Below are 72,089 nucleotides of genomic sequence, written 5' to 3' on the forward strand. Positions count from 1 at the left end.
GCCTTGTGTGGGGAGTAAAGAAATTCAATCATTACCTGCAGGGCAAGAAGTTCACATTACTGACAGACCACCAGCCGTTGGCGTCCATATTCAACCCTAACAAGGCCGTTTCCACTATGACAGCGCAAAGGTTACAGAGGTGGTCCGTGTTACTTGGGGCACACCAATATGACATTGAATACAAAAGCTCCAAACAGCATGGAAATGCTGATGGGTTATCGCGCCTACCGTTGCCGGTAGTAGAAGAGGCGGCTACAATGGACCCGGTAGAAATGTTCCACTCATCCATAGTAGAATGTCTACCAGTAACCAATTCGATGATTGAGAATGAAACAAGAAATGACCCGACACTCTCACGGGTCTACGATCTAACAGTGGAGGGATGGCCAGCACATGGCGAACCAACACTGCCAGCATTTTCGCAACGGAAAGAACAGCTGTCAGTGTGCCGAGGAATCTTGATGTGTGGATCGAGAGTGGTGATCCCTCCCAAACTTCAGCATAAGGTGCTAAAGGAACTTCACGAGGGGCATCTGGGTGGAGTGAAAATGAAGAACCTAGCAAGAGCGTTTGTGTGGTGGCCAGGTATTGATGGAGACATCGAGGAAATAACCAAGAGTTGTCTAGGATGCCAGAAGGTCCAAAACGCGCCACCACAAGCTCCTCTGCATCCATGGGAGTGGCCCTCATCTCCTTGGCAAAGGGTACACATCGACTTTGCTGGTCCATTTATGGACTCAATGTTTCTAATAGCGGTGGATGCACACTCCAAGTGGCCGGAGGTAATAAAGATGTCCTCCACCACCACGGAAAAAACCATCACAGTATTAAGGACCATGTTTGCCAGGAATGGGCTGCCGGAACAGGTCTGTTCTGATAATGGACCACAATTTGTGTCCGAAGAATTCAGGATGTTTTTAAAAAGCAATGGGGTCAAGCACTACACGTCAGCCCCATACCATCCCGCCACCAATGGCTTAGCTGAAAGGTTTGTCCAGACCTTCAAGAAGGCCATAAAGGCCATGGGTAATGAGAACATCAACTTACAACATAAGGTAGATAGCTTCTTGTTGGCGTACAGGAATGCAACACATGCGGTCACAAATCAAACTCCCGCCATGATGTTTTTCAATAGAAGACTAAGATGCCGGCTGGATTTGATTAAGCCAAACATCAGAAGGGACGTAGAGAACCAGCAATTCCAGGGCATGAATGAAAGGCCAACTAGATCTTTTCAGACAGGTCAACAAGTTTTGGCCCGGGACTACCGTACCGAGAAATGGCAGCCGGGAACTATTGTAAAAAGGCTAGGGCCGCTGCTGTATACAGTGGACATTGGTGACAGCATAATAAGGCGCCATGTTGACCAGATCATAGGGTCATCCACAAAGAGCCAACCTTCTCCACAACCTTACATGGCTAATGTAGAAACAGAGATACCCAGAGCACCTACCTCCGATCTGGTAATACTGGAATCAGATGATCCTGACACTGTCCTTCAAGCTGAATCGGCCTTGCCGGAAGAACCTACTACCCCGCCGAAAACTACTACACCACCGAGGCGTTATCCGGACAGAGTCAGGAGACCTCCAGAGAGACTGAACCTGTGAACTGTTTTACATAATTTGTATATATGTTCTAATGATATGGTTAATGGGGAATAAGTATGTTGTAAGCTAAAAAGGGAGGATTGTAGTGTATGTAACTGTTCTACCTTTAAGAGAACTATCGTATGTAACCGTTCACCTTTAAGAGAACTATTTTAGGTGTGGCACTACTTTATCTTGGCTGCTGTATACTGTAATACCGACGGTGACCACACCAGTATATAAGTGCTGTGTCGGGATTTATTGGGCAGATTCGCCCCGACCTTCGAATAGTAAAGTCCTGTTTAAGTTACTCTTGTAGTCTGTGTATTACTTCGCTATACAACCCACAGACTTTACAGTTCCTCGGGCTGGCAAACTACTACCACAAGTTCTTACCAGATTTGTCCACGGTATTACACCCACTGAACACCCTACTGCAAACAGGGGTACCATGGAAGTGGGATGACGAACGTAGACGAGCTTTCCAGAAGTGTAAAGAATTGATCACATCAAAAGAGGTGTTGGCCCATTTCAACCCAGCGCTACCAATTCGTTTGGCATGTGATGCATCACCCTATGGTATTGGAGCGGTGCTGTCGCACAAATTCCCAGATGGGTTGAAGAGGCCAGTAGCCTTTGCGTCTCGGTCACTAACTTTCAGCCGAGCGCAACTACGCCCAGATTGACAGGGAGGCCCTCAGCCTAGTATGGGGAGTAAAAAATTCAACCAATATCTGCATGGGCAGAAGTTCACCTTGCTGACTGACCACCAACCACTTGTCTCCATCTTTAATCCTAAGAAGGGCGTTCCAGTGATGACTGCACAACGGTTACAAAGATGGTCCCTGTTTCTAGGGGCGAATCAATATGAAATAGAATATAAAGGCACGAAACAGCATGGGAACGCTGATGGCTATCGCACCTGCCACTGCCTACTGTGGAGGAAGCACCAGCAGTGGACCCTATCGAGATATTTTATTCGTCAATAATTGAACGATTGCCAGTAACGAACGCGGATATAGAGAAGGAGACCCGCAATGATCCGATGCTGTCTCGGGTATATGATTTGACGGTGAAGGGATGGCCAACACATGGCGACTGACTGTTGCCAGCATTCTCATCCAGAAGAGAACAGCTGTCAGTATGCCAGGGGACAGTGATGTGTGGATCCAGAGTGGTGATTCCACCCAAGTTAAGGGAGAGAGTGCTAAATGAGCTACATGAAGGTCATCTGGGGGGAGTGAAAATGAAAAGCCTTGCTAGGGCTTATGTGTGGTGGCCGGGAATCGATCAACAAATCGAAGACCTAACTAAGAGCTGCTTAGGATGCCAGAAGTTCCAAAATGCACCACCACATGCACCTCTACACCCATGGGAGTGGCCCTCCTCTCCATGGCAACGGGTGCATATTGATTTCGCTGGTCCATTCATGGACTCAATGTTCTTAATAGCAGTGGATGCTCATTCGAAGTGGCCTGAGGTGATAAAAATATCCTCAACCACTACAGAGAAAATGATTGCAGTCCTACGGACCATATTTGCCAGAAACGGTTTGCCAGAGCAGATTTGCTCTGATAATGGACCACAGTTTGTGTCCGAAGAGTTTCAAAAATTTATGAGAAGGAATGGGGTAAGGCATTACACACCCACCCCGTATCATCCAGCCACAAATGGATTGGCTGAGAGGTTCGTACAAACCTTTAAGAAGGCAATAAAGGCCATGTGCGATGATGAAATTCCACTACAGCATAAGATGGACAATTTCTTATTAGCCTACCGAAACGCGACACATGCAGTTACCAACCAGACCCCGGCCATGATGTTCTTTAACCGAAGGTTGAGATCTCGTCTGGACTTGCTCAGACCAAATGTGCGAAGAAATGTTGAGGACAAACAATTCCAGCACATCAATGAGAAGCCGACAAGGAGCTTCAATGTAGGACAACCAGTCTTGGCCCGTGACTATCGAACAGCGAAATGGCAACCCGGAACGATATGCACAAGGCAGGGGCCATTAATGTACACAGTGGATGTTGGGGAGAACATTGTGAGACGCCACGTCGATCAGATCTTAGCGTCACAGGAATGCGTCAACCCCATGTTTCGAGTACCTGGGGATGAGCCCGACATACCGGTAGCATCTACCTCAGAACCAGTAGCAGTGGAACCCGATGAACTACCCGATGAAAAGGGGTCAGAATCGCCTCTGCACCACCAAGAACAAGAACCTCAGGAAAGGCGCTATCCCGAAAGGGTCAGGAAGCCACCCCAAAGACTGAATCTATAAATGGACTGCTGTTGTTTAATGTACATGTTAAAGTGTTAATTGTTATTTGAATATTAGGGGTACTACTAACCTAAAAGGGGAGGAATTGTAGTGTATGTGCCTTTAAGACAGAACTACTTTTACAGCTCCTGTATACTGTAGTACCGGCAGTGACCACACCTGTATATAAGCCTTGCGCATGCCTCTGTACCCCCAGTCTTGAGACTACCCTCCTCCAGTAAATACCTATTTATCGTTAAGTTACAGCATCCGTGTGGTTATTGAAAAACAGCATACTCTCAGAATCACGGATCTAACAGTAGGCACTTGTGTGGTTTAGCCAATGTTCATGTGAAGTTTCTGGTAATGTGCTGTTAAACATTGAAATCTTCATTTTCAACACCTTGCCTTCTTGGACAGATTTGTGTGTACATTTGGAAGTGGCTTAGTGAGTTGTAGTGAATGGTGAGACATAAGGGTACCCCCCCCACCCCCACACAATGGTGATGAGTATGAAAGGAGAGGCTTGGACATTGTAGGGATGCTTTATGGTGTTGGTTTGGGGTGGTGCCAACCTGGCGCATCATGTGGCAGCCAGGGTGTACAGCATCAAGTGAAGTAAATCTGGCCATGATGAGGCCATCCCTGGCCTCCCAGGCAGCAATGTGGTTGGGTGCTGTTGCCCTGTGTCCAGTGTAGCATCAGGTGATTGCAGAGAAGGTTGGTGTTTTTGTTGGTGCTGCTGGAGTGCCTGGTGATGTTGGTATTGGGGCTGATCGTGGAGGGATTCTGAGGACCAAGGTGAGATTTTTTTTCAAGAGCACCGATGCTGCTGGAATAGATGGCAGGTGAGATTGAAATGACAGAAGTCAATGGTGAGAGAGGTTGCTCCAAGGAGGTGACAGTGGATAACGAGTTTACTCCAAATACTTCCAAACTGCATACAGCTCAAAAGTGCCTTTCAAATCCTGAAGGCTTAAGCTTCTGACATTGGAAAGTGAACAGCTGTGAAATGGTAGCTTTTATGCCACTTTTGCAGCTGTCACCTATTCACAGCAATGGAGAGCCCAAAGAGAACCCGACACAATTGCCTAACATGATCCCCGAGCTATGGGAACCTCGTGGAAAAGTTGGAAAAATGGCTAGGAGATGGTAAAATGCTGTTCATCTACCTTTAAAGACGCTCTTAACTATCTCAATTGGCTGACCCACCACTTAGTGTCGGGTCTGCAAGGCACAGACAGACCCCGCACTTGGGAAACTGACACGGAGGCAGGTTCAAGCGAGATCCCGACCCGCAGTAAATCTTTTAGATTTTGACAGCGGACCTGCCTCCGAACCCGTCCTCTGAGCACCGGCAAAATTCCGGCCACTGTATCATAGTATGATGCATCACAGAAGGAGGCCATTCAGCCCATCTTGCCTCTGTCGGCTCTTTGGTAGAGCTATACAATTAGTCCCACTCACCTGCTCTTTCCCCATAGCCCTGTATTTTTTTTCCCTTCAAGTATTTATCCAATTCTCTTTTGAAAGTTACTATTGAATCTGCTTCCACCAGCCTTCCAGATCATAACAACTTTCTGTATTTAAAAATGTTTCCTCATGTCTCCTCTGGTTCTTTTGCCTTAAAGCTGTGACCTCCAGAAACAGTTCATCCTATTTCATCTATCAAAACTGTTCATGATTTTGAATACCTATATTGTAGGAATAGGCGTATTCCTAACCAAATCACTGAGGTCGACTCAGGAGAAACAATCCAATAAGTTTTTAATGAAGGATTTGATGAAGTACAGCAAACAACATAGACCGATGCAGGAGAGTCTTGGAACAGGTCTTACCCCAGTGGGGACGCCACGAGGACTGACTAGGCAGTCCGGAGGTTTGTGTGATGACGTCATCGCATTTGCGTCGTGATGTCATCGTTTTGCTCGCACTTCCTGCGCTTCGGACGTTACGTGACTTGCGTCGTGACGTCATCGCGTTTGCCCACGCTTAGGGTGGTCACATGATGTGCATGATGATGTCAGCGCGTTTACCCGGCACCCGGCACTGCAGCTGGTCATTGCGGCCGAAGTCGGGAGCGGGAGGCTGAACCAGGCCGGTGGCCGTCGCGGGAGCGGGAGGCTGAACTGGGCCGGTGGCCGTCGCGGGAGCGGAAGGCCGAGCTGGGCCGGCTCGCGTCCTTAAAGGGGCAATGCCCCGTACAGGTAAACTGTATGTACAAACATAGGTAAGTTAAAAGGGAATTATGTAGAGGTAAGTAAGAGGCACCCGGTGGTACCGTTACATGCGCCCCCCCAGAATTCGCTTTAATGAACGACAAAGGTGAGGTAGTCCGACGAGCCAGTCCGAACGACTCCTGCAGTCTCGAGACAGAGACTGTTGGGTGGCTGGTGGTCAGGCGGACGATCGGAACTGATGTGCTGCAATGACGATGGGTGGTCGGTGGTCTCGGCGGTCGTGCTGTCTGGACTTGGCGGGCGAGGTCGAAAGGTGCTGGTCGTGAGCAGATCCTTGTGTGCGTCGTGGCGAATAATACGTATCCAGCTGTGCAAAGGATCGTGGTGTCATGGCGAACAAAACGCATTCAGCCATGCGAAAGACCGTGGCGACTTGTGACCTCTGCAGCCAGTGGTTCAAAACGGGCGCCGGGGCGAAACAGCTGACTGGCAGGTTGGGCATATGCGGACCATGGCTCTGTTGATGTTGGAAAAAGTCCTCAGTCTGACGAAATCTGTAGGAACGCCAAACGGGCGATCCAGGAGGACTTGCTGGCGAGGTCGGTGAACTCGCCGACAGGTGAGCAAACTCATCGGCAGTCTGGAACGCACGGAACGGTGCATGCCATAGTGCGAAGACGGTAACACAGAAGTGAGTGAACCGTTGCTGCGTTGATCAGTGATCGGTGATGAGAGCAACTTTCGCGTGACCGATCGCGGCCGCGGGATGCCCGTTGGACCCGTCGTCGATGTTTGCAGCGTCAGTAGATGGTTGCTTTTGTCGAGGGGAAAACTGTAGTGAGGGCGGTAACGCTTCGAGTTGTTGTTGCTTTAGGGGGAACACTGCTGGGAGGGCAGCAACGCTTGGAGTTGTTGTTGATTTAAATAGAAAACAGCCGGAAGGGCGGCAACGCTTCGCTTTCGCGCCGAAAAGAGTGGTAGAAAACACAACCAGCAGGCTGACGGGCTGGTGCGTCGTCAGCGGGGAATGAGTCTTCGTGTTTCACGAGGGATTGGTCCTCGTAGTTCGCGAGGGATGGGTCCTCGTGGTTTGCGAGGGATGGGTCCCTCGAGGTTCACGAGGGATGGCTCCTCGAGGTTCGCGAGGGATGGATCCTCGTGGTTCGTGAGGAGCGAGTCCTTGTGGCATCTCCGCGGGGGCACGCTCCGATCTTGAGGGCCCGAAAACCTGTGGAACCCACGCTTGGAGGGATGTATATTTGCTGTTGCGTTGGGAGATGTCGTGGAGGCGGACAATCCATGTGGCGGTAGAAATGTCGAATACGGAGACCGTAAGCAGGTGTGTGGTCTGTGCCGCATCGATGTTCTTGGCAAACGGGGCTTCTACCTGAAGAAAGCAGGAGGGCAGTTGCTGCTCCCTGTATTACGGTAGCAACAGCGAAACGGCTGATGCTTCCATGGCGTGCTTCTTTTGTGAAAATCGTTCACAAAAATCGGGGTCCGGCTGCGTTTCGTTCTTGAAAAACAGGATCACCTCCAGGTTGTGCTTCCTTTGCGAATATGTTCGCAAAGACGGGGTCGCCAATGTAGGAATTGGTGTTCGTCAGTTGTTGTTCGTCGGTTGTTGTTCGTCTGTGAAACCGCTCACAGAGACGGGGTTCAGGCTGTGCGCGTCGCCTGTGAAAAACATTCACGGAGACGGGGTCACCAATGTAGGTGTTGGACGAATTCGGCTGTGTACGTCGGTCGTCTTCTGTGAAGACGAGATTCAGGCTGTGCATTTCTTCTGCGAGAAACGTTCACGGATACGGGGTCACCAATGTAGGTGTTGGACGAATTCGGCTGTGCACGTCGGTCGTCTTCTGTGAAGACGAGGTTCAGGCTGTGCGTTTCTTCCGCGAAAAATGTTCACGGATACGGGGTCACTAATGTAGGTATAGATGAGCTCCCGTACTCACATCTTTGGGTCACCAATGTAGGAATAGGCGTATTCCTAACCAAATCACTGAGGTCGACTCAGGAGAAACAATCCAATAAGTTTTTAATGAAGGATTTGACGAAGTACAACAAACAACGTAGACTGATGCAGGAGAGTCTTGGAACAGGTCTTACCCCAGTGGGGGCGCCATGAGGTTTGTGCTATGACGTCATCGCATTTGCGTTGTGACGTCATCGCGTTGCTCGCGTTTCCCGCGCTTAGGGCGTCACGTGACTTGCGCCGTGACGTCATCGCGTTTGCCCATGCTTAGGGCGGTCACGTGATGTGCGTGATGACATCAGCATGTTTACCCGGCACCCGGCACTGCAGCTGGCCGTTGCGGCTGAAGTCAGGAGCGGGAGGCCGAACCGGGCCGGCAGCCGTCGCGGGAGCGGTAGGCCGAGCTGGGCCGGCTCGCATCCTTAAAGGGGCAACGCCCCGTACAGGTAAACTGTATGTACAAACACAGGTAAATTAAAAGGGAATTATGTACAGGTAAGTAAGGGACACCCGGTGGTACCGCTACAATATCAAATCTTCACTTAACTTTCTCTACTCAAAAAAGCACAAGCCCAGCTTCTCCAGTCTCTCCACATAACTGATGTCCCTCATTGCTTGTATCATTCTAGTAAATCTCTTCTGGATCCTCTCTAGGGCCTTGACATCCTTCCTAAAATGTGATGCCCAGAATGGAACACAATACTCCAACTGAGGCCTAACCAATGTTTTATAAAGATTTAGCATAACTTCCTTGCTTTTGTACTCTATGGGCTGGATTTTCATTGAGGAGGCAGGTAGGAGGCGGGACTACAACTTTTGGGGTTGTAGCCCCGCCTCCATCGAGTTCCAGCCAACCCACGCAATTTTTACTTGATTGACCTTGTTGAACCCGCCCAGCGGGCTCAGCAGGCCAATTAAGGGCCACCTGGCAACAGGTGACATCACAGATTGAAATTTCATCTGTCAAGACCTTTTGACAGATGAAATATCAGTGTTTCACAGCTGTTTGAAGCTGTCAAACACTGACAATCTGTACTCCAGGTTAATTCCTTCCTCTCAGGATGATTTAGAGATCTCACTGGAACAGAAAGCAGAGGCTGCAGATTTTGACAGCTGGCGGCCATTCTGCTTTCTGTGCCGGTGAGATGAGGGACTCCTGAGACCTGAAGGAAGGAGGCTGCAAAGGTAAGTAAAGGTTAGTAGAACTTCTTTAAACACTTTACACAGACCAAACACTGAACTCATGCACCCATCACTCACCTGAACACCGGACATCTCGACCCCTCCAAGCCCTTCATCCCGACGGCCCGCCTCGCTAACTTGGTGTGGTTTGGAGCCATCGGGAATCCCTCATTTCAACAATGAAAATAGGGATTAGGCTAAAAACTGCCTGTTAACTACCTGTTAACAGTCAGTTAATTGGCACTAATCCCCTTCCTGCCTCGGGAAGGCAGGTCCCAGCATGGGGTGGGTACCCGCCTCCTTTGAAACTGGCATGGAGGCGGGTTGGGGGCGGGATGGGGTCGGGACCCCCGATTTCGGGATTTTAAACCCCCACACGCCTCCAATCCCGACTCCACGGCCCAATGAAAATCCAGCCCTATACGTCTATTAATAAAGCCAAGGATCCCATGTGCTTTTTTTATCAGTCTTCTCAAATTGTCCTGCCACATTCAAAGATTTGTGTACATACACCCACAGGTCTCTCTGTTCCTGCACCCCCTTTAAGAACTGGGAGCAGGAGTAGGCTATATGGCTCTTCAAGCCTGCTCCGCCATTCAATAAGATCATGGCTGATCCTTGACATCAACTCCATTTTCCCACCCGATCCCCATTTCCCTTGATTCCCCATGAGTCCAAAAATCTATCTGTCTCAGCCCTGAAAAAGCTCAATGACTCAGCATCCACAACCCTTTGTGGTAGAGAATTCCAAAGATTCACAACCCCCTGAGTGAAGAAATTCCTCCTCATCTCAGTCTTAAATGGCTGACCCCTTATCCTGAGACTATGCCCCTGAGTTCTAGGCTGTCCAGCCAGGGGAAACAACCTTTCAGGATCTACCCTGTCAATCCCCCTCAGAATCTTATATGTTCCAATGAGATCACCTCTCATTCTTCTAAACTCCAGAGAGTGTATGCTCAATCTACTCAGTCTCTCCTCATAGGACAACCTTCTGATCCTAGGGATCAATCTAGTGAACCTTTGTTGCACCGCCGCTGAGGCAAGCATGTCCTTCCTCAGATAAGGAGACCAAAACTGTGCACAGTACTCCAGGTGTGGTAAGATTCCTTACCCTTGTACTCCAACCCCCTTGCAAAAAAGGCCAACATGCCATTTGCCTTCCTAATTGCTTGCTGTACCAGCATGCTAACTCTCTGTGTTTCCTGTACGAGGACACCTAAATCTCTCTGAACACCAGCACTTAATAGTTTCTCACCATTTAAAAAATATTGGCCTAGAAATTCAGTTGAGGCGCCAAAGTGGCGCCAAGTTCGCCTGGGCGCTGATTTTTGCGCAGCGTTCGGAGTAATGCCGATTGCCAGAAATTCAGTTTCAGTGCCCCTAGAGGGAGATGGGGCGAGGCTCAAGGCACTCTGTGTCCCTCTTAGAGCGTTGAAACTGAATATCGCAGCGCAACGTGCCACAGCGCCACACGCTGCGGCACGGCACGCTGCGGTACTGCAGGCCTTCCTCCCATTGTTAAGGGGTAGGGGCCTGCAACAGCGCAATCCCCGATCGCGAGTGCCGGCAAAAGAGCCCTGCACCGAGGAGAAGTGCCGGGCTCTCGGGAAACAGTCGGCAATGCCGCGGGGAGGGGGATCAGGAGGCCGGGGACGGAGGTGCTGGCAGGCGGCCGCCAAAAAAAGCGGCCACCCCGCACCTCCACCTTAACTTGCACCACTGCCGGCACAGCAAGGCCCCGTGAACCGGGCGCGGGTAGCGAACGGCGCTACAGCGGCGTTTGCTACCAAATATCGTGATCGGGGCGCTAATGGGGCGCTGCGCACACCGATGACGTCATCGGTGGCGGTGCAGCGCAACAGGCTAACGCCACCATTAGCGCCCCCACTGACTATCGCAGGAGGCGCGGCCAGTGGCGCTACAGCCACTGACTGCCCTCTTTAGGCGCTAACAGGTGGCGCTACATACCCAATTTCTCCCCCATTCTGTTTTTCTATTCTGCCTACCAAAGTGAATAACCTCACATTTCCCCGCATTATACTCCACCTGCCATCTTATTGCCCACTCACTTAACCTGTCTATATCCCTTTGCAGGCTCTTTGTGTCCTCCTCACAGTTTATTTTCCCACCTAGCTTTGTATCATCAGCAAACTTGGATACATTGCACTTGGTCATTAATATAGATTGTAAATAGCTGAGGCCCCAACACTGATCCTCGCGGCACCCCACTAGTTACAGCCTGGCAACCGGAAAATGACCCATTTATCCAAACTCTCAGTTTTCTGTACATTTACCACTGCTCTATCCATGCTAAAATATTACCCCCAACCCCATGAGCCCTTATCTTGCATAGCAGCCTGTTATGTGGCACCTTATCGAACGCATTTTGGAAATCCAAATACAGGGAGCTTTCGATTTACCAGCACCTAAATAACCGGAAATCTCGGTTAACCGGCAAAATTCAGGAGTAGGTTCAGGTAACTTTTATTACTTGCCTTCCTCCATCTGTTGCTGTGCAAGGGTGTGGCTGCAGCTGTTGCTAAGCTACAGAGATGCTTGGAACTTGTGGCCATTGTTCTGAACTTGTTGCTAAGCAACAGGGTTTGTTGCCTTATACGGAGCTCTCAGCTCCGTATCTTTCGGTTATCTGGAATTTTTGATGAACCGGCACCACGTCGGTCCCGTCCGTGCCGGATAAAAAAAAGTTTCCTGTATACTACATCCACTGATTCCCCTTTATCTACCCTACCACAAAAAACTCTAATAACTTTGTTAAACACGATTTCCCTTTCATAAAACCATGTTGACTCTGCCTAATCATATTATGATTTTCAAAGTGCCCTGTATGGATTCCAGCATTTTCCTGATGACTGATGTCAGGCTAACTGGCCTGTAGTTCCCTGTTCTCTTTCTCTCCTTACTTGAATAGTGGGGTTACATTTGCTACCTTCCAATCCGCTGGGACCGTTCTAGAATCTAGGGAATTTTGGAAGATCACAACGAATGCATCCTGCAGCCATCTCTTTTAGAACCCTAGGATGAAGGCCGTCAGGTCTAGGTGATTTGTTGGCTTTTAGTCCCGTTAATTTCTCAAGTATTTTTTCTCTACTGATATTAATTACTTTAAGTTCCTCACTCTTATTAGCCCCTTGAATCCCCACTTATTTTTGGTATGCTGTTTGTGTCTTCTACTCTGAAGACAGATGCAAAATATTTGTTTAAAGTCTCTGCCATTTCTTTATTCCCCATTATAATTTCACTGGTCTCAGCCTCTAAGGGATCAATGTTTACTTATACTATTCTCTTCCTTTTTACATACTTGTAGAAGCTCTTACAATCTTTTTTTATATTTTTTGCTAGTTTACTCTCATATTCTATTTTCTTCCTTTTTATGCATTTTTGGGTCATCCTTTGCTGGTTTCTAAAGCTTTCCCAATCCTCAGGCTCACTATTATTTCTTGCAACATTATAAGCCTCTTCTTTTAATCTAATGCTATCGTTAACTACTTTAGTTAGCCACAAATGGATTGCTTTTCCAATGGAATTTTTATTTCTCAATGGAATGTATATTCATTGAAAATTTTGGAAAATTTCCTTAAATGTTTGCTTATCTACTGTTATACCTTTTAATCTAATTTCCCAATCTGCCTTAGCCAACTCATCCCTTGTACCTATGTAATTGTCTTGATTTAAATTTAAGACTCTCTTTTCAGACTTAAGTATTTCACTCTCAACCTCATTGTGAAATTATATCATATTATGATTTCTCTTCTCCAGAGGATCCTTTACTGAAATTACTAATTAACCCTGTCTCATTACACAGTACAAGACCTAAAATAGACTGTTCCCTGGTTGGTTCCATGACATATTGTTTTAGGAAACTATCTCAAATGCATTCAATAAACTCGTCTTCCAGATTATCTTTGACAATTTGATTTGCCTAGTCTATATGAAAATTATACAATTTAGTTTGTATTGCCTCTCCTCATTCCTCCTACCAAAATGTATCACTTCATACTTCTTTGCGTTACATTCCATCTGCCATTGTCTACCCATTTCACCAGTTTATCTATGTCCTCCTAAAGTCTGTTACTGTCGCCCACATTGTTTACTACGTTTATGAGTTTTGCGTCATCTAAAAACCTTGAAATTATACCCTGGATACCCAAGTCCAGGTCATTAATATATGTCTTAAAGAACAGTGTTCCTCATACCAACCTCTGAGGAACACTAGTGTATACATCCCTTCAGTCTGAAAAACAATCATTAAGCACTACTCTCTACTTTCTGTCCCTTAGCCAATTTTATATCCATGCTGCCACTGTACCTTTAATCCCATGGGTTTTAATTTTGCTAACAAGTCTATTATGTAGTACTTTATCAAATGTCTTTTGAAAGTCCATATGCATAACATCAACTACACTACCCTCATCAACCCTCTCCATTACTTCATCAAAGAACACAATCAAGTTAGTCAAACACGATTTGCCTTTAACAAATCTGTGCTGACATTCATTTATTAGCCCATACTTTTCCAAGTACCAATTAATTTTGTCCCGGATTATTGTCTCTAAAAGTTTTCCCACCACCGACATTTGACTGAATGGCCTATAATTGCCAGATTTATCCATCTCCCCTTTTTAGAACAGGGGTATAACATTTGAAATCCTCCAGTCCACTGGTACCATCCCCATATCTAAAGAGGATTGGAAGGTAGTTGCCAAAGCCGCCATAATTTCCACCCTTACTTCCCTCAACAGCCTAGGAGGTAAGCCATCCAGACCAGGTGACTTTTCTACTTTGAATGCTGCAAACCTTTTTAGTAACTCCTCTTTACCTATTTTTATCCTATCCAATATAGCTACTACCTCCTCCTTTATTGCTACATGGTTAGCATTGTCTTCTCTGATGTGCTGTCTAAGTATCAATCATTTAGTACCTCAGCCATACCCTCTGCCCCCACAAGAAGATCACCTTTTTTGTCCCTAATCGGCCACACCCTTCCTTTGGCTACTCTTTTACTACTTATATGTTTATAAAAGACTTCTGGCATCCCTTTTCTTATCCAGTAATCAATTCTCATACTCTCTTTTTCACCTCTTTTTGCCCTTATTCCCTTTTTCAATCCCATCTGTACTTTCTGTCATGGTGTGGAGATGACGGAGTTGGACTGGGGTGGACAAATGTAAGAAGTCACACAACACCAGGTTATAGTCCAACAGTTTTATTTGAAATCACAAGCTTTCGGAGTGCAGCTCCTTCGTCAGGTGAAGTGGAGAGATGCATAAAGACACAGCTTATATAGTCAGAGAATAATGCCAGATGATTACAGGTAATCTTTCTAACTGCCATTTGTCGCACCTCGGCAGAGAGATAATCACAGCAATCAAAGGTGTGAATGGTGTCCAAATAGGTTAGTCAGGAAAACATTACATCAAAGAACAATGAGGTGGGGTCACAAGGGGTCAAATGTTGCAGATGCTGGGGTCTGTATGAAAAAGAAAAAACAGACCGAAAAACATTTTTTTTTTTCTGGAAATCACAGCAGGTCCGGCCGCATCTGTGTAGAGAGAACAAGCCAATGATGACTCGAGTCTGGGTGACCCTACGTCAGGTGGGGTTACATGTAGTATGACATGAACCCAAGATCGCGGTTGAGGCCATCCTCATGAGTGCGGAACTTGGCTATCAGTTTCTGCTCGACAATTTTGCGTTGTCGTGTGTCTCGAAGGCCGCCTTGGAGAATGCTTACCCGAAGATCGGAGGCTGAATGTCCTTGACTGCTGAAGTGTTCCCCGACTGGGAGGGAACACTCCTGCCTGGTGATTGTTGCGCGGTGTGCGTTCATCCGTTGTCGCAGTGTCTGCATGGTCTCGCCGATGTACCATGCTCCGGGGCATCCTTTCCTGCAACGTATGAGGTAGACAACGTTGGCCGAGTCACATGAGTATGTACCATGTGATATACCTATCAATTCATCCAATGAAAAGCGACGAGTTAAGAAAGTAACTATAGGTTTTTATTGACTAAATAACAGAGCCCACCCTCGTGGGTGATCGGATACAACAAGGAGGAATGCCAGCCAGTCGACTACCTTTATACCTGGGCAGGTAGGTGGAGTCATGGGCGGAGTCAGCAGTGGTCAGCCCAGGTATAGCAGCGTGACAAGAGGTGACCTCGTATAGTGATACAACAGTGTGAACAGTGATAACCATAGAGTAACGATATAACAGTGATAACTATAGTGTAACGATAGTGAACGATAAAAGTGGTTTACCACATTCACCCCTTGTTTAGATTTGAGTCCGGCGGGGTGAAGTGTACTACCAGTTCTGGTATGTCAGTCTGTCCGGAGGCCTCATAAGCCTTTCTGATCGTCGCAGCGGCGGTGTTGCATTATCCGGTGTTAATGCTGGTGTCTGCGTGGTCGGCGAAGGCTCGTGGGGTTCCGGCATGCCGTCTACCTGGTCTGGAATTGGGGGGGTGGTGGGGGGGGTGAAGGTGGTGTCTCCGGAGTGCCCGAGGGTGCGAGGTCTCGTAAGGAGACTGTGTCCTCCCGCCCGTCTGGGTATGCCACATAGGCGTACTGGGGGTTGGCGTGCAGGAGGTCGACCCTCTCGACCAGGGGGTCCGTTTTATGGGCCCTCACGTGCTTTCGCAGCAAGACGGGCCCCGGAGAGGTCAGCCAGGTTGGTAGCGTGGTTCCCATAGTCGACTTCCTGGGGAAAGCAAACATTCGTTCATGGGGGGTGGCGTTGATGGCAGTGCAAAGTAGTGACCGGGTGGAATGCAGCGCTGCCGGGAGGACTTCCTGCCAGCGGGAGGTTGGGAGGCCCTTAGACTTTAAGGCTAAGAGGACGGCCTTCCATACCATCACGTTCTCTCTTTCTACCTGGCCGTTCCCTCGGGGGTTGTAGCTGGTGGTCCTGCTTGCAGCAATACCTCTCGCTAGTAGGAACTGACGGAGTTCCTCACTCATGAAGGAGGAGCCCCGGTCACTATGTATATAGTTTGGGAACCCGAACAAGGCGAAGAGGTCGTTCAGGCATTTAATGACCGTGGTACTGGTCATGTCTGGGCAGGGGAAGGCAAAGGGGAAACGGGAGTACTCATCAACAATGTTGAGGAAGTACACATTACGGTCAGAGGACGGGAGGGGCCCCTTAAAGTCGATGCTCAGGCGCTCGAAGGGGCGGGTGGCCTTGATCAGGCTTGCTCTGTCCGGCCTAAAGAAGCGCGGTTTGCACTCGGCACAGGTCTGGCAGTTCCTGGTCTTGGTCCTGACCTCCTCGATGGAGTAGGGCAGGTTGCGGGCCTTAATGAAGTGGTAAAGTCTGGTGACCCCGGGGTGGCAGAGGTCGTTGTGGAGGGTCTGAAGTCTATCACTTTGCGCGCTGGCGCATGTAATTCGTGACAGAGCATCGGGGGGTTCGTTCAGCTTACCTGGCCGGTACAAGATATCATAATCGTAGGTGGAGAGCTCGATTCTCCACCTCAAGATCTTGTCATTCTTGATTTTGCCCCTCAGCTTGTTATTAAACATAAAAGCGACCGAACGTTGGTCGGTAAGGAGGGTAAATCGTTTGCCTGCCAGGTAGTGCCTCCAGCGTCGTACCGCCTCCACAATCGCCTGGGCCTCCTTCTCGACCGATGAGTGTCGGATCTCAGGGCCCTGTAGGGTCCTTGAGAAGAAGGCCACCGGTCTCCCCTCCTGGTTAAGGGTGGCGGCTAGGGCGAAGTCGGATGCATCGCTCTCGACTTGGAAGGGGATGGACTCATCCACTGCGTGCATAGTGGCCTTGGCAATGTCTCCCTTAATGAGGGAGAAGGCTGCGCACACTTCCTCCGTAAGGGGGAAGGATGTGGACTTCATGAGGGGTCTGGCTTTGTCCGCATAATTGGGCACCCATTGGGCATAGTAGGCGAAGAGCCCCAGGGTTCTCTTCAGTGCCTTTGGACAGTGGGGGAGGGGTAGCTCCATGAGGGGGCGCATTCTTTCGGGGTCGGGGCCGATGACTCCGTTCTGTACTACACAGCCGAGGATGGCAAGGCACGAGGTGTTAAACACACATTTATCCTTATTGTAGGTGAGGTTCAGCCGTTGGGCCGTACGGAGGAATCTCTCCAGATTAACATCGTGGTCCTGCCGGTCGCGGCCGCAGATGGTGACGTTATCTAGATAGGGGAACGTGGCGTGCAGCCCGTTCTGGTCAACCATCCGGTCCATCTCCCTTTGGAAGACCGAAACCCCGTTGGTGACGCCGAAGGGAGCCCTAAGGAAGTGGTAGAGGCGGCCGTTCGCCTCGAAGGCTGTATACTGGCGGTCCTCAGGGCGGATAGGGAGTTGGTGATAGGCCGACTTAAGGTCGATGGTGGAGAATACCCGGTACTGCGCAATCTGATTGACCATATCAGATATGCGGGGAAGGGGGTATGCGTCCAGCTGGGTGTACCTGTTTATGGTCTGGCTGTAGTCGATGACCAGGCGGTTTTTATTGCCGGTCTTAACGACCATGACCTGGGCACGCCAGGGGCTGGTGCTCCCCTCGACGATGCCCTCCTTCAGGAGCCGCTGCACCTCAGAGCTAATGAAAGCTCTGTCCCCGGCGCTGTACCGCCTGCTCTTGGTAGCGACGGGTTTGCAGTCGGGGGTGAGGTTAGCGAACAGGGAAGGTGGCGGGACCTTGAGGGTGGATAGGCCGCAGGTGTTACGCGGTGGGCGGTTTAAAATCTGCTTGTTGTCGACTGTGAGTGGGGGGAGGGGTCCGCCGTATGCTAGCGTGATGCTTTGGAGGTGGGATTGGAAGTCTAGGCCTAGTAGGACGGCAGCGCATAGCTGGGGCAGGACGAGGAGTTAAAAAATTTTATACTCCGTACCCTTAACCGACAGGGTCACAACACAGTAGCCGCTGATGTCTGTGGCGTGTGACCTCGATGCCATCGAGATCCGGTTGCGCGTTGGCAGGACAGGGAGGGAGTAGTGGCTCACCGTGTCTGGGTGGATGAAGCTCTCCGTGCTTCCGCTGTCGAACAGGCAGGTCGTGGCGTGGCCGTTTACTTTGATGTCCATCATCGACTTGGACAGGTGATGCGGGCGGGCCTGGTCCAGTGTGACGGAGGCTAGTGTATAGCTGAGCGAGTTGTTGTAGTCTGCGGTTGAGGCGGTAGTCGGGTCTAGAGGCACGGTGGCGGTCGGGCGTGGTGGGTAAAATGGCATCTCCCACGAGGTTGGACAAAATGGCGGAGAAGATGGCTGCCCCCATAACTCAGATGAGGCACTGCTGGTGTCGGTTGCCTGTATCAAAGATGGCCGCCCCCATGACTCACATGTGGGGATGCTGGCCTCTGTTGCCTTGAAGGAAGATGGCCGCCCCCACAGCTCGCATGAGGCACTGCTGGCCTCTGATGATCCACCTCTGCAGGCCTTAGCGAAGTGGCCTTTCTTCATGCAGTTTGAGCAGGTAGAGTTCCTGGCTGGGCAGCGCGACCTCGGGTGTTTCGCCTGGCCGCAGAAGAAGCAGCCGGCGGCCCGATCGCGGGGGTCCGATGTCGGAGCCGGTACCGGGGGTGGCGGTCTCGATCGGGTCCGGGACGCCGACGCTGAGGTAGGTCCCAGGGGGGTTGCTGCGGGGGGTATCGCGGTCGGGGTCGGTCCCAAGTCCCAGGGTCGCGAGGTACAGTACCTTGAGTATGCCTCGAGGTCCCGATGGGCCACCTCTAGAGAGAGAGCGAGGGCTGCAGCTTTGTCCAGGTCGAGGTCCCTTGCTCCAGTAGTCTTTGCCGTGAGTAGTCGGACCGCAGGCCTTTCACGAAGGCATCGCGGACATTGTCTTCAGTATTTTCTGCCGCCGTTACCGCTTTAAAGTTACAGTCTCTGCCGAGTGCTTGTAGCACCCGTAAAAATTCCTCCACGGGCTCTCCTGGCTGTTGCGGGCGGGATCTTAGGAGGTGTCTGGCATACATGGAATTTACCGGGGTTTGGTACTGTCTTTTCAGCCGGTTGATGGCGTCCTCATATGTTTTAAGGTCCCGGATGAGTGCGAATACTTTAGGGCTCACTTGGGCGTTCAGAACTCTTAGCATGGATTTCTGAGGCACGCTGGATTCTCCCAGGTAGGCTTCGAAGCAGCTCAGCCAGTGTTCGAAGTCGAGGGCTGAGTTTGCTGCCTGTGGGTTTAGATCCAGGTACGGTGGTCTGAGGGCTCGCAGCCAGGCCGGCTGCTGTGGCTGTTGTAGCTGGGCGTCTGGCTGGTCGCTTGGCTGGTCGTTTGACTGCTCAGGTGTCGACATTTTAAAATTTAGCCAATAAAATTGATATACCTATCAATTCATCCAATGAAAAGCGACGAGTTAAGGAAGTAACTATAGGTGCTTTGTGCATTGAGTGCTGCTGGAGTTTTGCTAAGTGGGAGAAAAATCTTTTAAGTGTATTTTGTGAATTTTAGTGTGTTAAGAAGTCAATTATTTGAAGTAAGTTTAATTTTTTAAGGGTTTTTTAAACTCTTGGGCAGTTTAAACAGGAAGTAGAATCCGGGTATAAAAGGGGAGGGGCTAGTGCGGTGCACGGAGTGCTTTGTGCATTGAGTGCTGCTGGAGTTTTGCTAAGTGGGAGAGTTCGGATAAGTGGGAGGTGAGGGTGTGTTTTTTGCTCTGTTTTGTTCCCCACTCCCAGGCTTAGACAGCACTGCGGAGGCGGAGCAGTGAGACGAGTCAACCAAACAGGCTCCACAGACAGTATTCAAGGAGGAGGTTGGTGATCAGCTGGTTGGTTGGTTTTCTTCCTTCTCTTCTCTTTCATACCTTTAAGTTGGTAAGTCCTATTGAATAGTGGTGTGATATTATCATATATATCCGGGCAGGGTCTTCATAACTAATAATAAGAAATTTAATTAATTATATAGAATGGAGCAGGTGATGTGTTACTGTTGCGAGATGTGGGAGCCGGTGAACCCCATTGAGGCTAACGGTGATTACATCTGCGACAAGTGTTTGCTGCTAGAGGAACTCAAGTTCCATGTTATGGAGCTTGAGACCGAGCTTCAGACACTGCGACACATCAGGGAGGGGGAGAAGTTCCTGGACTCTATGTTTCAGGAGATGGTCACACCTATGAAGTTAATTACTGCAGATGTAGTCCGTGGTCAGGGACAGGACGGTGTGACTACGAGTGAGGAAGGTACAGGGATCCAGGATGTAGTGTTGAAGGAGACGCAGCCCTTGTTCTTGTCCAGCAGGATCGAGGTTCTTACTCCCTGTGAGGGCGGGAGCGGGGACTGCAGGGAGGATGAGCAACCTGGCCACAGCACCGTGGTACAGGGGGCCATTCAAGTGGAGGGAGTAAAAAGAAATGTTGTAGTGGTAGGGGATAGTATCATTAGGGGGATAGATAGGGTTCTCTGCAGTCAAGAGCGGGAGTCCCGAAGGCTGTGTTGCCTGCCTGGTGCCAGGGTTAAGGACATCTCTTCTGGGCTGGAAAGAAACTTGCAGTGGGAGGGGGAGGATCCAGTTGTCGTGGTCCATGTTGGTACAAACGACGTAGATAGGACAAGGAAGATGGTTCTGTTAAAGGAGTATGAGCAGCTAGGGGTCAAATTAAAAAACAGAACCTCAAGGGTAATAATCTCTGGGTTATTACCTGAGCCATGAGCGAATTTGGCTAGGATAAATAAAATTAAAGAGTTAAATGCGTGGCTCAAAGACTGGTGTGGGAGAAATGGGTTTTGCTTCTTGGGACACTGGCACCAGTACTGGGACAGGAGGGAGCTGTTCTGTTGGGACGGACTCCACTTGGCCAGTGCTGGGACTAGAGTCCTGGCGAATCATATAACTAGGGCTGTAGAGAGGGCTTTAAACTAATTAGTTGGGGGGAGGTTTCTAGAGAGCAAATAATAGAAATGACAACAGAGAAGGTCATAGACTTAGGTAGCAGTGGGGGAATTAAAAAACAGAATGTGTCAGGAAGGGACAGAAAGTATGGAGTAAAAAGTAAAGTAATAAAAAGGGAAAAAACAGGAACTAAGTGTTACAAAACATATTTGAAAGTTCTTTATCTGAATGCACGTAGCATTCGTAACAAAATGAATGAGTTAACGGCACAAATAATGACATATGGGTATGATCTTGTGGCCATTACAGAAACATGGCTGCAGGGTGACCATGACCTGGAATTAAACATACCAGGTTATTTAACAATCAGGAAGGACAGGCAGGAAGGGAGAGGAGGTGGGGTGGCTATGTTAATAAAGGAAGGAATCACTATAATACAGAGAAATGATATTGGGTCAAAGGAGCAGGATAGTGAAACAGTTTGGGTGGAGGTAAGGAATAATAAGGGGAAAAAAACACTAGTGGGTGTAGTCTATAGGCCTCCGAACAGTTGCAACTCTGTTGGACGGAGTATTAATCAGGAAATAGTTGAGGCTTGTAATAAGGGAACAGCTATAATTATGGGGGATTTTAATTATCATATTAACTGGACAAATCAAATTGGGCAGAGCAGCCTTGAGGAAGAGTTCATTGAGTGTATTAGGGATGGGTTTCTTGAGCAGTATGTAACTGAACCGACCAGGGGGCAAGCAACCTTAGATCTGGTCCTGTGTAATGAGACAGGATTAATTAAAAATGTCCTAGTAAAGGATCCCCTTGGAATGAGTGACCATAACATGGTTGAATTCCATATTCAATTAGAGGGTGAGAAGGTTGGATCTCAAACAAGCGTGCTGAGCTTGAATAAAGGAGACTATGAAGGTATGAGAGCGGAATTAATTAGAGTGGACTGGGAAAATAGATTAAAGGGTAAGACGGTACATGACCAGTGGTGTACATTTAAGGAGTTATTTTACAACTTCCAAAAAAAATATATTCCACTGAGGAAAAAAGGGTGTAAAAGAAAAGATAGCCATCCGTGGCTAAGTAAAGTAATTAAGGATAGTATCCGACTAAAAACAAGGGCATATAAGGTAGCCAAATCTAGTGGGAGGATGGAAGATTGGGAAGTCTTTAAAAGACAGCAAAAAATAACAAAAAGATTGATTAAGAAAGGGAAGATAGATTATGAAAGTAAATTAGCAAAAAATATAAAAACAGACAGTAAAAGTTTCTATAGTTATATAAAAAGAAAAAGGGTGGCTAAAGTAAATGTTGGTCCCTTAGAGGATGAGACCGGGAAATTAATGGTGGGAAACATGGAGATGGCAAAAACACTGAACAATTATTTTGTATCAGTCTTTACAGTAGAGGACACTAAGAATATCCCAACACTGGACAAACAGGGGGCTCTAGGGGGGGAGGAACTAAATACAATTAAAATCACTAAGGAAGTGGTACTTGGTAAAATAATGGGACTCAAGGCGGATAAATCCCCTGGACCTGATGGCTTGCATCCTAGGGTCTTGAGGGAAGTAGCGGTAGGGATTGTGGATGCATTGGTAATAATTTTCCAAAACTCACTGGACTCAGCAAAGGTCCCGGCAGATTGGAAAACTGCTAATGTAACACCCTTATTTAAAAAGGGTAGTAGGCAGAAGGCTGGAAACTATAGACCTGTTAGCCTAACATCTGTGGTTGGTAAAATGTTAGAGTCCATTATTAAGGAGACAGTAACGGGACATTTGGATAAACATAATTTAATAGGGCAAACTCAGCATGGTTTCATGAAGGGGAAGTCATGTTTAACAAATTTGCTTGAGTTTTTTGAGGAAGTAACATACAGGGTGGATAAAGGGGAACCAGTGGACGTAGTGTATTTAGACTTCCAAAAGGCATTTGACAAGGTGCCACACAAAAGATTATTGCTCAAGATAAAAAATCACGGGATTGGGGGTAATATTCTGGCGTGGGTGGAGGATTGGCTCTCTAACAGAAAGCAGAGAGTTGGGATAAATGGTTCGTTCTCAGATTGGCAACCAGTAACTAGTGGTGTTCCGCAGGGGTCAGTGCTGGGTCCCCAACTCTTTACAATCTATATTAATGATTTGGAGGAGGGGACCGAGTGTAACATATCAAAGTTTGCAGATGATACAAAGATGGGACGGAAAGTAGTGAGTGAGGAGGACATAAAAAACCTGCAAAGGGACATAGACAGGCTAAGTAAGTGGGCAGAGATTTGGCAGATGGAATACAATACTGGAAAGTGTGAGGTTATGCACTTTGGCAGGAAAAATCATAGAGCAAGTTATTATCTTAATGGCAAGAAACTGGAAAGTACTGTAGTACAAAGGGATCTGGGGGTCCTGGTGCACGAAACTCAAAAAGTTAGTATGCAGGTGCAGCAAGTGATTAAGAAGGCCAATGGAATGTTGGCTTTTATTGCTAGGGGGTTGGAATATAAAAACAGGGAGGTATTGCTGCAGTTGTACAAGGTATTGGTGAGGCCGCACCTGGAATACTGCATACAGTTTTGGTGTCCATACTTAAGAAAAGACATACTTGCTCTCGAGTCAGTACAAAGAAGGTTCACTCGGTTAATCCCGGGGATGAGGGGGTGGTCATATGAGGAGAGGTTGAGTAGATTGGGACTCTACTCATTGGAGTTCAGAAGAATGAGAGGCGATCTTATTGAAACATATAAGATTGTGAAGGGGCTTGATCAGGTGGATGCGGTGAGGATGTTCCCAATGATGGGTGAAACTAGAACTAGGGGGCATAATCTTAAAATAAGGGGCTGCTCATTCAAAACTGAGATGAGGAGAAACTTCTTCACTCAGAGGGTGGTAGGTTTGTGGAATTTGCTGCCCCAGAAAGCTGTGGAAGCTACATCATTAAATAAATTTAAAACAGAAATAGATAGTTTCCTAGAAGTAAAGGGAATTAAGGGTTACGGGGAGCGGGCAGGAAATTGGACATGAGTCTAGGTTCGGAATGGTCATGGCCCTGTGGGTAGTGGAGTGGGCCCAGGGGCCGTGTAGCCTTGTTCTGCTCCTACTGTGTTCTAATTCTGTTAGATTTCAGGAGATGGTTTTATTCCTGTTCCTGGCTGGGGTGGAGATCGCCTTTACAGAAGGTAAGTACTGTAGAAAATATAGGGACAGAGTGATCTCCTGGAAGAATTTCGATCGCCTAGATGGGTCGGAGAGGAATTTCCCAGATTTTTTTCTCCCAAATTGGCCATTGGGTCTTTATCTGGTTTTTCGCCTCTCCCGGGAGATCACATGGGTTCGGGTGGATGCAGAGTGATAGAAGATTTGAGGTTAGGATCAGATCAGCCATGATCTTATTGAATGGTGGAGCAGGCTCGAGGGGCCGATTGGCCTACTCCTGCTCCTATTTCTTATGTTCTTATGTTCTTATGTTCTTATTGGCTAAATAACAGAGCCCACCCTCGTGGGTGATCGGATACAACAAGGAGGAATGCCAGCCAGTCGACTACCTTTATACCTGGGCAGGTAGGTGGAGTCATGGGCGGAGTCAGCAGTGGTCAGCCCAGGTATAGCAGCGTGACAAGAGGCGACCTCGTATAGTGATACAACAGTGTGAACAGTGATAACCATAGAGTAACGATATAACAGTGATAACTATAGTGTAACGATAGTGAACGATAAAAGTGGTTTACCACACCATGTACCTGGTGGGTGGTGTCCTCACGTGTGATGATGGTATCTGTGTTGATGATCTGGCATGTCTTGCAGAGGTTGCCGTGGCAGGGTTGTGTGGTGTCGTGGTCGCTGTTCTCCTGAAAACTGGGTAATTTGCTGCGAACGATGGTCTGTTTGAGGTTAGGCGGCTGTTTGAAGGCGAGTAGTGAACGCGTGGGGATGGCCTTAGCAAGGTGTTCGTCGTCATCGATGACATGTTGAAGGCTGCGAAGAACATGGCATAGTTTCTCCGTTCCGGGGAAGTACTGGACGACGAAGGGTACTCTGTTGGTTGTGTCCCGTGTTTGTCTTCTGAGGAGGTCTATGCGACTTTTTGCTGTGGCCCGTCGGAACTGTCGATCGACGAGTCGAGCGTCATATCCCGTTCTTACGAGGGCGTCTTTCAGTGTCTGTAGGTGTCCATCGCGTTCCTCCTCGTCTGAGCGGATCCTGTGTATTCGCAGGGCTTGTCCATAGGGGATGGCTTCTTTAACGTGATTAGGGTGGAAGCTGGAGAAGTGGAGCATCCTGAGGTTGTCCGTGGGCTTGCGGTAGAGTGAAGTGCTGAGGTGTCCGTCTTTGATGGAGATTCGTGTGTCCAAGAATAAAACCGATTCTGAGGAGTAGGCCATGGTGAGTTTGATGGTGGGATGGAACTTGTTGATGTTATCATGTAGTCTTTTCAGTGATTCTTTGCCGTGGGTCCATAGGAAGAAAATGTTGTCGATGTATCTGGTGTATAGCGTTGGTTGTAGGTCCTGTGCAGCGAAGAAGTCTTGCTCGAACTTGTGCATGAAGATGTTGGCGTATTGGGGTGCGAATTTGGTCCCCATGGCTGTTCCGTGTGTTTGGGTAAAGAACTGGTTGTCGAAGGTGAAGACATTGTGGTCAAGGATGAAGCGGATGAGTTGTAGGATGGCGTATGGAGATTGGCTGTTGTTGGTGTTGAGTACTGAGGCTGCCGCAGCGATGCTGTCATCGTGGGGGATACTGGTGTAGAGTGCCGAGACGTCCATCATGGCGAGGAGTGTTCCTGGTTCAACTGGTCCGTGGGTGCTGAATTTCTGTATGAAGTCTGTAGTGTCACGACAGAAGCTGGGGGTTCCCTGTATGATGGGTTTCAGGATGCCCTCGACGAATCCAGAGAGGTTCTCAAAAAAGGTTCCGTTGCCTGATACGATAGGACGTCCGGGTGTGTTGGATTTGTGTATCTTTGGGAGGCAGTAGAAGTCTCCCACGCGGGGAGTACGTGGGATGAGAACACGTAGGATGCTTTGAAGGCCTGGATTTAAGGCCTTGATCAGTCTGTTGAGTTGGCGGGTGTGTTCTTTGGTCAGATCTGCAGGTAACTGTCTGTAGTGTTGCTGGTTGTCCAGTTGTTGGTATGCTTCTTTGCAATAGTCCGTTCTGTTCTGTATGACAATGGCTCCTCCTTTGTCTACTGGTTTGATGACGATGTTGCGGTTGGTCTTGAGAGCGTGGATGGCATTGCGTTGTGCTCGGGTGACATTCTGGGCTGTCTTGTGAGTGCGGCTGATGAAGCTGGCGTTGATGCATCTCCTGACAGCTTGAGCATACATGTCAAGCTTAGGGCAGCGACCCTCCGGAGGGGTCCAATTTGACTCTTTCTTCTTCGGTTGCTGCACTGCGGATCCCTCTGTCTGCTGTTCCGGATCATTGGTTGTCTCATTGGGTTCGCTGCTGACATCTTGGGATTTGTGGAAGATTTCCCGGAGCCTCATTCTCCTGATGAATTCCTCTGTGTATGCCGCGAGACCGATGGGGTCCATTTTGGTGGTGGGGCAGAAATTGAGCCCTCCGCTGAGAACTTCAATTTCGTCTGGTTGAAGGGTGTGGTCGGACAAGTTGACGATGGACTTCCCTGTGGTTTCAACCGTGGTACCGGGGGCGGCTTGGTTGCTGCTGGTGGTGATGCCGAGTTTCTCAAGCTTCCTGTTCTTGGTGTGCATGTAGGCAGTGTAGTTCCGTTGCCTCGTCTGTTTGGCAGTGTCTCGTAGCTGGTCTGCTGTGTCCTGAGCACAGGCTGAGAATATGGACTCTATCTCGGTTTCGAGGTTGCGGCGTCTGCTGTAGAGCTGGTGTACGAGATGGTTGAGGAGTGTGCGAGAGGTACGACGGCAGAGTCTCTCAGCGTAGTCTGTGTTGTAGGTCGACTTGAGTGGGTTCGCGATCTGTAGTCCTTTTGGGATCTTGTCTGCTTTCTTGCATCTCTGTAGAAACTTGATGTCTGTGTCGATATGCGCGATCTTCTTGGAGATCCTCTCCACTTTGAGCTGGCAGTTTGTGGTGTCAATAGTAGTCATGGTGTGGAGATGACGGAGTTGGACTGGGGTGGACAAATGTAAGAAGTCACACAACACCAGGTTATAGTCTAACAGTTTTATTTGAAATCACAAGCTTTCGGAGCGCAGCTCCTTCGTCAGGTGAAGTGGAGAGATGCATAAAGACACAGCTTATATAGTCAAAGAATAATGCCAGATGATTACACGTAATCTTTCTAACTGCCATTTGTCGCACCTCGGCAGAGAGATAATCACAGCGATCAAAGGTGTGAATGATGTCCAAACAGGTTAGTCAGGAAAACATTACATCAAAGAACAATGAGGTGGGGTCACAAGGGGTCAAATGTTGCAGATGCTGGGGTCTGTATGAAAAATAAAAAACAGACCGAAAAACATTTTTTTTTTCTTTTTTCTGGAAATCACAGCAGGTCCGGCTGCATCTGTGTAGGCAGAACAAGCCAACGACAACTCGAGTCTGGGTGACCCTACATCAGGTGGGGTTACATGTAGCGTGACATGAACCAAAGATCGCGGTTGAGGCCATCCTCATGAGTGTGGAACTTGGCTATAGTTTCTGCTCGACGATTTTGCGTTGATGTGTATCTCGAAGGCCGCCTTGGAGAATGCTTACCCGAAGATCAGAGGCTGAATGTCCTTGACTGCTGAAGTGTTCCCCGACTGGGAGGGAACACTCCTGCCTGGCGATTGTTGCGCGGTGTCCGTTCATCCGTTGTCGCAGTGTCTGCATGGTTTTGCCAATGTACCATGCTTCGGGGCATCCTTTCCTGCAACGTATGAGGTAGACAACGTTGGCCGAGTCACATGAGTATGTACCATGTACCTGGTGGTTGGTGTCCTCACGTGTGATGATGGTATCTGTGTTGATGATCTGGCATGTCTTGCAGAGGTTGCCGTGGCAGGGTTGTGTGGTGTTGTGGTCGCTGTTCTCCTGAAAGCTGGGTAATTTGCTGCGAACGATGGTCTGTTTGAGGTTAGGCGGCTGTTTGAAGGCGAGTAGCGGACTCGTGGGGATGGCCTTAGCAAGGTGTTCGTCGTCATCGATGACATGTTGAAGGCTGCGAAGAACATGGCATAGTTTCTCCGCTCCAGGGAAGTACTGGACGACGAAGGGTACTCTGTTGGTTGTGTCCCGTGTTTGTCTTCTGAGGAGGTCTATGCGATTTTTTGCTGTGGCCCGTCGGATCTGTCGATCGACGAGTCGAGGGTCATATCCCGTTCTTACGAGGGCGTCTTTCAGTGTCTGTAGGTGTCCATCGCGTTCCTCCTCGTCTGAGCAGATCCTGTGTATTCGCAGGGCTTGTCCATAGGGGATGGCTTCTTTAACATGATTAGGGTGGAAGCTGGAGAAGTGGAGCATCCTGAGGTTGTCCGTGGGCTTGCGGTAGAGTGAAGTGCTGAGCTGTCCGTCTTTGATGGAGATTCGTGTGTCCAAGAATGAAACCGATTCTGAGGAGTAGTCCATGGTGAGTTTGATGGTGGGATGGAACTTGTTGATGTTATCGTGTAGTCTTTTCAGTGATTCTTCACCGTGGGTCCATAGGAAGAAAATGTCATCGATGTATCTGGTGTATAGCGTTGGTTGGAGGTCCTGTGCAGCGAAGAAGTCTTGCTCGAACTTGTGCATGAAGATGTTGGCGTGCGAATTTGGTCCCCATGGCTGTTCTGTGTGTTTGGGTAAAGAACTGGTTGTCGAAGGTGAAGACATTGTGGTAAAGATGAAGCGGATGAGTTGTAGGATGGCGTATGGAGATTGGCTGTTGTTGGTGTTGAGTACTGAGGCTGCCGCAGCGATGCCGTCATCGTGGGGGATACTGGTGTAGAGTGCCGAGACATCCATCGTAGCGAGGAGTGTTCCTGGTTCAACTGGTCCGTGGGTGCTGAGTTTCTGTATGAAGTCTGTAGTGTCACGACAGAAGCTGGGGGTTCCCTGTATGATGGGTTTCAGGATGCCCTCGACGTATCCAGAGAGGTTCTCACACAGGGTTCCATTGCCTGATACGATAGGATGTCCGGGTGTGTTGGTTTTGTGTATCTTTGGGAGGCAGTAGAAGTCTCCCACGCGGGGAGTACGTGGGATGAAAGCGCGTAGGATGCTTTGAAGGTCTGGATCGAAGGTCTTGATCAGTCTGTTGAGTTGGTGGGTGTGTTCTTTGGTTGGATCTGCGGGTAACTGTCTGTAGTGTTCCTGGTTGTCCAGTTGTCGGTATGCTTCTTTGCAATAGTCCGTTCTGGTCTGTATGACAATGGCTCCTCCTTTGTCTGCTGGTTTGATGACGATGTTGCGGTTGGTCTTGAGAGCGTGGATGGTGTTGCGTTGTGCTCAGGTGACATTCTGGGCTGTCTTGTAAGTGCGGCTGATGAATCTGGTGTTGATGCATCTCCTGACAGCTTGAGCATACATGTCAAGCTTAGGGCAGCGACCCTCCAGAGGGGTCCAATTTGACTCTTTCTTCTTCGGTTGCTGCACTGCGGATCCCTCTATCTGCTGTTCCGGATCATTGGTTGTCTCATTGGGTTCGCTGCTGACATCTTGGGATTTGTGGAAGAATTCCCGGAGCCTCATTCTCCTGATGAATTCCTCTGTGTCTGCCGCGAGACCGATGGGGTCCATTTTGGTGGTGGGGCAGAAATTGAGCCCTCGGCTGAGAACTTCAATTTCATCTGGTTGAAGGGTGTGGTCGGACAAGTTGACGATGGACTTCCCTGTGGTTTCAACCATGGTACCGGGGGCGGCTTGGTTGCTGCTGGTGGTGATGCCGAGTTTCTCAAGCTTCCTGTTCTTGGTGTGCATGTAGGCAGTGTAGTTCCGTTGCGTCATCTGTTTGGCAGTGTCTCGTAGCTGGTCTGCTGTGTCCTGAGCACAGGCTGAGAATATAGACTCTATCTCGGTTTCGAGGTTGCGGCGTCTGCTGTAGAGCTGGTGTACGAGATGGTTGAGGAGTGTGCGAGAGGTACAACGGCAGAGTCTCTCAGCGTAGTCTGTGTTGTAGGTCGACTTGAGTGGGTTTGTGATCTGTAGTCCTTTTGGGATCTTGTCTGCTTTCTTGCATTTCTGTAGAAACTTGATGTCTGTGTCGATATGCGCGATCTTCTTGGAGATCCTCTCCACTTTGAGCCGGCAGTTTGTGGTGTCAATAGTAGTCATGGTGTGGAGATGACAGAGTTGGACTGGGGTGGACAAATGTAAGAAGTCACACAACACCAGGTTATAGTCCAACAGTTTTATTTGAAATCACAAGCTTTCGGAGCACAGCTCCTTCGTCAGGTGAAGTGGAGAGATGCATAAAGACACAGCTTATATAGTCAAAGGATAATGCCAGATGATTACAGGTAATCTTTCTAACTGCCATTTGTCGCACCTCGGCAGAGAGATAATCACAGCGATCAAAGGTGTGAATGGTGTCCAAACAGGTTAGTCAGGAAAACATTACATCAAAGAACAATGAGGTGGCGTCACAAGGGGTCAAATGTTGCAGATGCTGGGGTCTGTATGAAAAACAAAAAACAGACCGAAAAACATTTTTTTGTGTTCAGCTTGGTTCTCTACTGTATTATGCACCTTACATTTGTCATAAGCCTCCTTTTCCTGTTTAATTTGAACCTCTATATCTTTAGTTATCCAGGGAGCTCTAACTTTTGATGCCCTTCCTTTCCTCCTCGTGGGAATGTGTCTACTCTGTACCTGAACCATCTTGTCCTTGAAGGCCTCCCATTATTTAATTACTGTTTTGCCTACCAATATTTGATACCAATCCACCAGGGACAGATCCCTTTTCAACTCACTGAAATTAGTCCTCCTCCAGTGAAGTATTTTTACATTTCTATACATTTGTTCCTTATTTTATTTGGATTCCATTTTGAATTAAATACTCCATTTGTGGGTAAAAGGTAAGACTGGTACCACTGTCTGCACCTAAGATAGATTTGGAAGCTCTGACCTTCTCGTGGATATATCTACCTGGTTGACAATGAAATGTTTTTTCTTTTCTGTACATGTAAATAGATAAGGTAGTTTATATTATGTCCTGAGACCATGCTGTGGAGTATTTTACCTCATGCTATCACGAGACAGTGAGTCTTTGGTATGTTGAGTTTATAATACCTGATGTAAATCAGCAGTGAAGGTCATGGAGGAGGTGATGGCATGGCCCGTCAGCTGAGCTTAAAAGGTGAGACCATTGTAAGGAAGTGAGGGTTGGCTACTCTGCAGCTTGAGCTCAGTAACTGTAAAGTGAGGGCTTCCACAGCCTTCGTCTCTCTAGGTGTGCTGTCTAAGCATTATTCCTATCATGAAATCTGTAAAAGTAGGATTCTGTGGTTGGAACTTTAATTCCTGGCACAGAGACAACAGCTTCAAGCTGGTTTCTCTATTAATATTAATCAACTGTGCCATGTTCTGTGAACAAATAGAAAACAAACTTGCCGATCGTGAAGATGTGCCTATTTATTTACTTAGTTATCCCACCTATAAAATGGACCCTGAGTAGTTTGCTGCCATTTTCACTTTGAAAAGGTCCTTTAAATATCAGTTGGCAGAATACTCGCCTTCAAGTCAGAAGATTATGGTTTCACACACATAATCCAGGCTTGATCTTTCAGTGCAGTATTGTTGAAGAAGGTGCTCTCTTCCAGATGAGCCGTTAAACTTTAGCCTCATCTGCCTTTTCAGGTGGACACAGAAGTTTTCATGGCATGATTGAATAAGAGCGAGGCATCTGTCGGTATCTTGGCCAACATTCATCCCTCGACCAACATTCATCCCTCAACCAACATTAATCCCTCGAATGATGTCACCTAAAACAGATTAATTGGTCAATTATCTCCCCCTGTTTGTGGGACCTTGCTATGTGAGAATTGGTTGTGGTTTGCCTACATAACAGTGACTGGACATGAAACGTAGTCCTTTGGTTGTGAAATACTTTGGACATGTGATGAAACATTGTGTAAATGAAAGTTCTTTCTTAAATCTCCAGGCAAATGCTGCACCTGTTTTGCAAATGGTCCATTTTTTACTTGCTCCATTACTTTAAGCACGGGACATGATTTGCTTTGATCTCACATCAGTCATGTGCCAGAGGCCAGTATTTATAAGTCAGTGAGTAGAGGCATTCTGAATAGGTAGAAAAGAAAGGCAAACCCAAAACAGCACAGAATCCAGCTATTGTTTATGCTCTTTTGACAACCTTTGGGCAAATATTATAATCAGCAAGAAGAAAATGTGACTTATGCTGTGATTACATTTCTGGTGTGTTGCCAACAACATAAGTGCCAGCGTCACTGAGTTGGTGATGCCGCTTCCAGAGGCGCTGCACGTCATTAAAAGGGGAGAATTTGCATGGGCGCCTCCGAAGATAGTGCTATCAACATAAATAGGCTCAAGGTTACAGACAACAGTAGCCTGGCTGATGAACTAATTTGCATTGAAATGCATCACAGAGTTGCGAAAACATCATTGTATTAAAACAACATCAACGTGTCAGTTGCGCGCAATGTCATCAGTGAAACTGACAGACAGCTGCTCCAGGTCTCCACTGGCAACGGGTAAGGCATGTCCTTGGGTGGGCAGAACATAAAGAGAGTTTTGTACATAAGGCTTCTAAGTTAGGAGCGATTTGGTTCTTTGTCAAAACTGTAGTTTAAGGTCACGCCGCTCTGAAAGTATGGCATTCTGTCATTCCTTTGACAACCCAAAGCAGCAGCCTAAAAAGGGTGGAGATGCTGCAAGTTAATTTTCTGAGCCATTAGTCTATAACTACAGACATTTACATTAAAGAGGATTAAATATCTTCTGATGGATGATCCCCAGTATCAGGGCTTCACACAGATACCGGTTAATGGGAATCTTTGTTGCCGCCACTCATCTGGAACCTCTTCAACCCTTCCCCCGCATGGACGTGTCAGGAAGACTAATATTACCTTTATAACATGGTGCTGCAGCTGGTAGCAGCCTCGTCCTCAATGTTGATGCTTTAAATTAAATGAGCTGGTGTTGGTATATCAGTTTGGCTCAGTTGAAAACACTGAAGCCTCTGAGGCAGAAGTTTGCGAGGTTCAAGCCCCACGCTAGGATTTGTAGCCCATAATTTAGGCTGATATTTAAGTACAGGACTGTGTTGAATTGTCAGAGGTACTGTACTTTGGATGAGGCCCCGTCTCCCTATTCAGGTGGATATAAATGCTCGCATCACACTTTATTGAACAAGAGCAGAGAATTCTTCTTGGGTCTTGACCAACACTCTTCCCTCAGCACATATCACCAAACAGATTAACTGGCCATTTATCTTACTGCTATTTGTATATACCATGCACAAATGGTTACTACATTTGCCTACAAAACAACAGTGACTACACTTCTTGGGATGCTCTGAAGAAAGGCACTTCATAAAAGCACGTTCTGTTTTTCTAGCAGCATGGAATACCATCTGGAGAGATGGAGTTTATTCTGTGGCAAACATAGATAGCTGCCTCCAGTGCCACCCGATGCCACATTCTCTCGATATTTGTTCCAGTCATTGGCTGGGCCAGCTTCTTTGCAGGCCAGTAATTTGATTTTTGGATTGGTCACCTGCCCAACTCTTGCCCAGCTATCGGGAAAGGCTTACGGGCAAAGTAGAAAATGTATGACTTCAATTTTTAGGAAACTGTGCATATTCAGTTGTTTTGAGGAACTGCCATTGTTCTGAGTCTGCCTCACAGACTTCTGGGAATCAAGGTAAACAAACCACTTTTATTTCAACAAGGATTTCCACATGAAGCTAGGGCCACTATAACTGACTGAATTGATTGAATGCTTGCCCTCCGCACTTTCCTGCTTTATTATCCAATACTTAGCAAATTTTTAATAAAATACAAGTGTATCTTCCATGATGTTACTCGTAGAGGGAAGACTGTAGATGAGTTATACCCTCTCTGGTGTACCATGCTCCGTCTCTATATGCCTGGGTCTGTCACTGTTTCTATTCCTTCTCTCCTGTTGTCCCTATTTCTATCACTTTGTCATTCTCACTTTCTCAGTATAACAAAAAATATCTTTAACAATCACCAGAACATGTTTTGCTATTGCATCAGAATTGGAGGGCCAGTAACAGCAAGAGCCATAATGGCGCAACAATTGTTTCCAGTTAAAAAAAACTCAAAAGCTAATGGTCAGGTGAAACTATTGGCCAATGCAATTGTTAGAAAGCAACATTTAACATTTGAAATAGTCACATGATTTTAGAAGAGATAGGCAAAATGGAAAAGGAAGAGGGGAAGCTCTGATAACAAAGGATGGGATAATGACAGTAGAGAGAAAGGATCTTAGCTCCGAAAATCAAGATGTAGAATCAGTTTGGGTGGAGCTAAGAAACAGCAAGGGGCAGAAAACATTGGTGGGAGTTGTTTATAGGCCCCCAAACAGTAGTTGTAATGTAGGCCACAGTATAAATCAGGAAATTAGAGGCGCATGTAGCAAGGGTAATACAGTGATCATGGAGGACAATAATTTACATATAGACTGGGCAAACCAAATTTGCAGTAATAGTGTGGATGATGAATTCATGGAATCTATGCAAGATAGTTTTCTAGATCAGTATGTTGAGGAACCAACTAGGGAACAGGCTATTTTAGATATAGTATTGTGCAATGAGAAAGGGTTAATTAATAACCTTGTAGTAAAGGGGCCTTTAGGGAAGAGTGACCATAATATGATAGAATTTTATACTGAGTTTGAAAGTGATTTAGTTAAATCCGAAACTAGGGTCTTAAATCTAAACAAAGGAAACTACATAGGTATGAGGGGTGAGTTAACTATGGTAGATTGGGAAACTGCATTAAAAGGTGTGATGGTAGACAAGCAATGGCTAGCATTTAAAGAATTAATACATAATTTACAACAAATATACATTCCGTTAAGGCACAAAAAACCCACAGAAAAAGTGGACCAACCGTGGCGAACATCAGAAGTTAAAGATAGTATTAGATCAAAGGAAGAGGCTTATAATGTAGCCAAAAAGAATAGTAAGTCTGAGGATTGGGCGGATTTTAGAATTCAGCAAAGGAGGACCAAGAAATTGATAAAGAAAGGGAAAATAGAATATGAGAGTAAACTAGCGAGAGACATAAAAACAGACTGTAATAGCTTCTATAGGTATGTAAAAAGGGAAAGATTATTGAAAGTAAATGTGGGTCCCTTACAGGCTGAGACAGAAGAAATTATAATGGGGAATAAGGAAATGGCAGAGAAATGAAACAAATACTTTGGGCTGGATTTTCTCAGCCCCGAGGAGGCGGGCGATGGAGGTGGGACTGCCGGTAAAGTAGCAGAAAGTGGGGGTGGATGGCAAATCTGCCCCCATCCCGCCTCCATGCCCTTTTGCCAGGAGGTGGGAAGATGTGTTGATTCAGGTTCCTTTCTCCTGGAGGCGGGAAAGGCATTAAATCATTTTAACTGCCTGTTAAAAGGTAGTTAACAGGCAGAAAAAAGGATTAGTGCCATTTTGGCTTCTCATGTGAAGGCTTCCTGACCTCGGAGAACCCCGTTGGGTTGGAGGAGACATGAAGGAGGTCTGCGGGGGTCGGAGGCACCTGGAAGTAAGATGTAGAGATGAGTGATGGGTGCAAGTGTGGAGTGGTAAGTATGCAAGGTGAGTGATAAGTGTTTTAAAATGTTCACTTACCTTGTTTTCTTCCTACAGCCTACATCCACCCTGGATCGGGAGACCCGATATATTCCTTGTCGATTTCACAGACTGGCTGTTGGATCATCTGAATGAACAGTCATCTGAAATCGACAAAGTTGAAAGGTTTGATGAGTCCTGAACACAAGGGCTCATCAAACTACAGAGACAGCTTCACAAAGCTGTCAAACGCTGACATTTCTTCTTTCAAGAAGTCTTGACAGATGGCACATCAGACGTTGATGTGCTCTGTCAATGACTTCCCCCTAATTGGCCTGCTGAGCTTGCAGGGCGGGCTTAACAAGGTCAATCAGGGGAAAATCCCTCTGGTTGGTCAGACGATAATGGAGGCGGGACATTGACACGACAAGCAGCAGTCCTGCCTCCAACTCATCTCCATTGAGAAAATCCAGCCCTTTGTGTCTGTCTTCACGCAAGAAGACACAAAAACTTCCTGGAAATAGTGGAGAACCAAGAGTCTAGCAAGAATAAGAAACTGAAAGAAATGAGTACTAGTAAAAAAATAGTACTGGAGAAATTAATGGGACTGAAAGCCAGTAAATCCTCTGGACCTGATGGCTTACATCCTAGGGTTTTGAAAGAGGTGGCTATAGAAATAATGAGTGCATTGGCTGTCATTTCTCAAAATTCCATAGATTCTAGAATGGTTCCCACAGATTGGAAGGTAGCAAATGTAACCCCACCATTTAAGAAAGGAGGGAGAGAGAAAACAGGGATCTACAGACCAGTTAGTCTGACATCAGTAGTGGGGAAAATGTTGAATCTATTATTAAGGACGTGGTAACAGGGCACTCAGAAAATAATAATAGGATTGGGCAGAGTCAACACGGATTTACGAAAGTGAAATCATGTTTGACAAATCTGTTACAGTTTTTGAGGTTGTAACTATAAATAGATAAGGGGGAACCAGTGGATGTAGTGTATTTAGATTTTCAGAAGGCATTTGATAAAGTGCCACACAAGAGGTTATTAAACAAAATTAGGGCTCATGGGATTGGGGGTAATATACTAGAATGGATTAAGGATTGGTTAACGGAGAGAAAACAGAGAGTATGAATAAACGGGTCATTTTCGGGTTACCCCAAGGATCAGTGCTTGGGCTTCAACTATTCACAATCTACATCAATGATTTAGATGAGGGGACCAAATGTAATATATCCAAATTTACTGATGATACAAAGCTGGGTGGGAATGTAATTTGTGCGGGGGATGCAAGGAGGCTTGAAGTGGATTAAGACAGGCTATGTGAGTGGGCAAGAACATGGCAAATGGAATATAATGTGGAGAAATGCGAAGTTATCCACTTTGGTAGTAACAATAGAAAAGCAGAGTATCTTTTAAATCATGAGAGATTGGGAAATGCTGGTGTTCAGAGGGACCTGGGTGTCCTTATACACGAATCACTGAAAGTTAACACGCAGGTACAGCAAGCAATTAGGAAAGCAATAGGTATGTTGGCCTTTATTACAAGAGGGTTTGAGTATAAGAGTAAAGACGCCTTACTGCAATTATATAGGGCCCTGGTGAGACCACACCTGGAGTATTGTGTACAGTTTTGATCTCCTTACCTAAGGAAGGATATACTTGCCATAGAGGGAGTGCAATGAAGGTTCACCAGACTGATTCCTGGGATGGGGGGATTGTCCTATGAGGAGAGATTGAGAAGACTAAGCCTATATTCTCTAGAGTTTAGAAGAATGAGAGGCGATATCATTGAAACATACAACATTCTTACAGGGCGTGACAGGGTAGATGCTGGGAGGATGTTTCCCCTGGTTAGGGAGTCTAGAACCAGGGGTCACAATCTCAGAATAAGGGGTCGGCCATTTAGGACTGAGATGAGGAGAAATTTCTTCACTCAGAGGGTGAACATAAGAACATAAGAACATAAGAAGCAGGAGCAGGAGTAGGCCATACGGCCCCTCGGGCCTGCTCCGCCATTCAATAGGATCATGGCTGATCCGAACCTTGACTCACGTCCACTTCCCTGCCTGCTCCCCATAACTCTTAATTCCCTTATCAGCTAGGAAACTGTCTATCTCCGTTTTAAATTTATTTAATGTCGCAGCTTCCACAGCTCTCTGAGGTAGCAAATTCCATAGATTTCCTACCCTCTGAGTGAAGAAGTTTCTCTTCATCTCAGTTTTGAAATGACAGCCCCTTATTCTAAGATTATGCCCCCTAGTTCTAGTCTCACCCATCAGTGGAAACATCCTCCCCGCATCCACCCGATCAAACCCCCTCACAATCTTATATGTTTCGATAAGATCGCCTCTCATTCTTCTGAATTCCAATGAGTAGAGGCCCAACCTACTCAACCTTTCCTCATAGGTCAATCCCCTCATCTCTGGAATCAACTGAGTGAACCTTCTCTGAACTGCCTCGAGAGCAAGTATATCTTTTCTTAAATATGGAAACCAAAACTGCACGCAATATTCCAGGTGTGGCCTCAGCAGTACCCTGTATAACTGAAGCAAGACTTCCCTGCTTTTATACTCCATCCCCCTTGCAATAAAAGCCAAGATTCCATTGGCCTTCCTGATCACCTGCTGTACCTGCATACTAACCTTCTGTGTTTCATGCACCAGGACCCCCAGATCCCTTTGTACTGTAGCACTTTGCAGTTTCTTTCCATTTAGATAATAACTTGCTCTTTGATTTTTTCTGCCAAAGTGCATAACCTCACACTTTCCAACATTATATTCCATCTGCCAAATTTCTGCTCACTCACTTAGCCTGTCTATGTCCTTTTGCAGGTTTTTTATGTCCTCCTCACTCACTGCTTTCCCTCCCATCTTTGTATCATCGGCAAACTTGTATACGTTGCACTTGGTCCCCTCCTCCAAATCAGTAATATAGATTGTAAAGAGTTGGGGTCCCAGCACTGACCCCTGCAGAACACCACTAGTTACTGATTGCCAACCCGAGAATGAACCATTTATCCCAACTCTCTGTTTTCTGTTAGATAGCCAATCTTCCACCCATGTCAGTATATTACCCCCAATCCTGTGATTTTTGATCTTGTGCAGTAATCTTTTGTGTGGCACCTTGTCAAATGCCTTTTGGAAGTCCAAATACGCCACATCCACTGGTTCCCCTTTATCCACCCTGTTTGTTACGTCCTCAAATAATTCAAGCAAATTTGTAAAGCATAATTTCCCCTTCATAAAACCATGCTGGCTCTGTCCGATTAAATTATGCTTATCCAAATGTCCTGTTACTGCTTCCTTAATAATGGACTCCAACATTTTACCAACCACAGATGTTAGGCTAACTGGTCTATAGTTTCCAGCCTTTTGTCTACCTCCCTTTTTAAATAAGGACGTTACATTAGCAGTTTTCCAATCTGCTGGGACCTTTCCTGAATCCAGGGAGTTCTGGAAATTTACCACCAATGCATCCGCAATCCCTACCGCTACTTCTCTCAAGACCCTAGGATGTAAGCCATCAGCTCCAGAAGATTTATCCGCCTTAAGTCCCATTATCTTACCGAGTACCATCTCCTTTGTGATTTTAATCGTGTTTAGCTCCTCCCCCCCTATAGCCCCCTGTTTGTCCAGTGTTGGGATATTTTTAGTGTCCTCTACTGTAAAGACTGATACAAAATATTTGTTCAGAGTATTTGCCATCTCCATGTTCCCCACTACTAATTTCCTGGTCTCATCCTCTAAGGCACTAACATTCACTTTAGCCACCCTTTTTCTTTTTATATAACTGTAGAAACTCTTGCTATCTGTTTTTATATTTTTTGCTAGTTTACTTTCATAATCTATCTTCCCTTTCTTAATTAATCTTTTAGTTATTCTTTGCTGGCATTTAAATGCTTCCCAACCTTCTATCCTCCCACTAGATTTGGCTACTTTATATGCCCTTGTTTTCAGTCGGATACTATCCTTTATTACTTTACTTAGCCACGGATGGCTGTCTTTTCTTTTACGCCCCTACTTCCTCAGTGGAATATATTTTTCTTGAAAGTTGTGAAATATCTCCTTGAATGTACACCACTGCTCCTGTACCATCTTACACCTTAATCTATTTTCCCAGTCCACTTTAGTTAACTCTGCTCTCATACCTTTATTTAAGCTTAGTACACTGGTTTGAGATCCAACTCTCTCACCCTCCAACTGAATTTGGAATTCAACCATGTTATGGTCACTCATTCCAAGGGGATCCTTTACTAGGACATTTTTTATTAATCCTGTCTCATTACACAGGACCAGATCTAAGATTGCCTGCCCCCTGGTTGGTTCAGTAACATGCTGCTCAAGGAACCCGTCCCTAATGCACTCTATGAACTCTTCATCAAGGCTGCCCTGCCCAATTTGATTTGTCCAGTCAATATGAAAGTTAAAATTCCCATGATTATAGCTGTTCCCTTATTACAAGCCCCAACTATTTCCTGATTTATACTCCGACCAATAGAGTTGCAACTGTTAGGAGGCCTATAGGCTACGCCCACTAGTGACTTTTCCCCCTTATTATTCCTTATCTCCACCCAAACTGTTTCACTATCCTGATCCTTTGACCCAATATCATTTCTCACTATTGCAGTGATTCCATCCCTTATTAACATAGCCACCCCACCTCCCTTTCCTTCCTGTCTGTCCTTCCTAATAGTCAAATACCCCTGGATGTTTAGTTCCCAGTCATGGTCACCTCACAGCCATGTTTCTGTAATATCCACCAGATCATACCCATGTGTAGTTATTTGTACCGTCAACTCGTCTATTTTGTTATGAATGCTGCGTGCATTCAGATAAAGAACTTTTAGATATGTTTTGTGACAATTTATTCCTGCTTTTACCCCCTTTACTACATTACCTTTATCTTTATGTCCCTTCCTGACATGCTCTGGTTTTTAATTTCTCCACTGCTACTTTGCTCTATTGCCTTATCCGCTGACATTTTTATTTTTCGCTCTCTTGAAACCTCCCCCCCACTAATTAGTTTAAAGCCCTCTCTGCAGACCTAGTTATTCGATTCACCAGGATTCTAATCCCAGCACTGGCCAAGTGAAGTCCATCCCAACGGAACAGCTCTCTCCTGTCCCAGTACTGGTGCCAGTGTCCCAAGAAGCAAAACCCATTTCTCCCACACCAGTCTTTGAGCTACGCATTTAACTCTCTGATTTTATTTACCCTAGCCAAATTTGCTCGTGGCTCAGGTACTAATCCAGAGATTATTACCTTTGTGGTTCTGCTTTTTAATTTGGCCCCTAGCTGCTCATACTCCCTCAGCAGAACCTCTTTCCTTGTCCTATCTATGTCGTTGGTACCAACATGGACCACGACAACTTGATCCTCCCCCTCCCACTCCAAGTTTCTCTCCAGCCCAGAGGAGATGTCCTTAACCCTGGCACCAGGCAGGCAACACAACCTTCGGGACTCTCGCTCTCGGCTGCAAAGAACCCTATCTATCCCCCTACTGATACTATCCCCTACCACTACAACATTTCTTTTTACTCCCCCCACTTGAATGGCCCCCCATTCCACGGTGCTGTGGCCAGGTTGCTCATCCTCCCTGCAGTCCCTGCTCCTGTCCTCACAGGGAGTAAGAGCCTCGAACCTGTTGGACAAGAGCAAGGGCTGCAGCTCCTCCAACACTACCTCCTGGATCCCCGTACCTGCCTCACTCATAGTCACACCCTCCTGTCCCTGACCACGGACTACATCTGAAATAGTTAATCTAATTGGTGTGACTACTTCCTAGAACACAGAGTCCAGGTAACTCTCCCCCTCCCTGATGTGTCGCAGTGTTTGAAGCTCGGACTCCAGTTCATCAACATGGAGCTGGAATTCCTCGAGCAGCCAACACTTACTGCAAATGTGATCACCGTGAGCATCAGTGGTGTCCACCAGCTCCCACATATTGCAGCAGTAACACATCACCTTTGGAATTCTCTACCCCCAGAAGGCTGTGGAGGCTCAGTTGTTGAGTATATTCAAGACAGAGATCGATAGATTTTTGAATATTAAGGGAATCAAGGGATATGTGGGTAGTGCAGGAAAGTGGAGATAAGGTAGAAGATCAGCCATGATCTTATTGAATGGCAGAGCAGGCTCGAAGAGCCAAATGTCCTACTCCTGCTCTTATTTCTTATGTTCTTATGTTCTTATTATAAAGTTTCTGTTAATGTTTTGTCAACGAATGAAACCTTTATTTTCAACACTTTGCATTCTTGGACAGATCTGTGTGCACCTTTGGAAGTGTCTTAGTGAGTTGCAGTGAATGGTGAGACCCAACCCCCCGCAATGGTGATGAGTGTGAAAGGAATGACTTGGGCATTGTCGGGATGCTTTCTGGTGTTGGTGTGGGGTGGTGTGCAACCTGGCGCATCATGTGTCAGCCAGGGTGTACAGCGTCAAGTGAAGTAAATCTGGCCATGGTGAGGTCATCCATGGCTCCCGGGCAGCAATGTGGTCAGGTACTGATGCCCTCTATCCTGTGCAGCATCAGGTGATTGCGGAGAAAGTTGGGGCTGATCGTGGTAGGATTCTGAGGACAAAGGTGAGATATTTTCAAGGGCACCGATGCTGATGGAATAGATGGCAGCTGAATTTGAAATGACAGAAGCGATCTGTCAGCAGTGAGAGAGGTTGCTCCAAGGAGGTGACACTGGATAGAAAGCTTGCTCCATCACTTCAAACCTCCATAAAGCTGCAAAGTGTATTCCAAATCCTAAAGGCTTCAGCCTCTAAGATTGGAAAGTGACCAGCTGTGTAATGGTAGCTTTTATACCACTTTTGCAGATGTCACCTATTCACAGAAATGGAGAGTTGCTTAAAACACAACACAATACAATAATACAATACAAATCGCTTTATTGGCATGATAAGGTACATCTTATGTTGCCAAAGCATCAAAATACATTTATGGTTGAACACATAAACGCGGTTCCATTCATACAGTGTATAAACAGGTATATCCCTGAGTTTATAAATATATTTTCGCCTTGTTTATATATACTCTTGTCTTAGTTTACTGGTTGTCCCTCTGTTCATGGCAAGCTGTAACATAGTGTGCCGCCAGTGTTACACAGCTTCTCTCCTCCCCCAGTAGGAATGGGAGTTTTTGGTTGTCAGTCAGATTTCTGAATTCAGGGCATATTTGTGAGAATTTTTGATAGAAATTCTCTCTGATGCCCTGATATTTTCCACAGGCTGTGAGGAAGTGCATCTCTGTCTCAACTACTCCCTGACTGCAGTGAGAGCATATCCTGTCTTCTCTTGGCAGCCTGGTCTGCCTGTGTCTGCCTTTTTCGATCGCTAGGCTATGTTCGCTAAGTCTGTACCTTGTCAACACTTACCTGGCGTGATACCCGAACGATGGGAAGCTTGTGGAAAACTTGGGAAAATGGTTTGTACCTGGTAAAATGCTGATTAAATTGTTTTAAACACACTCTTAACTATCTGACTTGCCTGACCCGCTGCTTAGTGCTGGGTCTGCAAAGCGCAGGCAGAGCCGGCACTAGGGAATCTCACAAGGAGGCGGTGTCAGAGCGGGATACTGCCCCGCTGTCAATCTTTTTGATTTTGACAGCGGACCCACCTCCGAACCCACCCTCTGAGTGCCAGCAAAACTCAGCCCTTGGTGTGGGCAGTAGTAGTACCCTATTGCTCAACTGAAATGCATCACCCGTGAAACTTCTGATCTCCAGTGCTTTTAGTTGTGTGTCATGGTATTTTACACGGCAGTGAATAAGAAAGGTTTACAGCAAATTGTCAGCTTGGCTCAGTTGACTTGCTCTCTCATTTCTGAGTCAGAAGACTGTGGGTTTGAGCCCCATTCCAGGGCTTCATCATCTAGACTGGCACTTCAGTGCAGTACTGAGGGAATGCTGCATTATTGGTGCTGCTGTGGCGGAGCCACTGAGAGACTCAGGGCAATTAGTAATCATCCCTTTAACTACCGTGTAGTGCAGCTGTGGACTGCACCTTTAAACTGTATGTACTTTCTTGCATTTCCGCGTGATGACGTCATGACGCCGATCACGTGACCACTAGTTGGCGCGGAGAACGTGATGATGTCATGACGTCAGCTTCCAGTACTTTGCAGCAGTCTTTGAGGTACTGGGAGGCTGCACAGACCTGTGTACATCTTCTCCTGTAGTGTTACCAGTTAAGTTGTTTGTTTAATAAACTTTGTTATTTTGTTTCACTGAGTCGAACTTCATTATTCGGATAGGAACCTCCGTTCCTACATTGGTGACCCCGATCTCGTCGGACAACTTTCGTTGAGATATTTATAATGAATACGAACGCCGTCGCCCTTAAATTGCCGCAGTTCTGGGAACAGCAACCAGCAGCATGGTTTTTCCAGGCAGAAGCCCAGTTCGCACTCCAGGAGATTACAGTGGATTCGACCCGTTATTATTACGTGGTCTCCGCTCTCGACAGCGCCACGGCCTCGCGGGTCATTAGCCTCCTTGGCAATCCACCGGCAGAGGGCAAGTATGAAGCTCTAAAAGCTCGTTTGCTACAGGTGTTTGGTTTAAATAAGTCGGAGCGTGCACGGAGGCTTATTGCTATGCCCGGCCTTGGGGACTCAAAACCATCGGAATTGATGAGCCAGATGCTCACGCATTTGGGTTCGGAGCCTCAATGTTTTTTGTTTCGAGAACTCTTCCTCTGCCAGCTACCTGAACCAGTTCAGGCAGCCTTGGCCAGTTCTGCGATTACGGACTGTGCCGAGCTCGCTGCGGAGGCAGACAAGATTTTTACGGTCACACAGCAGAGTTGTGCAGCCACGAGGCGCCTTTCCCCTATGCGAGCGAAGTCCAGCCCTCCTTCAGCAGGCTGGTGTATGTACCACGCCCATTTTGGCGCCAAGGCTTGATGCTGCCGTCCTCCCTGCAGTTTCGCTGAAAAAAAATCTCCAGCAGGCCCGCGAGCTGCGATGAGTACGACAGGGTCTGAAAAACACACCCAGTTCACCATGGCAGTCGGTTCAGCGGGAAATCTCCTCTACATTACGGATTCCATGACAGGGCGACGATTCCTGTGTGACACTGGTTCTCAGTGCAGCATTTTGCCAGTTTCAAAGCTGGATCTGCAATCCAGCGGTCACGGTCCTTCCCTCGAGGCAGCCAATGGTGCGGCCATTCGCACGTTCGGTAAACGGACAGTTAATTTAACTCTCGGAGGTCAGCATTTTGTGTGGGAGTTTATAACGGCTAAAGTATCACAGGCCATCCTGGGGGCTGATTTTTTCTGTGCCAATGGCTTTCTGGTCGATGTTCGACATTGTCGACTCATTAATGCGTCCACTTTCCATGCGGTGCCTTGCCACCGCAGCACCACTGTCTCCTGGTCGGTCGCCTGTGCGGTTCCATCGCAGGAAGGGTTTATGCGCCTACTCGGCGAGTTCCCGGAGCTCACCAAGCCTACATTTTCAGCAGTAGTCGCGAGGCACGGTGTGGCGCATCACATCACCATGACGGGATCGCCTGTTTACACTCGGGCATGAAGATTGGAACCCGGAAAGCTTGCAGCTGCAAAGGCGGAGTTTCAGACGCTCCGATAATCCTTGGTCCTCCCCACTACACATTGTACCTAAACCAGGTGGTGGATGGAGGCCTTGCGGGGATTACAGATGCCTTAACGAAGCCACTATGCTGGATAGGTATCCAATACCGCATATACAAGATTTCTCGGCCCATCTGGCTGGCAACTCAGTATTTTCCAAAGTAGATCTCGTCCGTGGATATCACCAAGTTCCTGTGCACCCTCAAGACGTCCCCAAAATGGCGGTCATCACACCGTTTGGCCTTTTTGAGTTCCTCCGAATGCCGTTCGGATTGAAAAATGCGGCTCAGGCCTTTCAGCGACTCATGGACTCTGTGTTACGGGACCTTCCCTTCATTTTCGTTTACTTGGATGACATTCTCATCGCTAGTAAGGATACGAAGGAGCATATGGCCCATTTGCGTACACTCTTTGCCCGTCTCAGCCAACATGGCCTCATCATAAACCTAGCCAAATGCCAGTTTGGGTTAACCAGCATTGACTTTCTGGGGCATAGGATTACCTCAGAAGGCGCCGTCCCACTGGCCACCAAGGTAGAGGCAGTTACGGCATTCCCGCGGCCTCACACACTCAAATCTCTTCAGGAGTTCCTGGGGATGGTAAATTTTTATCGTTGTTTTGTCCCCAAGGCAGCCCAGTTGATGCAGCCGCTGTACGAAGCACTCAAAGGGAAGTCGGGCAAAGATGTTATCATTTGGACACCGCAGATGGACCAGGCGTTCCTTGACAGCAAGGCGGCATTGGCAGACGCAACTATGCTTGCACACCCACTCCCGGGCGCGACCACCGCCCTTACTACCGATGCCTCCGATTACGCCATTGGGGCGGTTCAAAAACAATGGGTCGACGGGACTTGGCAGCCGTTGGCTTTTTTTAGCCGCCAACTGCGCAAGAACGAGCGAAAATATAGCACTTTTGACAGGGAGTTGCTGGCCCTGTTTTTGGCCATCCGGCATTTCTGTTTTCTCCGAGAAGGGCACCCGTTCACTGCGTTCGTGGACCATAAGCCGTTCACTTTCACAATGGCCAAAACGGTGGAGCCGGGGTCAGCTCGGCAACAGCGCCACTGTTGAGATACCGCGGCAAACGTGGGAGTCGAGACCAGAGCTATTGAAAACACAACTGCTTTATTCCAACCACATGACAAACAGGAACTAGAAAAGCCCGCGCATCCACTTAAATACTTCCTAGACAGGAAGTGCTCCCGGCAGCCTGTCCCTGCGGGAAACAAGTTGCTGGAGGAAAGGGCCCCCGGCTGGGGGCTTCTGCTTAGACTGTCTGTGCCGCCGTGAGTGGATTATGTCCAGTGGAGGCGTGTCGCCACAGAGCTCCCCCCAGAATCCGCTTAGGAGGAGTGGACGAGTCGTGACGGTGGTCTAATGGTTCTGCCGCAGCGGCTCTGAGTGGTCGCCGGTCTGGTTGGTTGGGTCGGGCGGTTCGCTGCCGGCTGTGCTGGCTTGCCGGGGGGACGGGCTCTAGTTGGAGGCTGGGCCACGGGGACCTGTTCCCCTGGTTCTGTGTGTGCTGGTTTGAGCCGGTCGATGGAGACTGTCTCGACCCTGTCGCCGAGTCGCAGCTTGAAGACCTTGTCCCCGGTTTGTAGTACCTCGTACGGACCGTCGTACGGGGGTCGCAGGGGCCCACGGTGCGCGTCGTGTCACACGAAGACGAAGCGCGCCTGCTGTAAATTTGGCGGGACGTGAGGTGCGAGTTCGCCGTGTCGGTTGACCGGAAGTGGGGCGAACTGCTGAGCGGAAGAGAAAGAGTCGAGCCGCTGCTGTTCGGCCGACCAAGGCTTGGTAGGCTCCGGAAGGAATTTGCCTGGGACGCGCAGCGGTTGTCCGTAGACTAACTCCGCTGCCGAGGACTGGAGGTCTTCCTTGACCACGGTGCGTAGGCCGAGTAGCACCCACGGTAGGCGGTCAGTCCAGGTACTGTCCTGCAGGCTGGCGCGGAGTGAGGCCTTGAGTGACCTGTGGAAGCGTTCACAAAGTCCGTTGGCCTGCGGGTGGTACGCCGTGGTGCGGTGGAGCGTCACCCCGAGGTTGCGTGCTGTGGCCGTCCAGAGTTCGGAGGTGAACTGGGCGCCTCTGTCGGAGGTTATGTCGGCCGGTACGCCGAACCTCGCAACCCAGGTGTTAACGAACGCCCTGGCGATGTCGGCTGTGGTGGTGGAGGTCAGCGGCACTGCCTCAGGCCAGCGTGTGTAGCGGTCGACCATCGTGAGGAGATAAATTTGGCCTTGCGATGGTGGCAGGGGACCGACGATGTCGACGTGTACGTGGTCGAAGCGGCGGCTGGGTACCTCGAAGTCTCCCAGGGGTGCTTTGGTGTGCAGCTGTACCTTAGCCCGTTGGCAGGCGAGGCAGGAGGTGGCCCAAGTCCGAACATCTCTGCTGAGGCCGCGCCAGACGAAGCGCTTGGAGAGGAGTTTGACGGATGCGCGGGAACCCGGGTGAGAGAGCCCGTGGAGCGCGTCGAAGACGCGACGGCGCCAGGTCTCAGGGACGACCGGCCTGGGCTGGCCGAGTGAGACGTCGCACGTGACTGCCGTGGCTTCGGGCCCGTGCGCGACCTTGGCTAGGCGTAGCCCTGGCAGGCTGGTAGCCGCCGAGAGGAGGTCTGGGTCCGTGAGCTGGGCCGCTGCTAGTTGTGCGTAGTCGACCGCGAGGTGATTCACACAGACGGCGGGACGGGAAAGGCAGTCGGCGACCACGTTGTCTCGACCGGAGACGTGCTGAATGTCCGTACTAAACTCGGAGACGGCCGCGAGCTGGCGTTGCTGCCTAGCGGACCAGGGTTCGGTGTGCTTGGCCATCGCGTATGTGAGTGGCTTGTGGTCCACATACGCGGTGAAGGGGCGGCCTTCCAGGAGGAACCTGAAATGGCGGACCGACAGGTGGAGTGCAAGAAGCTCGCGGTCGAAAGTGGAGTATTTGACCTCCGGGGGGCGCAGTTGGCGGCTGTAGAAGGCAAGTGGCTGCCACACGCCATTGACCCACTGCTCGAACACGGCCCCGACCGCGTGGTCGGAGGCGTCGGTGGTGAGCGCGACCCGGGCATCGGCCCTCGGGTGCGCGAGCAGAGTGGCGTCGGCGAGCGCGTTTTTGGTGGCGTCGAAGGCGGCTGCCGTGTCAGTGGTTCAGGCTACGTCCATCTTGCCGGATTTTCCTCAGAGGGAGTCGTATAGGGGCTTCATGAGGGCTGCGGCTCTGGGGATGAACCTGTTGTAGAAGTTCACCATCCCGAGGAACTCCTGGAGGCCCTTGATGGTTGTGGGGCGGGGGAATTGCTGGACGGCCTGCGCCTTGTTGGGCAGGGGGACGGCCCCAGCAGGGGTGATGTGTTGACCGAGAAAATCGATCTCGGTTAGGCCGAATTGGCACTTCGCCGGGCTGAGGATGAGCCCGTGTTGGGCTAGGCGCCCGAACAGGATGCGAAGGTGTTCGAGGTGTTCCTGTTTGGAGGAGCTGGCCACGAGAATGTCGTCTAGATAGACGAATAGGAAGTTCAGGTCCCGGAGGACTGAGTCCATAAGGCGCTGGAAAGCCTGTGCTGCATTCTTGAGGCCGAAGGGCATCCTCAGGAACTCGAACAGGCCGAATGGGGTGATGACGGCTGTTTTGGGGATGTCCGCGGGGTGTACGGGGACTTGGTGGTAACCGCGCACCAGGTCGACTTTGGAAAAGACGGTTCGTCCGGCCAGTCGGGCCGAGAAGTCCTGGATGTGTGGCACCGGGTATCGATCGGGGGTGGTGGCATCGTTGAGGCGGCGGTAGTCCCCGCAAGGGCGCCAGCCTCCGCCGGGCTTGGGGGCGATGTGGAGGGGCGAGGCCCAAGGGCTGCTGGAGCGGCGGATGATGCCGAGTTGTTCCATGGTGGTGAACTCGGCCCGCGCGATTTCCAGCTTGGCCGGGTTGAGTCTGCGGGCGTGGGCAGAAACTGGGGGGCCAGTGGTGGGGATATAGTGTTCCACACCGTGCTTGGCGGCTTTGGCCGAAAAGGTCGGGTTAGTGAGGGCGGGAAACTCAGCTAGGAGTGCCGAATAGTTGTCCGTGGCTCTGGCGAGGCAGTAGGTCGTCAGGCCGGCCGAACGGGCCGGGGTAAAGGTGCCGGGGATGGGGGCCATAGTGTTGATATCGACGAGGCGGTGCCTCGGAATGTCGACAAGGAGGCCGTGGGCGCGTAGGAAGTCGGCGCCGATGAGTGGGCAGAGGACCTTGGCTGTGAGGAACTCCCAGCGGGAGCGGCGGCCTGTGAGGTCGAGCGTGACCATGCGGGTGCCATATGTGCGGATTTCAGAGCCGTTGGCTGCAGCCAGTGTGATACCCCGTGTGCCGCGTTGGATCTCGAGGGCGGAGGTGGGGGTGATGTTGTGCTGGGCCCCTGTGTCGCACAGAAATCGGCGGTTGGTTCTGTCGTCAGTGACGTACAGTAGGGGCTCCTTCTGCCCCGTGGCCATCGCGGGGGCCGGTGCGGGGGGGGGTTTGAAGGTACACGGTGGCGTGCAGCGTTGAGCCCTAGCACCAAAACGGGTGTGGTAGTAGCAGTGACCCGGAGTGGTAGGGCGGTCGGGCCTAGCGGCCCGGGAAGACCGCGTGGTCGTTGCCGTGGGGTCGGGCGCGACGTCGCGAGCGGCCTGTGCAGAGAGCAGCCGGTTGGCCTTTTCGGCTATATCATTCCGGTCCGTGGAGTCAGACTCCACAATGAGCGGGCGGATGCTGGCGGGGAGCTGCCGAATGAAAAGCGTGCGAAAAAGGGCGCCGGGATTTTTGTCGTCTGAGAGGGACAGCATGTGGGAAAGCAGGTCTGATGGTGAAGCGTCACCAAGGCTGGGGAGGTCCAGGAGTTGGCAGTGGCGCTGGTAAGAGGACGTTTGAAATTTTTTAAGTAGCGCAGCCTTTAGATGTTCGTACTTGCCATCCGTTGGTGGATTCTGCAGCGCTGCCCAAACCTTGGGGACTGTAGCGTAGGTGAGCGAGGCGACGAGGTAGTCATACTTCGTGGCGTCGACTGTAATGCCTTTCAGCCGGAATCTGGACTCAGCTTGAACGAACCAGGCTTCGGCGAGGTTCTCCCAAAAGTCTGGTAATTTAACCGTGACTGCGTTTGTATCCGCCATGCTAGCTTAGGATTCGTCCTGAGCGTCGGGGTCACCAGTGTTGAGATACCACGGCAAACGTGGGAGTCGAGACCAGAGCTATTGAAAACACAACTGCTTTATTCCAACCACATGACAAACAGGAACTAGGAAAGCCCGCGCATCCACTTAAATACTTCCCAGACAGGAAGTGCTCCCGGCAGCCTGTCCCTGCGGGAAACAAGTTGCTGGAGGAAAGGGCCCCCGGCTGGGGGCTTCTGCTTAGACTGTCTGTGCCGCTGTGAGCGGATTATGTCCAGTGGTGGCGTGTCGCCACACCACCTTACATTTATATCCGAATTTACGATGGATTTATGACATGTGTCCGGCAAAGATAATCTCGTGGCTGATTGCCTTTCACGTGCCCCAGTCCAAGCAGTTCACCTGGGAATTGATTTTGTCGGGTTGGCGGAAGAACAACTGGCAGATCCCGAAGTTCAGGTGTATCGGACTACGCCTTCTAGTTTGCAGGTAGCCGATGTTATGTTCCAATCAGCAGGAACCATGCTCTTGTGTGACACATCCATGGGATTGCCCCGGCCCATTGTGCTAGTCGAATGGCGTAAGAAGATTTTTCAGGCTATACACGACTTATCACACCTGGGGATGCAAGCTTCACAACGGCTCATGTCCCGCAAATTTGTTTGGAAGGGAATGCATTCGGACGTTCGGGACTGGACAAACAATTGCATGGACTGTCAAAAATCAAAGGGCCATCGTCATGTTAAGGCTCCAGTGGCCATCTTCCCGGTGCCAGAACGCCGTTTTGATCACGTACATGTGGACTTAGTGGGTCCCCTCTCCGCTTCACGGGGTTTCATGCATCTTCTGACAATAGTGGACCGCACTACCAGGTGGCCAGAGGCGATTCCCTTGGTTGCTATCCAGGGCGTTTATTTCGTCGTGTGTGGCCCGGTTTGGGGTGCCATCTGACATCTCCTCTGACCGAGGTCCACAATTCACGTCAGAGTTGTGGAACGCAGTTGCACAGGGCTTGGGTACCAAGCTGCACCGTACCACCGCTTACCATCTGCAAGCGAACGGTCTATGCGAGAGGTTTCATCGGTCTCTCAAGGCGTCCCTCTGTGCCAGCTTACGTAGTCCCAACTGGGTGGACAGACTCCCCTGGGTGATGCCAGGCCTCCGCACAACCCCCAAGGATGACCTCCAGGCTTCATCGGCTGAGTTAGGCTACGGTCAAGCACTTCAAGTACCAGGGGACTTCCTCCCTCCACATACAGAACCGTGGTTGCCTGCTCAGCAGCTCCTTCAGCATCACGAGATGGCAAAGAATTTCCTGCCTATTCTAACCTCGCATCACAGCCTACAGAGGCCTCATGTTCCGGCAGAACTTATGAGTTCCGATTACGTTTTTATTCGGCAGGACGCTCATAGAGATACACTCAGACCACCTTATGCTGGACCATTTCGTGTCATCTCATCGGGAGAAAAAATTTTCACGGTCGAAGTGGGAGGCAAGTCCGATACCATCTCTATCGACTGACTTAAACCAGCCCATCTAGATCGGAATGAACCAGTTGTTGCCGCCCAGCCACCTCGCCATGGACAACCACCGTTGACTGCCAGACCAGTTATGCAACAGCCCACCATTGAACTGCCTGCTTCTGCCTCATCTTGGCCCACACCTTCTGCTACTGTTTCCTCCACCCCGGATGCACCGCTTCAGACACAGCCAAGCACCGGCTCGTCTCCCAACGTTCCACTGCCTGAAGTTCGTAGTCGTTCGGGCAGGATCATCAAACCTCCTATTCGTTTGACACTGTCTGTTAAAGAGAATTCTGGGGTGGCGCCTGTGGCGGAGCCACCGAGAGACTCAGGGCAATTAGTAATCATCCCTTTAACTACCGTGTAGTGCAGCTGTGGACTGCACCTTTAAACTGTATGTACTTTCTTGCATTTCCACATGATGACGTCATGACGCCGATCACGTGACCACCAGTTGGCGCGGAGAACGTGATGACGTCATGACGTCAGCTTCCAGTACTTTGCAGCAGTCTTTGAGGTGCTGGGAGGCTGCACAGACCTGTGTACATCTTCTCCTGTAGTGTTACCAGTTAAGTTGTTTGTTTAATAAACTTTGTTATTTTGTTTCACTGAGTCGAACTTCATTATTGGATAGGAACCTCCGTTCCTACACTGCGATCTTTCAGATGAGACGTTAAAGTGAGGCCCCGTCTGTAAGGGGTCTTTTTAACAAGCTTGTGGTGTGCGAGATCGATTCTTGATTTCACACTGCTCGTGAGCGGTTTCGAAGCGCTCCCCCCTCACTGATTCTAGACACTGGACTTATTGCCAGGCTACCTTGATGTGTTGGCCCAACTTGTGACTCGGAAGACAAATGGATCAGGTGAGACAAGGTAGGTTTTAAAATTAATGGTTTCTTTATTTATAAGGAGAATAAAAACACAGGGAACAAAGAAACAACACAGACAAAATCATTAACACGCCTCCCAATGGGAACTAAAATTTAACACACAAGAATTACTTTGACTATCTTAAAATACATCAATTCATTAGCTGCGGTATAATAAAACGGGGGTGGGGAAAGCGCGCGGTACAACGAAGGATAAATCACACTCCCGATTACAAAGCCCTTAATATTAAAACCCTCCTGTCTCTAAAGTATCCCTCTACTAGGTCAGCTAGGTGAAGTTGGGCCTCTATGCTCACCAGGGTTTTAAAACTGTCCTCGACCTTGGTGCTCCTGTAGCTTCCGGGATTCCCGATTGATCTTCCTTCTGGGACGGGCTCCTGAACCTGCTCTCCTGCTCGAACTTGTAGAACCTCCGTGCTCCTCGAACCGTAATCGAACCTCCTAATCGGACCTCTCCACTCGAACCATTCAACTTAACCTTAACCTCTCGTTGTTCTCTGCCTCCGATCGTACCTTCTGCCCGTCGATTTTCCCCCAACAGTTATACCGTTTCCTTGCCCTTATCTTTGGCGCCAAATCAGGGGTTTTCTTTTGTCAAAGTTTTGGGCCGGCTACTTTGACAAAAGCTGGTACTTTAGTTTAACGACTTCAATCGTGGCCGAAACCAAACTGATGGGTTATGTCCCGTGTCCCGCTGAGTTTGATGCAGATAATGGGCCTTGTCTGTGCTCTGTGATTTCAGTGATGGGTTTACGTTTATCTGGCGATTAACATGACCTTTTCAAGTGCAAGTCCTTTGTTTTTGACTTCGTTACTGCTGCTACCTTTATTACCATATCAATTGCAGTCAGTCTGGAATTTTTCAATCGGTGGTGACTCAGGTTTCTTTAAGGTATTGCAGTGGTATGTCCTTCTGAAATGAGTCATGTGATCTGTGTGATGAAATATTCCATTCATCACTGCCTGTGACTGTGGTTGGTTTCAGGTTCCCCCTCACCATTGTATTGCCTGTGACTGTGGTTGGTTTCACGTTTCTCCTCACCATTGTATTGTATATTGGAATGTATGGAATGTGTTGTGTGTAGGGCTCCGCCCATACCTGGCCTCTATGTAATCCAGCTCAGTCTGGCCTCATATCCAGTACTGCAGAGCTCCAGATGGAAGATACCTCTCTCCACTGCATGTTATCTTCTAAGTTAATAAAAGCCTTGTTTTGTTCCGCTAACATCGAGTCTCGGGATTATTGAGGCACATCAATTTTATTAACTTATTTTTCAACACAATGGATCAACTCCTGAAACCCGAACGTTTGGATTTGGATCAGCATGCTCCGGACGCATCAGCACGCTTCGGACACTGGTTTATGTGTATGGAATTCTTCCTGGACAATTCCGCAGCCGTCAAAGACGCTACGGACGCTGTGAGTATGAAACTCGGAACTCTGCGGAATTGGGTAAGCCATCGGGTTTACCCCCTCATCCAAGACGTCGACACGTACGTGGCCGCCTGCGACATCTTAAAGGCGCATTACCAGCAGCCTACGAATGAGGTGTATGCTAGGCATCTGCTCGCCACTCGCGCACAGCGACCTGGGGAATTGGTGGAGGAGTTCCTAGGCACCCTGAAAATGCTTGGCAAAGACTGCAAGTGCCGAGATGTAAAAGCCGCAGTGTACACCGACGAGCTTGTTCGCGATGCCTTTATCACAGGCCTCAGCTCCACTTACATCCGGCAAAGACTGCTGGAAAAAACGGGATTGGACCTGAAACAGGCTGCGGACACCGCGCGATCCCTGGATGTGGCCCAGAGAAACTCGGACGCCTACTCTTCAGCCCGCGCCGTCCACGCCGCCACGTGTGCACCAAGGGTGCCGCCATCTTGGAAGGCATCTTCCCCGCCCGACAGCCCGACACCGGCTGGGCCCCGCTCTCCCCCCAGAAGCCCTACGACAGCCGCGACGCGTCGGGGACCCAACTGCTACTTCTGCGGGCAGCCAAAGCACACCAGAAACCTGTGCCCGGCGAAAGGCGCCACCTGCTTTAAGTGCGGTAAGAAGGGGCACTTCGGGAAGGTGTGCAGAGGGAACCCCGCCGGAAAACCAAAACCCGCCACCGCCGCGTGTGCGCCGTGGGAGCGGCCATCTTGGACGCCATCTTGCCCGACCTCGTGGGGTCCGCCATCTTGTGAGCAGACAGCGTGGACGCCATCTTGTCTCGATCAGGGCCCTACAGTGGCATCGGTCACAGTGGACCAGACCAAGCCCTACCCGCTATCCAAATCAATGGTGGACATCGAGGTAAACGGGTGCCGGGTTAAATGTTTAATTGACAGCGGAAGCACGGAGAGTTTTATCCACCCTGAACTGGCACAACAACTCTCCCTAAAGGTGGTCCCTACTCGGGGTACCATCTCTATGGCTGATAAAACCCAGACATCGACCATTATGGGTTACTGCACGGTACAATTGTCCGTTAACGGGACTGTATACGATAATTTTAAAGTATTAATCATGAAGAATCTATGCGCGAGCGTGATCTTGGGCCTGGATTTCCAGTGCAACCACCAAAGCATCACGCTCAAGTACGGTGGGTCCCAGCCGCCCCTCACAGTGTGCGGCCTGGCTACCCTGAAGGTAAAGCCGCCTTCGCTATTTGCGAACCTTACCCCTAACTGCCGGCCAATAGCGACCAAAAGCAGGAGGTACAGCTGGGAGGACAGGCGGTTTATCGCGACCGAGGTAGACAGGCTCCTGAAAGAGCGCATTATTGAATGCAGCAATAGCCCGTGGCGCGCCCAAGTGGTGGTGGTAAGGGGTAGCGAGAAGAAACGGATGGTGATCGACTATAGCCAAACGATCAACAGGTACACCCAACTAGACGCCTACCCGCTACCCCGCATATCAGAAATGGTGAACCAAATCGCCCAATACCGGGTGTTCTCCACCATCGACCTCAAGTCAGCGTACCACCAGCTCCCTATCAGACCACAGGACCGCCCGTACACCGCCTTCGAGGCGAACGGACGCCTCTACCAATTCCTCAGAGTCCCCTTTGGGGTGACGAATGGGGTCTCGGTCTTCCAGAGGGAGATGGATCGCATGGTCGATGACCACCACTTGCAGGCAACCTTCCCCTACCTTGACAACGTCACCATCTGCGGTCACAACCAGCAGGATCACGACTCGAACCTCGAGAGGTTCCTGAAAACTGCACAAAAACTCAACCTCACCTACAACGAGGACAAGTGCGTTTTCAACACCACGCGCCTCTGCATACTAGGCAGTGTGGTGGAGAATGGGGAAATCGGACCAGACCCCGACCGATTGCGCCCCCTACGGGAGCTGCCCCTGCCCAACACTCCCAAAGCCCTGAAAAGGTGCCTGGGGTTATTTTCTTATTATTCCCAATGGGTCCCCAACTACTCCGACAAAGCCCGCCCCCTCTTGAAAGCATCCTCTTTTCCGCTCTCTGCTGAGGCCCACGCCGCCTTCAAAAGCATTAAGCAGGATATTGAGTGGGCCACGCTACAGGCAGTGGACGAGAACACTCCATTTCAAGTGGAAAGTGATGCGTCTGACTTTGCCTTGGCGGCCACCCTCAACCAGGCGGGGCGGCCCGTAGCTTTCTTCTCGAGGACCCTCCAAGGGCCCGAGATCAGACACTCCTCCATGGAAAAGGAGGCCCAAGCCATCGTGGAGGCAGTGCGCCACTGGCGCCACTACCTAGCCGGCAAACGCTTCACCCTGCTTACCGACCAGCGGTCGGTAGCGTTTATGTTCAATAAAAAACAGAGGGGGAAGATCAAAAATGATAAGATTCTTAGGTGGCGGATCGAGCTCTCCACCTTCGAGTATGACATCATTTACCGGCCAGGGGCCCTTTACGAATCCCCAGATGCCCTCTCACGAGGGATGTGTGCCAGCGCCACCGGGGATCGGCTACAGACCCTCCACAATGACCTCTGCCACCCAGGGGTCACGCGGCTGTTCCACTTCATAAAGTCCCGCAACTTACCCTACTCGATTGAGGAAGTTCGGTCTCTGACCAGGAACTGCCGCACTTGCGCTGAGTGCAAGCCTCGGTTCTACCACCCTGATAGAGCCCACTTAATCAAAGCTACACGGCCCTTTGAGCGGCTCAGCTTAGATTTCAAGGGCCCCCTCCCGTCCGTCGACCGCAATGTTTACTTCCTGAACATTGTGGACGAATACTCCCGGTTCCCATTCACCTTCCCCTGCCCAGACATGACCAGCGCCACGGTCATTAAATGCCTCAACAGCCTGTTCTGCCTGTTCGGTATGCCGAGCTACATCCACACGGATAGGGGGGCGTCCTTCATGAGTGAAGAGCTACGCCAGTACATGCTGTCCAGGGGTATCGCCACGAGCCGTACCACCAGCTACAACCCCCGGGGTAACGGTCAAGTGGAGCGAGAGAACGGGACAGTATGGAAAGCAGTCACTCTAGCTCTAAGGACCAAGGGCCTCCCTATCTCCCGCTGGCAGGAAGTCCTCTCAGATGTGCTCCATTTGATACGGTCGCTATTGTGTACTGCCACTAATGCCACGCCTCATGAACGAATGTTTAGCTTTCCCTGGAAATCCACCTCAGGCGTATCCATGCCGTCATGCCTCTCCACCCCAGGTCCGGTATTCATGCGAAGGCATGTGAGGGGCCATAAGACGGACCCTCTCGTGGAGCCAGTGCACCTACTCCACGCCAACCCCCAATACGCGTATGTCCGGCACGCCGACGGAAGGGAGGACACCGTGTCAATAAAAGACGTCGCCCCAGCCGGTAACGACAACAACCACGGCAATAGCAGCAACAACGACCACAGCAACTCTTACCCACCCACTACTCTTTCATCACCCCCGGAAGAACATCAACCAACGGCACCCCCACCAACTACCCCTTCAACAACCCTGGCGGCACCCCCGGCAGAGACCCAGGAGGCCACCGGGGACACCCAGCCGACACCCGCGACACCACAACAGCCACGTCGGTCGCAGAGGACTACCAAACCCCCGAACAGACTAAATCTATAGAAGGGGTGAATGTGATGAAATATTCCATTCATCACTGCCTGTGACTGTGGTTGGTTTCAGGTTTCCCCTCACCATTGTATTGTCTGTGACTGTGGTTGGTTTCAGGTTTCTCCTCACCATTGTATTGTATATTGGAATGTATGGAATGTGTTGTGTGTAGGGCTCCGCCCATACCTGGCCTCTATGTAAGCCAGCTCAGTCTGGCCTCATATCCAGTACTGCAGAGCTCCAGATGGAAGATACCTCTCTCCACTGCGTGTTATCTTCTAAGTTAATAAAAGCCTTGTTTTGTTCCGCTAACATCGAGTCTCGGGATTATTGAGGCACATCAATCTGCCGACTCCATCTTGTGCTCTTAAAAATGTGGCCATTTCAGGGGTTTTAAAATGTAGGCTGTATTTTCCTGGATTTTGCGAATTCTACAGTTGGCGCGGAGGACGTGATGACGTCATGACGTCAGCTTCCAGTACTTTGCAGCAGTCTTTGAGGTGCTGGGAGGCTGCACAGACCTGTGTACATCTTCTCCTGTAGTGTTACCAGTTAAGTTGTTTGTTTAATAAACTTTGTTATTTTGTTTCACTGAGTCGAACTTCATTATTCGGATAGGAACCTCCGTTCCTACACTGCGATCTTTCAGATGAGACGTTAAAGTGAGGCCCCGTCTGTAAGGGGTCTTTTTAACGAGCTTGTGGTGTGCGAGATCGATTCTTGATTTCACACTGCTCGTGAGCGGTTTCGAAGCGCTCCCCCCTCACTGATTCTAGACACTGGACTTACTGCCAGACTACCTTGATGTGTTGGCCCACCTTGTGACTCGGAAGACAAATGGATCAGGTGAGACAAGGTAGGTTTTAAAATTAATGGTTTCTTTATTTATAAGGAGAATAAAAACACAGGGAACAAAGAAACAACACAGACAAAATCATTAACACGCCTCCCAATGGGAACTAAAATTTAACACACAAGAATTACTTTGACTATCTTAAAATACATCAATTCATTAGCTGCGGTATAATAAAACGGGGGTGGGGAAAGCGCGCGGTACAACGAAGGATAAATCACACTCCCGATTACAAAGCCCTTAATATTAAAACCCTCCCGTCTCTAAAGTATCCCTCTACTAGGTCAGCTAGGTGGAGTTGGGCCTCTATGCTCACCAGGGTTTTAAAACTGTCCTCGACCTTGGTGCTCCTGTAGCTTCCGGGATTCCCGATTGATCTTCCTTCTGGGACGGGCTCCTGAACCTGCTCTCCTGCTCGAACTTGTAGAACCTCCGTGCTCCTCGAACCGTAATCGAACCTCCTAATCGGACCTCTCCACTCGAACCGTTCAACTTAACCTTAACCTCTCGTTGTTCTCTGCCTCCGATCGTACCTTCTGCCCGTCGATTTTTCCCCCAACAGTTATACCGTTTCCTTGCCCTTATCTTTGGCGCCAAATCAGGGGTTTTCTTTTGTCAAAGTTTTGGGCCAGCTACTTTGACAAAAGCTGGTACTTTAGTTTAACGACTTTAATCGTGGCCGAAACCAAACTGATGGGTTATGTCCCGTGTCCCGCTGAGTTTGATGCAGATAATGGGTCTTGTCTGTGCTCTGTGATTTCAGTGATGGGTTTACGTTTATCTGGCGATTAACATGACCTTTTCAAGTGCAAGTCCTTTGTTTTTGACTTCGTTACTGCTGCTACCTTTATTACCATATCAATTGCAGTCAGTCTGGAATTTTCCAATCGGTGGTGACTCAGGTTTCTTTAAGGTATTGCAGTGGTATGTCCTTCTGAAATGAGTCATGTGATCTGCCGACTCCATCTTGTGCTCTTAAAAATGTGGCCATTTCAGGGGTTTTAAAATGTAGGCTGTATTTTCCTGGATTTTGCGAATTCTACAGTTGGCGCGGAGAACGTGATGACGTCATGACGTCAGCTTCCAGTACTTTGCAGCAGTCTTTGAGGTGCTGGGAGGCTGCACAGACCTGTGTACATCTTCTCCTGTAGTGTTACCAGTTAAGTTGTTTGTTTAATAAACTTTGTTATTTTGTTTCACTGAGTCGAACTTCATTATTCGGATAGGAACCTCCGTTCCTACACTGCGATCTTTCAGATGAGACGTTAAAGTGAGGCCCCATCTGCCTGTTCAGGTTCCATGGTGCCATTCAAAGAAGAGCAGGGATTTCTCCCAATATCCTGGTGAACATTTATCCCTCAACCAATACCAGCAAAACAAATTATTGAGCTATTTATCTCATTCCTGTTTGTGGAACATCGCTCTGCTGAAATTGGCTGCTGCATTTGCCCACATAAAAGTGACTGCACTTCAAAAATACTTAACTGGCTGCGAAGCACCTTGAGATGTGAAAATCACAAAATTCTTTCTATACAGGGACTGGTAGATAGATGGATCTTCAATCTGTAATCATTGTTTTTGAGCCCCTTATTTACTTATATCTTACTTTCACTTCTTGGCCTCACCAGGTCCTCATTGCTGCTACAATTCCTCCTTCACCCGGGACTGTGGTTCAGACTTCTCCTTGCGCACTTTCATTGCACCACTGTACTTGGCTGACCATAGATATGTTTCCGCAGGGAGGATTGATGTTGCTAGTTTTTCTTCTCCCGACGCCTTCGTGTTTAACCCTGCTTCATCAATTCTCATACCAAAAAGAACAGGCAAAATATATCCAATTTTCTGGCTGGGATACCAATAATCTATCCCTAGAGTTAACAGAACCCGTGGGGAAAATACTGTAACATCATAACCTTCAAAAACAGTTGATAGTTGTTCACATCACATGACTGAATTGTAATCACTTGAAATAGATTACAATAGAGTACAAAAGCAAGGAAGTTATGCTGAACCTTTATAAATCACGTGTTAGGCCCCAGCTGGAGTAAGACATAAGAAACATAAGAAACATAAGTTCTGGATACCAAACTTTAGGAAGGATATAAAGGCATTAGAGAGAGTGCAGAGAAGATTTGCTAGAATGGTACCACTGGCAGCTGGGTCGGTAACTAGAGGACTGTGGCGACACGCCACCACTGGACATAATCCGCTCACGGCGGCACGGACAGTTTAAGCAGACGCCCCCAGCCGGGGGCCCTTTCCTCCAGCAACTTGTTTCCCGCAGGGACAGGCTGCCGGGAGCACTTCCTGTCTGGGGAGTGTTGTGTATGTAACCGTTCTACCTTTAAGAGAACTATTGTATGTAACCGTCCACCTTTAAGAGAACTATTTTAGGTGTTGCACTACTTTATTTTGGCTGCTGTATACTGTAACTAGCTGAAGTGCCCGGCGGTGCCGAGGCTTTTTCGAGGGCATGTTGTTGTTGGAAGAGAGAGAGAGAGCGACTGGGGGGGAAGAGAGAGAGCGACTGGGGGGAAGAGAGAGAGCAACTGGGGTGAAGAGAGGGAGGGGAGGGGTGGGGGGAAGAGAGGGAGGGGAGGGGAGGGAGGGGAGGGAGGGCGGGGGGGAGGGGAGGGAGGGGAAGGGAGGGCGGGGGGGAGGGGGAGGGAGGGGGGAGGGAGGGCGGGGAGGGGAGGGGGGATGGAGGGCGGAGGGGAGGGAGGGCGGCGGGTGCCCCACCCCCCACGAGGGTCGCGACCCCCCCCCCCCCGAGGGTCGCGCCCCCCCCCCCCGGAGGTGAAGACCGCCGATTGCGCGCGCAGCAGGAGCTGAGACGCGGCGTCTCTCTCGGCCGGCGGGCCCGGTTGCCAGGGCAACCGTGACGCTGACCAAGCCAGAGAGAGAGAGACGCCGCATCTCAGCTGCTCCTGCTGCGCGCGCGGCCCCCCCCCGAGGGTCGCGGCCCCCCCCTGAGGGTCGCGGCCGCCCCCCCTCCCCCCGAGGTGAAGACCGCCGATTGCGCCCGTTGCCAGGGTAACGCTGGACGCTCAGCAAGCCCCGGCAGAGAGAGACGTCTCAGCTCCTGCTGCGCGTGCACCCTAGCGACGCTGGGCTGAGGCTCGGCCCTCCAGCCTTCTAGTGGGGCCAGGAGGTGCCTAGCTCGGGCGTGGGTGCGGAGGAGACGCCGAGGCTACTAGGCCTACCTGGAAAAACGGGGAAAGGTAGGAAAATTAATGAGATTAGATAAGTTAATTACTTTCTAAATCATTTTTTTTAAAAACAATATGTGTTTTAAAAGCAACGTTTTTTTTTAAGACGCAGAAAGCGGGAAAAAGAAAGGAAAAGTTTGGAATCAAGATGGCGGCGACTCACCTCGGTTCAGAACGATAAAGCCCGGCCACACGCGCACCGATTGGCCCGGCGGCACACGCCAGCAACCCGGCGTACGATTGGTCGAGCTCGAGGTCACTCTGTCGCTAATGAGCGGATAATGAGATGCTAATGAGCGGAATGTTGAAGGTTTTTGGGATACCGCGGGCGCAATTTTAGCCCGGCCGAAACGTAAATACGCTTAAAACCGTCTCGGAAGCGTAAGCTTTCTTTGGAGGTAACGCGCGCATAGGTACGCCCTGTAACTTTTGAGTGCATACCCGCAATGCACACGCGATGACAGACAGATAGACAGATAGACAGAATGACAGAAGTACCGATTTATATATATAGATACCGGTGGTGAACACACCGGTATATAAGTGCTGTGTAATGAGTGATTGGGCAGATTCGCCCTGACCTTCGAATAGTAAAGTCCTGTTAAAGTTTACTCTTGTAGTCTGTGTATTAATTCGCTATACAACACACAGGCCTAGAAATTGAGTTTTGGCTTAGCCAGGGCTTTAGCGCCGGAAGTTAGTGCCGGCGCTAAGTCCCCCTGCGCGCGCCAAAAATTCAGCAGGGCCACGCCCAAACGGCTGCCGGCGCTACTGAAGGGTCTTTGCGGCAGTAAATCGGCGCTAACTGCCGTTTCGCGCCGCAATTCCGGCGCTGCGGCACCCGATGCGGTGCGGCAGGCTCGGGAAGTGCAGGCCTCCTCCTTCCCTTAAGGAGCAGCTGCCTGCACCCGATCGCGGCCCGCGAAAATCTTTTAAAAAATGAGCCCGGCACCTCGGACAAGTGCCGGGCTTGCTTCTGTTCCGGGGGGGGGGGGGAAGTCCGGGGAGGGAGCTGCGGCCAGGCGGCCGGCGGGAAAGCGGCCGGCCGCCGCGGGGCCTTTAATGCGCCGGCGCAAAGACTCGTAAGACTCTGTTGCCAGAGTCTTAGTTGCGGCTGTCACGGGCGAGGCGGCCGCAACTGAATTTCGGCGCTGGGGCCCGTCGGCATGGCAACCGGGATGCTGCGCACACCGATGACGTCATCGGTGCCAGCGCAGCGCTACCGGTCTACCGCGGCATAAGGGCCCCAGGCAATTTCGGCGCCGGCGCCAAATGCAGCGCTAGGCCCTCTAGCGCCGCAAAATCGGCGCTAAGGGCACTCAATTTCTAGGCCACAGACTTTACAGTGGCGACGAGTTCGATCTTACCCTGCAGCAGCGATACATCCAAAGCAGTTAACAAGCGTCGAGAAGAGGCATCTGCCCTCGTCGTTCTGCTGAGAGAAGACTCGAGTCTGCAGAGCAAGGAAGGAGGAAGAATTCTGACACGAGGCCTTCCATCAGCAACAGGCAGTGATCATCCCTTCTGTCACGGTAGTGAGTGAGCCGATCAGCCACAAGAAGCAAGTCAGCCACGTTGACTGTGAGTAGGGGGAAAAATAAAAAAGAAACGGAGGATAAGGGTGGTGAACTCGACCACGGCCAGGGGAAAGGAGCCGGACAGAAGTCGGAGCCAGAGGCGCTGAGACTGGGGCAGCGTAGGGCACGGCAGCCGCGGTGCAGGGAACGCAGCCGGTGTGAGATACCGGACTACAAGCGGGAACGCAGCGGGTAAAAGGCCGGGCACCTACCGAGGCCGCGAGGCGCTGTGACCGGGATCATAAGGCGCGGAGGCAATAAATAAATAAATAAACCGCGAGGGACTTGGCTTCAGCCGGGGGAGGAAAGGACCGGACTGCGGGAGGTCTGGGAGAGCCGAGCGAGCGGGAGAGACGGAGCCTGAGAGAGAGAGCGAGCGAGACCGTGCCGGCGAGCGGGAGAGACAGAGCCCGAGCGAGGGGGGAGCGGGGCCGAGCGAGGTTCCGGCCAGCGGCTTACAGCGGCTGCCGTGAAGGACCGGGAGCTGGAGCTGTCCGACGCCAACTGGTTGTCCCCAGCGCCGGTTGCCCCTGCCGAAAAAGGGAACGCGATCGGCTATTCTCGCGCGCGCTTCAGAATGAACTGAAGCCGGCGCGCAGGCTGCAAACCCCGTAAACCAGCGGTCATCGCCCGAGGGCAAAGCTTACCCCTCCCACCAGAGGAAGAAACGCGGGAAGCCGCCAGTTAGGCGGGGAAGAAGACAAGCGCGAAACCGCCATCTTGAAAGTGGGCGGGGAAGAAGATCAGCGCGGGAAACCGCCATTTTAGAAAAAAAAAGTTAAAGGAAAACTTCGTTGTTGTTTCTTAGAAAGATTGTGAAGATGCCTAAGCGTGGTAACATCAACGATTTCGATTCCGAGGTAGAAGATTGGGCCACGTATGTAGAACGCATCGAGATATATTGTGAGGCCAATAAAATAGAAGATGATGATAAAGCTATAACCTTACTAAACTCAATGGGGGCGAAGACATACGGGCTATTGAAGCATCTTCTATCACCGGCTAAACCGGCAGATCAGACGTTCGCTAATATTGTTGCTGTCCTGAAGGATCATTTGAACCCCACACCACTGATGTTGGCGGAACGATTCAAATTTTATGCGAGAACGCAACGGAAAGAGGAAAGCAACGCGGAATACTTGGTTGAACTACGTAGACTAGCAAAATACTGTCAGTTTGGGGAAAATCTGACAGAGGCATTGAGAGACAAGTTCGTGTGCGGGTTGTCGAAGGAAGGAACACAAAAGCGACTGCTTGAAGAGAACGATCTTACACTTGATAAGGCTGTCCTTATTGCAGCATCGCACGAAGCCGCAGCGAGAGGCACGGCGGAAATGCAGCTGAAGGCAGCGGTACTCAGCGTGGATCAAATGACTTCGGGTACAACGAAATGTTATCGTTGTGGGAAGACAACACACGACCAGAACCAATGCTGGTTTAAAAACCAGGAATGTAGAAAATGTGGCAAGATTGGTCACATAGCTAAAGTATGCCGGTCAGGAAAGAAGACCAGCAACAAAAAAAAGTCACCGCAGGAAAAGCACAGCAAGGTACACAAGGTGACTGAGAAGAGTTCAGATGAACAGAATTCGGATTCAGACTCCAACAGCCAAGAACTGGATAGTCTGAGAATTCACAATGCGAGTAAGGAAGTTGACCTACAAATTATCTGGGTCACACTCAAAATAGCCGGAGTCCAAGTGAAAATGGAATTGGACACAGGATCAGCCCTAACAGTCATAAACCGAAAGGACTACAAGAGGCTATTCTCACATATTCCCTTGAGAGATACCAAGATTGTATTGCAGACATACACGGGGCGAAGAGTATACCCCATCGGAAAGATAAAAGTCAAGGTGAGAGACAAGGGCAAAGAACACCAAGGAATGGGCTTATATGTACTGCCTGAGGGGGGTCCACCACTTCTGGGACAGGAGTGGATCAGGAAAATAAATATGGACTGGCACTTCCTAAAAACCATAAAGAGTGAGAACTCAGTGAAGATAATCAGCCCAGACTCTGGAACTGATGATGGTAAGACCAACCCATGTGCAAAAGACAAGGCTAAAATGGACTTGCAGACTAATGTTGGAAAAACGAAGGAGTGCATAAATGCTTATGCTTTAGAGGAGAACAAAGTTTCAGAACAGAATTCCACTGAGCAACAACAACATAGTTTGACAGAGAATTCTGAGTCTGTCCAGCCTACAGACATGCACACTTCTGAGGGACACCGGGCTCGAACTCAACTCCAATTCAAACTACAACAACAATTAGAACAAATGATTCGCCGTCTTGAGCAAGAGATGAATGCAACGAAAAAGTTCTTTGATACAGAGTGGGAGAATCTGGAAAGACAACAGAAGCAGCTGATGGAGAAAATGGAGCAGGAGCACACAAACCGTCTGCGCGAGGAGGCCAAACGAATCAAAGCTGATTCGGGTTCTGAAGGGGCGTGCCCTAATCTGGGGGAGCAAGATGTTCAGCAACTGAAGGCGCTTGTTAGCAGGTTGCAGGCAGAAAAGGCTGATTTGGTTGCCATGAATTCCGAGCTCCTACTGAAGTTGGGTGCAGCACCACCGAACGATTCATTTGTTGAAATTCGAATGGTGGAGGCTGCAGATGATGGAGAATTAGAAGCAGCAAAGGGACCCCAGTGCAAGGTTACCAACAGCCCTGTAGCCTATCCGTCAAAAACACAGGATGACGATACTGGGAAACGTCTGATGTCAGAAGGGTTAACGGTCAGTCAACTCCTTCATATGCTGAGGGACAAGACTCTGAAATGGGAAAAACTTGAACACGAGCTTCAATCTTCAAAGGAAAGGGTTTCGGAGCTCTCAAAAGTTATTGAAATAGCTGAGGTGACAACACAGACTGAGAAGACTGCAGCAGAGCAGCCCGTGGATGCCAAAAGTACGCTGACTCACGTCAATGTAGAACAACAGAAGGCTGAAACAGCTGCTCCAGTAGAGGGATTGAATAGTCCGATCAATCAATCTCCGAATGAAGTTGAAGTATTGAAATCACAAATGAGGTCATTAGTAAAAGACTTGCAGAAAGCCCAGAAAAAGCTGGATGAAGCTGAACACATGAAGAAGTCTCTTCAGGAAAAATGTCTGGATTTGGAACAAAAGCTGGCTAACGTCCAGCTGGGTATGGAGGAAATAGAAGACCCTCTCGCTGGCCTAGCTCTGGACGACACTGAATATTACGATGACCTGTTCTGCCCAGCTTGTGATGAAAACTCCCAAAGTGCAGAAACCATGAAGAATCACAAAAAGTCTAAGGAACACCGGGAGATGGTGGCGCTACTACGGAAAAAGGAGGAAGAGAAGGAGGAAATGTGCATGCAGCTGGCAGCTGACAGTGGAGCCCAGAGAGTCTCCAAGAAGCAGAAAAGGAAAAGTCGAAGCAGAAGATGACCATCTGAACCATTATCACCTGCCAGATCACACACGTGGTCCCTCCGAACGGAGCCAAATCAGTTCGGAAGTAGAAAAACTATCCAAGGTACTCAAGCTTTTAGAAGTCAGCAATGCTGGTTCAGAAGTGACGGAAGTTCAAGCTGTTAAGTCCATTGAAGGACTATTGGATGAGTCACTCCAGCAACGTGAACCGACTACACCACAGGGAACTGTTACAACACCGAGGCGTTGTCCGGACCGAGTCAGGAAGCACAGGAGACGCCTCCACAGAGACTGAATCTGTGAACTGTTTCCGCAGAGACTGAATCTGTGAACTGTTTTCCCGCAGAGACTACATCTGTGAACTGTTTTACATGAAGTTGGATATATGTTATGTTTAATGGGGAATAAGTATGTTGTAAGCTAAAAAGGGAGGATTGTTGTGTATGTAACCGTTCTACCTTTAAGAGAACTATTGTATGTAACCATCCACCTTTAAGAGAACTATTTTAGGTGTTGCACTACTTTATTTTGGCTGCTGTATACTGTAATACCGGTGGTGACCACACCGGTATATAAGTGCTGTGTAATGAGTGATTGGGCAGATTCGCCCTGACCTTCGAATAGTAAAGTCCTGTTAAAGTTTACTCTTGTAGTCTGTGTATTAATTCGCTATACAACACACAGACTTTACAGGGAGTATTTAAGTGGTTGCGCGGGCTTTTCCAGTTTCGCTTTGCCATGAGGTTGATTAAAGCAGTTGTGTTTCACCAACTCTGGTCTCGACTCCCACGTTTGCCGCGGTATCTCAACAGGACACAGATTTAAGGTAATTGGCAAAAGAACCAGAGTTGAAATGGGGAGAATTTTTTTGACGCAGCAAGTTATGATCTGGAATGCACTGCCTGAAAGGGTGGTGGAAGCAGATTCAATAATAACTTTCAAAAGGGAATTGGATAAATACTTGAAGGGGAAAAAAGTTAAGGGCTCTGGAGAGAGCACAGGATAATGGGACTAATTGGATTGCTCTTTCACAAAGCCAGCACAGGTACGATGGGTCAAAAAGCCTCCGTCTGTGCTGTATCATTCTGTGATTCTATGATTCTATGAAATACAAAGCCTTTGGCCTGGAATTTGCGGTCAGCAGTGAAACAAAGGCGTTTTGTCAGTTTTCCTGATTTGGCTGATTACACAGATTGCCGGCTCTCTTTCAAAGGTGGAATGATGGCAAATGCTGTCAGTTCACCATCATCCCGACCGCAAATGTTTTTGGTTTAAAAGTGTCTGATAAAGGTGACTCTCCTTAAAGCCAAGAACAGACTGTTCTGTGATCAGTTCAGTGCATTCTCCATCAGACATAAGGCACACAGCACACATTGTTAATATTGAGCATTACATTCTGAACTCATTGTGCCAATACATAATCACATACCATAGCTGGGAAATGGCCAAAACAAAAAACAATTTAAAAAAAGCACATACAATCTTTTTTCATTCAAGGCTTACCTCAGCTTGGATGACTAACTCTTTTTTGCAAAGTTGACAACCGTGAAGGTGGCATTATTTCCGGCATGCTATATTATATTTCAAGAAGAACCTTTCTTGTAAAGATGAAAAAAAATTGCTTCTCCTCCCTCCAATCTCAACTCTTCTCCTTTCCTCATTAATCAGGACAGGACCGGTCAAACTCCTCCCGATAGATCCCACCTTACTTCAAAGCACTTTGCTTTCTCTCCCCTTCTCGGTCCCAAGGCATCCATGTCAATTGATCTTAATAAAATTGAAATTTACATATTTTGCACTTGTCCTGAAGGCTGTGCAAGTAAGATATCCTTTAAAATGACACCATAAAGTTAGTTGCCGATCTGATACAGAGAAAGCATTTCAAAGCCCAAGACAAAGAACTGGCACAACAGAGGAACTCCAACCTTCTGGTCTCTCAGCCCTTGTGAGAGGAAGTCCTGTAACTCTTGGGGCAGGCATATGGTGGAAGCAGCAGAAGACAGGGTAGTAGGAGGTAAGGTACCAGCTGTCGGTTGGTCACTAAACTATCATGCTTCTTCATTTTCTGCTATTCATATGCAATTGCCTACTGATGGTGCCTAGAAGAAACCAATGGCATAGAAGTCCAGTGCCATAGTGACTATTCTTCTTCTTCTTAGGCAGTCCCTCAGAACTGAAGATGACGTGCTTCCACATTTAAAATGAGTTCTCAGGTGACTGATGAGTCCAATGCGGAACCTACAGTCTCTGTCACAGGTGGGGCACGGTGGTTGAAGGGGCAGATGGGTGAGGTGCTTGGGTTGACGTCCGCTCCCTCCGCTGTTTGCGCTTGGCTTTCGCTTGCTCCCGGCGAAGAGACTTGAGGTGTTCGGCGCCTTCCCGGATGCTTCTCCTCCACTTTGAGCGGCCTTGGGCCAGGGATTCCCAGGTGTCAGTGGGGATGTTGCACTTTTTCAAGGAGGCTTTGAGGGTGTCCTTGAAACGTTTCCTCTGCCCACCTGGGGCTCTCTTGCCGTGTTGGAGCTCCGAGTAGAGCGCTTGTTTAGGGAGTCTCGTATCGGGCATGCGGACGGTGTGACCCGTCCATCGGAGCTGATCGAGCGTGGTCAAAGCTTCGATGCTGGGGATGTTGGCCTGAGTGAGAACACTGACGTTGGTGCGCCTATCCTGCCAATGGATTTGCAGGATCTTGTGGAGGCAGCATTGGTGGTACCTCTCCAGTGCTTTGAGGTGCCTGCTGTACATGGTCCATGTCTCTGAGGCATAAAGGAGGGCGGTTATTACTACAGCTCTGTAGACCATGAGCTTGCTGCCGAGTTTGAGGTCCTGGTCTTCAAACACTCTCTTCCTCAGGTGACTGAAGGCAGCACTGGCACACTGAGGGCAGTGTTGGACTTCATCATCGATGCCTGCCCTTGTTGAAAGTAGGCTCCCGAGGTATGGAAAATGGTCCACGTAGTCCAAGGCCTTGTCATGGATTTTGATAATCGGAGGGCAGTACTGTGTGGCGGGGGCAGGTTGGTAGAGGACCTTTGTCTTACGGATGTTTAGTTTAAGGCCCATGCTCTCGTACGCTTCAGTGAAGGTGTTAACGATGGTTTGGAGTTCGACATCCGAGTGTGCGCAGATGCAAGCGTTGTCTGCATACTGTAATTCGACAACAGAGGAAGGGACGACCTTGGATCTGGACTGGAGGTGACGGAGGTTGAACAGTTTCCCGTTTGTTCTGTAAATTAGCTCCACTCCAGCGATGAGCTTACTAAGGATGAGATGGAGCATTGCCGCAAGGAAGATCGAGAAGAGTGTTGGTGTGATGACACAGCCTTGCTTGACCCAGGTCCGTACATAAATTGGGTCTGTGGTGGAACCGTTGGTCAGGATCACGGCTTGCATGTCATCGTGAAGCAGGCGGAGGATGGTGACAAACCTTTGAGGACAGCCGAATTTGAGGAGGACACTCCATAATCCCTCACGGTTGACAGTGTCAAAGGCCTTTGTGAGATCAAAGAAGGCCATGTACAGCGGTTGGTGCTGTTCCCTGCATTTCTCTTGTAATTGGCACGCGGTGAAGATCATGTCCATTGTGCCCCTTAGTGGGCGGAATCCGCACTGCGAATTTGGGAGGAGCTCTTCAGCCACTGGGAGAAGGCGATTGAGGAGGATTCTTGCGATGACTTTCCCTGTGGCAGACAGCAGGGAAACTCCTCTGTAATTACCGCAATCGGACTTGTCACCTTTCTTGAAGATGGTCCAATTACGGTGTCTCTGAGATCCCCTGACATGCACGCCTCCTTCCAGATAAGAGAAATGAGTTCATGAATTCGCACCAGTATTGCTTCTCCACCATGCTTTAGCGCCTCGGCAGGGATTCCATCTGCTCCTGAGGCCTTGTTGTTCTTCAGTTGTCGGATGGCCTTTTCAACCTCATGCCGGGCTGGGGTTGTGTTGAGGTGGTGGCGGATAGCATGCTGCGGGATGGAGTTGAGGACACTCGCGTCGAAGACAGAGTCTCGGTTAAGGAGACCTTCGAAGTGCTCCTTCCAGCGGGCACTAACTGCCTCCCTGTCCTTGATGAGTACCTCTCCGTTCTTGGCCTGCAGTGGGGTAGGACCTTGGTTGCTTGGGCCGTAGGCGGTCTTGACTGCGCTAAAGAATCCACGCATGTCGTGGTTGTCGGCTAGCTGCTGGATCTCCTGCACTTTCTCCACCCACCATCTGTTCTTTAGGTCGCGAGTTTTTTGTTGGACCTCGGCCTTCAGGCGTCTGTAGAGCTGCTTTCTTGCTCTCAAGTTGTGTTGCTGTTTCCAGATCAGGAATGCCTTGCGCTTGCGGCTTATTAGCTCCTGGATCTCCTGGTCGTTCTCGTTGAACCGGTCTTGATGTTTCCTGGTCGAGTGACCGAGCGTCTCTTCACAGGTGCTGATTATGGAGGCCTTGAGTGCAGACCAGGCGCTGTGGGCACTCTGTGTCTCTGCATCACTGGGAGTCATCAGGTTGTTTGTGAGGCGCAGGCTGAATAGGGCTTTCTTAGCGGGGTCTTTGAGTGCTCCAGCATTGATTTTCCTGCGGCATTGTTTATGTTGCCGCCGCTGTTTTGGGGCTACATTGATGGAGATGACAGAGCGGATTAGACGGTGGTCTGTCCAGTAGTCATCAGCTCCTGTCATGGCGCGGGTGATGCGGATGTCCTTGCGGTCCCTCACTCAGACGATGACGTAGTCCAGCAGATGCCAGTGCTTGGAGCGAGGGTGCTGCCATGAAGCCTTGTGCTTGTCTCTCTGCCGGAACAAGGTGTTGGTTACGACAAGGCCATGTTCTAAGCATTTCATCAGGAGGAGGGTACCGTTGGAGTTGACTTTCCCTACCCCTCTCTGCCAATCACACCTCCCCAGAGGTCTGTGTCCTTTCCAACTCTGGCATTGAAGTCACCAAGGAGGATCAGCTTGTCGCCCATTGGGACTCGGGACAGCAATTGTTCGAGGCTGGAGTAGAATTCCTCTTTGGTCTCGTCTGTGGCTTTCAGTGTTGGGGCGTACGCACTGATGACTGTAGCACACTGGTTTGGGACTAGGGTGAGCCGTAGAGTCATGAGGCACTCGTTTATACCGCTAGGAGAGTCTCTGAGAAGCCCAACTAGTTCATTTTTTATGGCGAAGCCTACCCCATGGAGGCAGCGT

The sequence above is a fragment of the Somniosus microcephalus genome, chromosome 12 (genome assembly GCF_052327205.1).
Source record: "Somniosus microcephalus isolate GS21.2 chromosome 12, FLI_Smic_1.0, whole genome shotgun sequence".
Taxonomy (NCBI): domain Eukaryota; kingdom Metazoa; phylum Chordata; class Chondrichthyes; order Squaliformes; family Somniosidae; genus Somniosus; species Somniosus microcephalus.